Source organism: Cricetulus griseus, chromosome X, assembly GCF_003668045.3.
Source record: "Cricetulus griseus strain 17A/GY chromosome X, alternate assembly CriGri-PICRH-1.0, whole genome shotgun sequence".
NCBI classification, from domain to species: domain Eukaryota; kingdom Metazoa; phylum Chordata; class Mammalia; order Rodentia; family Cricetidae; genus Cricetulus; species Cricetulus griseus.
In genome coordinates, this window is record NC_048604.1 from 45,151,185 (window position 1) to 45,223,273 (window position 72,089).

General features: G+C 38.6%; 1 pseudogene; it reads left to right on the forward strand.

Annotated features, from left to right (window-relative positions):
* Window positions 1-45,168: 45,168 nt before the first annotated feature.
* LOC113831060 lies at window positions 45,169-45,664 on the forward strand (annotated as a pseudogene).
* The last annotated feature ends 26,425 nt before the right edge of the window (window positions 45,665-72,089 follow it).

Sequence of the window (72,089 nt, forward strand, 5' to 3'; positions counted from 1 at the left end):
CAGCCAGGGGGATGAAGCCCAGGAATTTGCATTTTCTAGCAAGCTCCTAGATGATTCTGACACTGCTGGTCTGGGAACCATACTTGGAGAGCTATACCCTTTCTAAGGCCCTTGGAGAGCTACGCTGTGCTAACAGTCTTGGTGGAGATAGGCAACTTAGGCCCAAGGCCAGGATGTTGTGGAGTGTAATGGTGCAGTCCTGGATGATATTTAACATCTACTGGTTTCACTTGGTCCCCTAGCCTAGTACTCTTCATCAACTAAGACACAAACCTGACATGATAGTGCATGCCAAGAAAGAAAAATATCATTAACCAGCAGTGCTGCCATCTCATGCTTAACATTTGACATATTTTACTATGCCGTCTTTCTTGTACTTTGGTATATACACACAAAAGTATATTTTTCTATTTCTGAGGAAATGGCTTTCCCACAGGTAATGATAAGATGACTATCAGTACACAGGCTACTGATTCGGTCTTACATCTTGCAAATCTGCTGTTAGGATTGGTTCCCCTATGCTGGTTCTTATACCTCTTCGGAGTCTTTTTTCTCTTACAAAATATTATTTAAGGCAAAAATAACAAGGACAGGACAGTATATGGAATGGTAGGAAATAGTGTGTAGATTTTCTGTTCTCTGCCCAAGCCCTCAAGGGAACTCATCTTACAAAACCAGATAGTTGCCATGGCTAATACAACAAGCAAGTCTTCACACTCTTACTTCACTCTCGCGCTCATGGTTACTTTCTGTTAGGACCCATCTCATCGCTTCTCAGCCTTTTGGCTAAGTTCAAGTGTAGTATCTGGTACATCCATCTCAGGGGCATGAAAAAGAATGGTGAGTGGAGAGAGATAGTCCTGGTGAAGATTCCTGTGGTTTCTCATTTCCCCCAGACAATGCTGTGAAGAAAACACTGTGCTTCCATTTTATTGATAATCAGTCATAAACTTGTAAAGGATAACCCTTATTTCCATGTGTGATGACTAATCTCGGTTGTCAACTTGACTACATCTGAAATCAACTCAAACACAAGCAGCTGGCCGTGTGTGTGATGGATTTTTTTTTTTTTTACCATTTGAAGTGTAAAGATTGGCCATAATCTGGGCCCCACCCTTTGGTGGCACCTGCATAAAAGGACATAGAAGAAGGAAGCTTCTGCTCTTGCCTGCTTGCCCTCACTCTCACTGGCAAATTCATCCAGCCTGCTGCTGAGACAATTCCTTCACTTGTGTTAGACCCTCCTTCTTCAGGGTTCCAATGTAGACTGCTGCCCAGCAGCTCCCTTGAAGTTCCCTGGGACTCTAGCACCAGATTGGGACTTGTGAGGCATCTAGTCTTATGGACTGAACAACTACTGGATTCTTGCTTGACTTTTCCGTCAGGAGACGGCCTTTGTTGGACTACCTGGAATACAGCCTGTTAGCTATTCTAATAAATCCATATTCTATTCATTCTCTCAGTTCTGTTCTGTGGGTGTCTCTGCAACCACCATAGCCAGCAGAGTAATGATTCACAGGAGGCAAGAAGGCAGCTTGATTCAGCACAACTAAGTAGCTGGTGTTGGTTGAAACTTTGAAAGTCTGACCCCGGGTAGTTTATTTTAGGCATATTTAAGCACAGCACAATTTGGTGAAATTTTCCCAAGCAATAATTAACGTAATCCCATGTGTAAACACAATGTCATGTGCACAAAACTGCTTAAGATGTGACTACATCAAAACTCTCTATAAACTACAGTGACATCGCCCATAAAAATGGGTTCTATAGATTGACTACGTGTGACACCACCCATAAAGATAGGTTCTGTAAATTAACAAGCTCATGATAAGGGTTTAAGGGGGACTCAGTGTTTTCTGGGCTGCATGGCCAATGCAAAAGGCCATCAGGCTATTCACCATGTCCGACCTCAGCCTTCTGGGCGGATAACAGCCTTCTGGGCAAGGATACATGAATATTCTCACTTCCTGATATTGTGGACAATCTATGTGCAAATACTAGTTTCGGATAGTTGGAAAGTGATGTGAGAAATGGACTTGTTTAAGCTAGCCTTGTATCTGCAGAACTTTATACTGCATTTCCTCTAATCATGACGATAAACATGCAAAGCAAGTAATAAAACCCCTTAATTAGAAATAAGAAAACCTAAAACTACAGAAAGTAAGAAAGCTATCCCTTCCCCCAGAGCTAAACATGAAAAACAGGCCAGGGGCTGTGAAACACAATCATTTCCTACTGTGTTGTTTTGCTGGTATTTGGATGCTTTTTAGCTCAAATCTTCCCAACAAGTAGCAATCTCTACCTCCTATAATTCTTCAGAACATTTCCAATCAACTGGTAACAAAATCTAAAAGATATACGAAAATAGAAAGACATTATTCAAATATTCTTCAGAAAGCATTTCATGCATAGAGAGAAAGAAAACAAAAATTTTAAGTCTCATAGAAAACTATAAGAATACTAGCATACCCATGATACTAGATGAACAAAAGTGAGCATAAATTAAGCTGAGAATAATTTTATTCTCAAAACAATAAATTGAATGTAAGGTTTAGTGTTGCCACAGCTTTACAAAACTGTGCATATGTATTCCCATGTATATGTTCAGAAAAATGTCTTTTATGAAGAAAAATCATTTTACAGAACAAGCCTCAGCTAGGGAAGAGGAAGTAGACAGGATATTTTCATTTTTCACACGATATCTTTATTGTTTGACATTTTTCCGTTACAGACATAGATTACCTTTGCCTAAAAATAGCACTGTAATATGATCCAGTTCTAGCACTCCTAGTAATATACCCAAGGGATTTCAAGTCTTACCACAGAAACACTTCCATGTCCATGCTTATTGTTTCAATGTCCACAATAGCTAAGAAATAGAAGCAGCCTATAAATTCACCAATAGATGAAGAGATAAAGAAAATGTGAATGCATACACTCACTGCCGTTTTGTTCAGTCATGAAGGAAAGTGAAGTGATGGCCTTTGCAGGAAAATGGATGCAACCAGGAATTATTTTGTTAAGCAAAAATAAGCAAGACTCAGAAAGACAAATATCACAAATCATTTCCCATGTAAGAATCCCAGATTTAAATTAGCATATGTGTGCATATATTGGGGTTGTCAGTCATGAAATTAGAAAGGGGATCACGGAAGTGAAGACATCCTAAAGAAGTGGAGATAAAAAAGAAGGCTAAGGAATCCATATGATATGAAAGCAGAGAAGAGACATTTCAGGGGAGGGGAACAGCAGGAGATGAGGGAGGGACAAATATAAACAAACTGTGCATGAAAATGCCATAATGAAAGCCATTAGTTTGAATACTTTAAATTTTTAATTTAAAAATGTACTAGATTTTTGATTTAGGGAAGTGAGATACATTTTAGAAAGAGGGAAGAGTTTGTTATGATCTTATCTAATTTTTTAAAAAAATTAATGTATTTAAAGTTTTGCTTGTATACAAGTTAAGTGCACCACATGGGTAGAGTACCCATGGGGGCCAGATGAGGACAACAGATGCCTTGGAACTGGAGTTAGAGATTTCGTGTGACTAATGGGAATTGAACCTGGAAGAGCAATAAAGGCTTCTTAACCTCTAAGCCATCTCTCCAGCCCTCATTCAGTTTCATAAAAGACTACCATTCTGGTAAAGAAATTCATAGTGCCTAAGCTAAGGGAGGAAGAGGAGAAGGAAAAGCTAGCCCACCAAATACTTAACTATGCATATCCAAATGCTGACTTACTTTCCCTTAGAGATTGGCCCTATTCTCTTCATCTGAAACAGAGGTGGGATTTCCTTCCAGGAGCTTAGAAATCCAGGCAGCAACCTTTCCTGTAGAAGTGACTGGCTGTGCTATTGATGCACCAGAAAACTGGTGGGCCAGGCCCAGACACCTCCTTCCCTTCCCAAACCTTTCCACAGCAGATACTCGGAGATGTAGTTTTAGATTTGACCAGCAGGTGGCAATGATCTCAATAGTCTGCTTTTGCTGCAATGGAAAACCATAATCTTGTAAATGTATGTATGTATGAAATGAATGCCACTAAAAACATTTGAAATGTTTCATATACACAGAGAAGACTGGAAGTGTACGTGATGTTTTATTTGTTAAGAAATAATGGCGGGGCTGGAGAGATGGCTCAGTGGTTAAGAGCACTGCCTGCTCTTCCAAAGGTCCTGAGTTCAATTCCTAGCAACCACATGGTGGCTCACAACCATCTGTGAAGTGGTGAAATCCGGTGCCCTCTTCTGGCCTGCCGACATACATGCAAAACACTGTGTATATACTAAATAAATAAATCTTTAAAAAAAAAAGAAATAATGGCTCCAGGGACTGAATGCAGTATGTGTTCAAGGGCCCATTTGCTCCTTCCACTTTTCCTCTTTGAAGCACAAACTCCCATTTGCAGATGGGTACAGACATGGCGACTACATTTTTTCATGTACATAAAATGAGTGTGTGTTTCAATAACATAAAAGCCCTTCCCCTAAAATGAGATTGATGACTTCTCTCTATGCCATCCTAGAGTCCTCATCCAGTGGCTGATGGAAGCAGAGACAGACATCCACAGATATACACTGAGCTAAAATCTGGAATTTAGTTAAAGAGAGGGAGGAATGAAGAGCGAAGGGGTCTGTACCAGGTTGGAGAAACCTACAGAAACTGTTGGCCTGAACAAGGGAGAACACATTGACCCCAGATGCTGTCAGGGAGGCCAGTACAAGACTGATCCAGACCCCTGAACATGGATGTCAATAAGGAGGCCTCTGTACTCCAGGGAGCCTCTGGTGGTGGATTAGTATTTTTCCCTGGTGCAAGAAGGGACTTTGAGAGCCCATCCCACGTGAAGGGTTACACTCTGGCCCTGGACACATGGGGAAGGGCCCAGGACCAGCATAGGAAGACTTGGTGGACTTTGCAGAGCCCCCGTTGAGGGCCCTACCCTGCCTGGGGAGTGGTGGGTGGATGGGGTGGGGGTAGGTTTGGGGTGGGGAGGAGGGATGGGGGTGAGGGGAGGGAGAGGGAGAAGAGACTTATATGTGAAAAAGCTTGTTCCCTAACTTGAACTAATAAAAAAATTTTAAAAAAAGAATCAGATGAAATAACCCATCATACAATAAAATGAAATGGTGCAAGTGTCCTTTCTTCTTCCAAACATCAGCAGGAAACATCTGCTTTAAAAACAGCACAAAAGCTTGTAAATGATGTAAATGTTTGTGGACAGCATTTCTTGTGTACATATTTTCAAATGTTCTTTAGTAGTTGTGGCAATTATTTTCTGTAACCCTCCTTCTTTATCTTTTTAGGCTGGGGCCCATGAAGCTCAGGATGGCCTCCTCCCACCAAATTCTGGGATTACAGAAATGTAGTACCAGGCCCAGCTAGGAAAATTTCTTAAAGGCTTAGTGTTTTCTGAGCACATTGTGTAGTTCTTCTGATAATCTCTTTTAAAATCACTTTAGGCAGGAATTTTGCTGCTTAGCAATAATCTCTTTCTGTGTGTTAATTTAGTGCTTATTTGTACATATAATAAATGTTAAATACATGTATTTATAATAATAAAGATACAATATACAGTCTATGAAAACACTATGCTGAGAAAGGCCACAGTCAAGATTGCCTCTACTTGCAGTCACCAATGCAGGGAACATCCTGCTGCCACTGGATAAACAAGCTACCACTGCCCCTTCTCTCCCCACCCCACAATCACACATATGCCCAGAGCCGCATGACGTAGGTTGACTGGATGGAGGCCAAAGCGGATTATACTGTCTGAGAAATTTGGTATTCTCAACAGGACCACAGTGCAGATGAGGATGGAATTTGTGAGCAAAACCTGACCACTTAGAGACAGAGCCCTCCAGGATTTGAAATATCTGAGTGCATAGTGAGAGAACGTGGCAGCATTGTGCTAAAAGGTAACGAAATCAGCATCCTTGGTCTTTCTCAGTTTATACCCTCATCTTTTTAAATGACAGAGTCAATTGTGTTTCCATGTACACACTCTCCTCTTCACTTTAAAATAATAGCCTGTACTCATGCCTTTCTACCAAATCATTTCTTTTCCTAGTGTGTGAAAATGGATTGTCTCAACAGGGAACAAAGATCCCTTTGTCTTCAGGAATATTTATTTTGAGAACTTGGTGGAGAGTATTTATACTGGGACTGTGACTTTTATCAAATATTTCTTGAACAGGAAACCAGGCAACCTACAGTTCTCAATCTGTATGGTTTGAATATATATAATCCGACAGCAAAAATGTTGTTCTATATGAAAATAGTATTGCTTTGGTGATTGCATTAAACTTAACTATTGAGCTTGGAGAAAAACCAACTAGAAATCATGTTTTCTGTATGCTGTATTCTTAATTTTCACAAAATGATATTTGCACTAATAGGTATTTTTCAGAGTCAAGTGATAAATTTCTTTCAGTGTAAACGCTGTCCACATATTAAAAATTCAAATTTTGTAAACAAGGTTAAAAGTAGCCCTAGTCCTTCGCATTAATAGGGTCGTAAAGGTAGCATTTATTCAAGATTCAGCAAGGACTATTCTTGCCCTTGAATATCTCACACATCCTCTTGACATTTCCTTCTTTGCTATGTAAAGTTAGAGCTGAGATTTGCACGAATAAAAGGTTCCTTATTCTAATCCGTACTTGGAGTTCATTCTCTGATCTACAGAATACAGATTATCACTCCTTGCCAGGAGGAAGCATCCAACAGAATCTGAAGAAGCCGAGATTCTCTTTATAATGCAGGAAAGGGGAAGTAGACTGGCATGCCAAAATAGCCATTGTCATTTTAAGAAGACTCTTGGGGGCTGACCATAGTGTCTCCATTTTTCTTACTGAGTATTATATTTAACCTTGATAGCTATGGTTTTTTGGTAAATGTTTTCATTAACTTCCATTCTAACTGGTGCAGTAAAACACTTCGCATTGCCTATATGTGAACAACACGGGTAAGGTAAGCTTCTTCAGGCCTCTACTCTTAGTCTTGCTCCCCATTTTTTATACTTAGTTTTGTTTTTTGTTACATGTAGCTGATTATGAAATATGGATCTTGTCTATCTTTTGTTTTAGCCTCTCTACCTTCCATCTTAAATTCCTTCAATAAGCCGGACGTTGGTGGTACACACCTTTAATCCCAACCACTTGGGAGACAGAAGCAGGCAGATCTCTGTGAGTTCAAGGCCAGCCTGGTCTCCAGAGCGAGTGCTAGGATAGGCTCCAAAGCTACACAGAGAAACCCTGTCTCGAAAAACCAAAAAAAAAAAAAATCCTTCAATAAATACTGATTTGCAACAGAAAATAAGAACTGTTGATTTGGAGGAACATATTTTTGTCCCCATGGGTTTTGTTTTTTAAATAGTTGGTAACATTTGAAAATTAGAGAATATCATATATACATACAACTTCCTGGCACATCTTGGCTTAACCACAGGAAGCTTGCATAGCCTCAAGCGTAGGACTGACAGAAAATGAGTAGCATTGTCTAGCCTGATAACATGATTGTGGCCATTGCCAGCTGAAGGACTCCTTGGCTTACACACACTGTTGCTAGTACTGCTGCTGCTTTCCTTACCATCAAGAAAAATATGCAATAGTTCTTGTCGAAAATATTTTTAGGGTCAGTAAGACGGCTTAGTGGTAAAGGCATTTTCTCAATAGGGGCTTCCTCCTCTCCAGTGATTCTAGCTTGTGTCAAGTTGACATAAAACTAGCCAGCACAGCTCCTATTGCTGACAACAATACTTACATATCCCGTTGAACTCAGAGAAGTGGAGCTGCTATCTGGTTACAGGATTCACCGCTACCGACATTAGTTCATAGTACTGAAAGGCACTCAGCACACTGTCAGGGGAGAAAGGTAATCATCAACCCAGCAACAAATCCCTACAATCTACAATGGTAACCTAGCTGCAAGATTCATTGGTGCAACTGTGCCACGAAAGTTGTGGATGTAGCCAATGACTATCTGATTGGATTTAAGGCCCACTCCATGAGATGCAATCCATGTCGGATACTGCATGGGTGGCCTACAACCCAAGACTAGATAGGTCATGAATCTAGGGGAAGAACAAGTACATTGTTCATTGTTCTGCTAAAGAAACGTAGCAACAAAATGACTCCTAAGGACACTAAGTTTTTGAGATTGTAATTAAAATACAATGCTTCTCCCTTCTCTCTTTTCCTTGCATACCTTTCATATACCCCACCCTGCTATCCTGAAAATTCATTGTCTCTTTTGCCATTGTTAGTATATGCATGATATTTTTCTCAAAGCCAGTGAGAGGTGTGCCAACTGTATTTCTATTGGACTAGTTCGTATGAGACAGAGACAGAGAGAGGGAGAGAGAGAGACAGAGACAGAGAGAGAGACAGAGAGACAGAGACAGACAGAGACAGACACACACACACAGAGAGAGAGAGAGAGAGAGAGAGAGAGAGAGAGAGAGAGAGAGAGAGAGAGAGAGATTGGTCTGGGAAGCCTTTGCCTGTTTTCAAAAACAGTTTGCTTTATGCCCTTATAAGAATTCTATCAGAAATAGTCAACATAACTCTAAGTGCCTAAAAGCATAGGGAATGGATTTAATGGATTTGGATTGCAGGTAACAGAAGCAACTCCTGGTGTTTTCTCCATTTGTAATTTTGACTTGTGGCCTACAGGAAAGCATTAACTTAAGTGCTAAATGCTGCTCTCAAAATCATGGGTGTTTTGCTTGACTGTATTTCTTGCTTGTCCTTGCTCACACACAGCAGTTTTTAAAAGGTCTTTTTGCTCATTTGGTTTTTTAAGTTTCATTTTGTTTTTAATGGGCACATAATAATTGTTCATATTTCAAGGGTATTGTGTGACATTTCTAAACATATATACAATGTGCAGTGATCAGATGGGGATAATTGGCATACATTGGCTCAGATATCTAGCATTTGTTTTTTTATGAGAACATTTAGGACCTCTTCGTGTTTTGAAGTACACAGTGAACTTATTAACTATACTCACCCTGCTGTGATATAGAATACTAAAAAATATTCCTCTTATCTAACAGTAATTTTGTACCTGTTAACAAATTTTCCCTATTATTGCCTCCCCACAAAGCTTTTAATACAGCAGAGCTCTGATGGAAACCTACTATTTTGGTTTCCAGTTTCATGCTTCTACTGTCACTGGCCTCCAAATTACACCATTTCTCATACTCTATATTTTATTTCTTATTTGTTTATTACCTTTCATTAATCCCACAGCAACATGAGGTATGGAATGGAAAGGAATTTATTTGTTTCATGGTTATGTCCTCAAGCCACAGAGCTACTGCAGCTTTAAAAATATAATTATAGCATTCCTTCCCTTCCCTTTCCTCTATCCAACCCTTCCCATGTACAGCCCCCCCTGCTTTCTCACAGATCCATGGTCTTTATTTCTTTAAATGTTATTTACACATACATGTATACCTTCCTGAATATGTAAATGCACCTTGCTCAGTCTGTATAATGTTGCTTGTATGTATGTTTTCAGGGCTGAGCATGAGGCATTGGATAATCAGTTTGGAGGCTCTTCCCTGAAGAAGACTATTTCTAGCACTCTCAGCATTGCTTAGCTCCCTGGAGTTCTTTGTCTGGGGTTGGGGTCCCTTGAAATTGACACATGTTAGCATGTGTATAGGTGTTGTCATTGCTCAGGAATTGTTTAAACAGCCACCTGGACCACTATTAATGCACCTCCACCTTCACAGTGTGTGAATACTCTTTAAGTCTCTTATATGCCTTTCTTTCTTTGTGTGTGACTGTCTGTAGGGAAGGCATAAAGCAAATATCTTAATGTGGTGAATAAATTTTAGTTTCAGTGAATGGAACCAACCTTACTGCCCCTTCCTTCAATTCCTTTAATTGTTAAGAGGTCTGGAAAAGTTTTTACAAAATTGCCATTTCTTCATCTTTGGAAACTCAGGTTGTATCCATTACCAGTTACTTAATTTTCATGTATTTTTCTCTCCCTCCATTTCCTATGTGGATGAATATTGAAAACACTAGTTTCCACTGAACTTGAGTTGGAAGAAACAATACTTTCATTTCACAAATACTGAGTGCCTTTCTTGTGCCAGACACAGCTTAAGATAATCAGAAAACAGCATTGAAGAAAAGATGAAATTCACATCATCCTGACATTCTAACTGGATACTTTTTTTTAAAATACCGAAGAGTTCCTAGTGGGGATGTGCCGTCTACTAAATGACAGTTAAGTACGATGGATAAAAAATCTTTGCCCTGCCAGGCGTTGGTGGCACACGCCTTTAATCCCAGCACTCGGGAGGCAGAGGCAGGCGGATCTCTTTGAGTTCGAGACCAGCCTGGTCTACAAGAGCTAGATCCAGGGCAGCCTCCAAAAGCCACGAGAAACCCTGTCTCAAAAAACCAAAAAAAAAAAAAAAAAAAAAACAAAAAACTTTGCCCTACTATAGCAGTCCTGGGGATCAATTTGAAAACTTTACCATGGTGGGCCCAAGAACTTGTATTTAAGATGTCAGCAATCAAACAAACATTTTGTAACCATTTATTGATATGTAATTCACAACCATACACCTTATAATATACCTCGTTAAAGTGTATAAATCCAAGGTTTTTAATATAGTTACAAAAATGTGCAACCATAACTACACAGTTAATTTTTAACACTTTCATGACGATAAGGAGACACTGTTGCAGTTTAGCTATCCCTTGCTTCCTCTCCTACAAATATAAGCAGCCACTTAAGTATTCTATGTCTATTTTAAATACTTAATTTATGCACATGGATGTTTTGCCTTCATATATGCCTGTACATCATGTGCATACCTGGTGCCCACAGAGGCCAGAAGAAGGCATTATAGTTCTTGAGCCTGGAGTTAGAGACAGTTGTGAACTGCCATATGGGTTCACATATGCTGGGCATTGAACCTGGGTCCTCTGGAAGAGCAACCAGTGCTCTTAATCACTGAGCCACTGCTCCAGCCCCTGTCCCTATATTCACTGAGGACATTTCATATCAACAGAACCGTGCAATAATAGTTTCAGGACTCAACCATGGTATAATAAACACCAGTAATTTTATACCTGAATCATATTCTATTGCGTAGCTATATCACGTTTTGTTTGTATATTTATCCACTGTTTGACATTTGGTTGTTTCCACCTGCAGGCTAAAATTATGAATAATGTTGTATAAATATTCATGAACAACCTTTGGCTTAAACAACTGTTTTCAACTCTATGTATACCCAGAGGTAGAATTATAGGCCAAATATTGATATTTTAAAATAAAGCAGAGTTTATGTGTATGAAATTATAATGAAACCACAGAAAGACAAATGCCTCATGATCTCACACATCTGAGGAGTCTAAAAAATGTTGATCTGTAGACATTCAGAGAAGAGTCATGGCAATCAGAGGTTTGTGTGCAAAAGCAGGGTGGAATGGTGAGAACAATGGCCAATGGTTGTAGAATGACACATGAGAGGAATGATGTTGGGCATTCTATAATATGGAAGGATAAGTGCAATAGTGTGGTTAATAATATCATCGTGTATGTTTCATAATAACTAGAAAAGAGGATTGGAAGTGCTCTTGTGACAAACAAGTAAATGTTTGAGGTGATGGATATGCTAAAATCACTTTATTCTTTTTTAATTTTTTATTTGAATTAGAAACAAGATTGTTTTTGCATGTCAATCCCCGTTCCCTCTCCCTGCCCTCCTCCCCTACCACCCCCCACAACTAACACCCTATCTATCCCATATCCTTTCTGCTCCCCAGGGAGGGAGGCCTTCCATAGGGGGGTCATAAGAGTCTATCACATCCTTTGGGATAGGGCTTAGGCCCACCCCTGTGTCTTGGCTCAGGGAGTATCCAACCATGTGGAATGGGCTCCCAAAGTCCACACCTATGCTAGGGATAAGTACTGAACTACTACAAGAGGTCCCGTAGATTTCCGAGGTCTCCTCACTGACACCCACATTCCTGGTGTCTGGATCAGTCCCATGCTAGTTTCCCAGTGATCAGTCTGGGGGCCAAGAACTCCCCCTTGTTCAGGTCAGCTGTTTCTGTGGGTTTCACCAGCCTGGTCTGGACCCCTTTGCTCTTCACTCGTCCTTCTCTGCAACTGGATTCCAGTTCAATTCAGTGATTAGCTGTGGGTGTTTGCTTCTACTTCCATCAGCAGCTGAGCTGGGTGAGGGCTATCGGGTGGCATATAAGTCAGTCATCAATCTCATTATCAGGGGAGGGCATTTAAGGTAGCCTCTCCTCTGTTGCTTATAAAATGAAGTAACTTTATTCTTAAAACAATAAAGTTCTTCCTGATTGGGGTGACACTGAGGAGAGACCTATCTCTATACAGAAAATATATTGTATGTTAGAGGAGAGGCCAGTACCTGGAAATTGACTGAATGAAAGTCCTGAGATTTATGATTGATCTGGGATCTAAACTTCAAGCTTCTATCAAGTAAACACATAATTAACATTTCTCAAACATGAAAATTGTTTTTTTTAATTCTGAAATAAAGGGTGAAATCAGGTTAATGATGTGACCCAGTGAGTACAGGTGCTTTCAGCCAAGACTAACACCCTGAGTTTGACTCATAGCAATGCTAGAATGAGAGAACTCTCACCTCCACAGGAACACAGTGGCACACATATGTAAACACACACACACACACACACACACACACACACACACACACACACACACACACGCTAAAACAAATATTTTCAAATGATGAAATCATAGAGACACACCAGCACATAGACAGAAAGTTTCCAAGATGAATTCTCATTCTTGAAAGATTTTAACATCTCATTTTCTCTCTATGCTAACTTCTTTCAGCTTCTTATCACTCTTAGAAACATCTTTACTTTCCACAATTGATCCTAAAAAACCACAATCATACCCACTTTCCTGTAACAAGTCTTTCTCTGTCTCACCAGCCAGCTCCCAAATAATGACATGGAGACATCTTAATTATGAAGTCTGGGCCTATAGATTAGTCTTGTTCCTAACTAGCCCTTATATCTTAAATTAGCCTATTTCTATTCATCTACATTTTGCCTCAGAGCTTTTTACCTTACTTTTATTTTGTATACCCCACTTTCCGGCTTCCTCCATGTCTGTCTATCTGGCCCCTGACGTCTCCTTTTCTTTCACCTTTTACTTTCCTGAACCTAAATTCCTCCTCCCACTTACTCTCCCAGCCTGGAAGTCCTGCTTATACCTCCTCCCTCACTATGGGCTGTTCAGATTTATTAAACCAAATGCCTTCAGTAGTCAAGAAAATACAACAACACATCTTTACATAATTAGACAAATATAACACATCTTTAAGTAGTTACACGAATGTTCTGCAACATAAACAAATACAACACATCTTTGCATAGTTTTTCTGCAATATGTATACACATAACATTTGAAAGGACAAGGAAATTTTAGCAATCTTTATTTAAATTCATGTATGTGTCTCACTGATGGGCTAGCTATCTCACACATACTCAAATTACTCAACACAGAGTCTCCCAATGCCATGGAAAACTTCCTAGCATACAGTTTAAAATAAATTAATATCTATAGGCTCTGAGTCACTTCATTTACCACAGAAATTTACAGAAAAATCCTTCTACTGGTGGGAGGATGGTATTTTCCAAGGCTTCCTGCTAAATGATGAACCAGTAGTCATTCCAGATGTGGTCACTAGATGGTACTGATCTCCAACTTCTGCCTTTCTTCAATAAAAATACTGTTTTTGAAATGAAAAGATGCCTTATTATTGAGAGTTACTTTGCATTTCAAGTTGTGCAAGAATGTGTAAAATAATACGGTGATTAATTTTTTAATGGCTTTCTTTTCTCTAATGCCACAGATGTAAATCCTGGTAGCAAGGATAACACTCTGCTTTGAAGGCTGACTCAGAGTCAGAGAGGAGAATGTGTTAGGGCATTTTCTACAATTGTCCTGTGAAATTTCACAGGACAAGTCTAGAAGAAGACTTTCTAGACATGCCCAACTGCAGGGAAGTGGATTTCCACACAGGAATTCCCCAAGGATGAACCAGGTCATAAGAGCATTTCCTGCCTGTTGGATCTGGCTGACATCTCTAAATAGCTCCTCTTTCCACTCTTCCTTGACTGAAGTTCTTAGTCCTCAAGTACCAACTGAAACATCACTTCCTGTGGGACATTTTCCCAACATACTTCAATGACCTTAGGAACTCCAATGCTCTTATAGTAACTCCACCGTTTCACCATTTTGAGAAAAATATTTTTGTCTGAAAAGAGTTCAGTGAATGGAAGCTCATAGTTACTCACGCCTATGGTCTCACACAATGGAAGATTCTGAAACTTTTCAAGTATCTGAAGATTGGTCCTAGGCTTTGGTTCTTCTACTTTGGAGAGGGAATATTGGGTCACAGATCAAGTAAGCGATGGAAGTCGATATTTAGTCCATGCAAGATAGCTGGGAATGTGTGTCAGAGAAGCTGTTAGAAGGGAAGAGAACTGTGGGTTGATGCCTTCTATTCTCTGAAAGATCTGGGGGAAACTGAAATGCCAGTCTCTTCTTTACCACAGAGAGTTTGGCTGAGCAAAGCTCACAGAAACTTTCTAGAGCAGGAATACCAAGCTTGAGCACACTAAACACTGTAATTTGTAGCAGATACTTTTTCAAAATTTCCAAGATGTTGAAGTTTTGAAGATAGGAAAAACGTTAAAAATAAAAAAAGATTTTAAGTCCTACATGTACTTTCAAATTAACTGCAGGTAACAAGACATTGAGTTAGAGTTGGAATTATGTAACATTTAATTCCTTTCACTCACTGCAATGTCAGCATCCTGCTTCCCTTTTCACAGAATAGACAGGTAGATAAGACAGAAGATAGATGGATGGATAGATAGATGGATGGATAGATAGATGAATAGATAGATAGATAGATAGATAGATAGATAGATAGATAGATAGATAGATAGGAATAGTTGCACATCAAAGCACAACTGATTAAGTCATCTCCAAGACATTTTATATTTAATCAAAGCCCACCAAAGAACCTGTGAGACAAGGAATTTCTTAGATAGAAAAGCATGCTCTCAATCATTGGCAAAGCTCAGACCAAATGTCAAATTGATGACTCTAATCTTCACTCTGTGATGCCTTGATCATGAGACATAGCTTTATGATTTTTGCTTCTTAATAATAAGACACTGACTTTTAGTTTATACAATATTGAAAAGACCTTCACAGATGGAGTAGTAAATGCAAAAAAGCAGCAACTCCACAACCCAGTGACAAGCACGGTTAGCTTTTGAGTCTCTTTTCTGATGCTTGGAAACTCCAATATGTTGTAATGATTTGGGGCAACTCTGTATTTCTACCATTCTAAATCATATTACAATACATTCTACATTTCATTGGGAGCATGCTTTTTCTTGTAAGGAGTTCCTTTTCTGGGAGGACTTGTAACTAATCATTCCATCAAGGATTGAAAGTGGCTCATGAGGCAATAAATGATCACTAGAGGAGGAGCTGTCATTTTCTTCAATAGTGTACCATTAGTAAATTGCCCATGCTCTTGTAAATAATGTCCCACTCTTCCTTGTGTAAGCAATGTGAAGTAAACTCAGTAGGTCACAAAAATAAAACATAAAAATAGAAGGGTGTATTACTTTCTTCTCCTTTTTCTGTGATAAAGTATCCTGGCAAAAAAAAAAAACAAAAAACAAAAAACAAAAAAAAACAAAAACAAAAACAAAAAACAAGGGAAAATATTATACTCACAATTCTACGTTATGTTCCATTACTACAGGAAAGTCAAGGCAACAGGAACTGAATCAGCTAATCACATGACATGCAGAGCTCACATCAGAGAGCAATGGATTAATTCATGCATAACAATGCTTAGCTCCCTTTCTCTGCCCTTATACAGGCCATGATCCCCTGCCTAGGGAATGGTGCCACCAAAATACGCAGTTCTTTCCACTTTAATTAATGTAAAGTACCTCTTCACAGATACATCCACAGGCTAACATATTGTAGACAATCTCTCTTTGAGACTCACATTCCAGGTAGTGATTGATTATGTCAAATTGACAGCTAAAACTATCACAGAGGTAAGAAAAAGTACTTCAGAGAAGGCAGAGGTGTGTGGTGACATGGGAAGAAAATGAGAAAAAAAATCATTATATTTATTATGTGAAATCATCAAATAGAATAAATAAACAAATAAGGGAAATTTTTGAAACTATAGGGGCAAAAGCAGAGGAGGCTGCTAGACTTGGGGGTGCTGGTAACTGACAACAAAAGAACCCAACAGAACTTGTGACAAAAGGTTTATGTCTCTGTTATGGTAGTGGCTTGCCAGCTGTACTCGCCTTTGCAAACTCACATATCCCAAAAACCTAAATTTGGAAAAGTACAGCACATTTAAGACAGATTCAGAGTCCAAGAGTCTGGTACAGCACACACTACTTATCAGAAGCCACAGGAAACATTTAAAAATAGCTAAGACAGAAAACATTCACATTTGGTCATTTCGTTTCACTCCTGTGCAAGCTCTCTGAGTGTGCAAGAGTAACATTAAAAACTTAGCAACTTCCCTATAGTCCAACAATATACCTGCTGTGAAAGAAATCAAAATAATGATTCCATTCAAAACAACCTCAATCCAAATCAAATAGCTAAGGATAGACTTAACCAAGTTGATGAAAGATCTCTCCAATAAAAACTCCAAAACACTTAGAAAAATTGAAGAATACATTAAAATATGAAAACACCTCCCATGCTCAAGAATTGGCAATATTAATATTTTGAAAATGGCTGTCATATTGAAAATGATGTACAAGTTCATCACAATACCAAAGTCTCTATCGCATGGCTAATAGAACTGGAGAAAACAACCCTGAAATCCATTTTGACAAAGGGTTCCAAATATTCAAGTGAATCATCCACAGAAAGACTACTTCTAGAAGTATCTCAAGTTGCCTGATCTCAAACTATATTACAGAGTTATGTAACAAAAACAGCAAGGTTACATTTAGACACCACAAGTCACATTTGGACCAATAGAATAGAGGACTAAAAAACAAACCCACCTAGTTTCAGACACATCACTTCATTTTCTCTTTACAAAGTTGTAAAAAAAAACATAGAGGAAAACATCTTTTATCTCTCACTTTATACAAAAAGTAATTAAAATGAGTCAAAGACTTTAATGTAAGATTTTAAACCTTAAAATTGTTGAGGAAAACAGAAAGAAAACAATTCAAGATATAAGTCTCAAGGAATACAAGTAGAGTCAGAGATAGGTTAATAACTGGTTATTTATTAGGGATATACTCACACAAGGGAACCAGTGACCAAGTGGGCACCCTGAGCAGGTCGGACCCAGAAATGCTTCCCAGTGTTGGCTCAGCCTAGAGAGAGACCGAGTGCTGGCCTCCCTCGCTCTTATAACCTTGCTACATACCTGTGACCACGTGGTCAGCGGCACCTGTAATCAGGGTCTCTCCCTACATATAAGTGTAAGCAAGGACTTTCTGAAATATTCCGATAATTCAGAAAGTAATAACAATGATTGGCAAATGGATGCATACAATCAAAAGGCTGCTGTGCAGAAAGCAGAACAATTAACTCAGCCAAGGACAACCTACAGAATGGCATAAACTCTTTGCTACCTACACATCTGACAGAATAAATTAATATCTACAGTGTATACAGAACTCTAAATATCAACCAGTAGACTAATTAGAAAATGAAGCATTGCCAACTAGCATATGAAGAAGTGATTAGCACATTAACTATCAGAAAAATTCAAACTTAAACTACATAAAGATTCCAAATCACCCATTCAGAAAGTCTACCACTAAAAGAATCCTTCTGTGTGGGGGCGGGAAGAGAACACACATCACAGTTAGGAATGTAAATTAGTTCAGCCACTATGGAAATTGGTATGGAAGCTCTGTAAACACTGAAGTTAGAATTGCTACATTATTCAGCTATATCATTCCTGGGAGTATATGTCCAAAGAAAATATGTCAGCATATTACAAAATGTCTGCACACTCATATTTATTATAGCAGCATCTCTAGTGGTCACGTTATGGAATCAAGTGTCTATCAAATAGAGGAATGGGTAAAGAAAATGTGGTATGTACACTCAATGGAGTTCTGTTTGGCCATGAAGAAGGACATTATGTAATTTTCAGTAAAACTGACACAACTAGTTTATCTAGGTTGTTTTTAAAGCAGTGTGTAATTGATTTTTAAGTCCAGTTACATGCAATTGACAAGAGTCTCAATTAAATTCAGTAGCATACAGAGAAAAACCCACATATATGTAGCAAGCAAGATTTACAAATGAAATATAACAGCATAGAAATGTCTAAAGTAACGAAATAACATGCTGTGAATTTTTTTGGAAATCTATTGTAATTATATATTTTATCAGAAAAAAATGGCCTTTAAGGCAAAAGATATTATTAAGAGTAATGTGGCTCAGAGGTGAATGCTTAAAGGTACAATTCTCTAGAAAAGTATCTCAGTTTTATGTTTTTATGCCTCCTAAAAACACAGTTTCAAAATCTACAGCAAACCCAACAAATTACAAAAAGAAACTGCCAAATGTACCATTACAGTAAGAGTTCTTAACATTCCTCTCTCAGTAATTGATAGATCAAGTAGGCAAGAAAAAAACAGTAAAGACACAGAAGGTTTGAAAAACAAAACTAACAAGCTTGATTTAATGGATGGGATTCTACAATGAAAATTGGAGAAATAAAATGCTCCTTGAGTACCTTGCAAATGAAGTGGTTATAAAAATTGGCATTTCAGTAGTCCCTAAGACAAGAGTTAAAATATTCACCAGTTAATTCTAAAGTATGCAGACCACTGTCTGCAGACTCCACAAACTTAACCACCACAGAGAAAATATTCAAAATAAAGTTGCATCTATATTAAGCACGTACAGACTTCTTGTTATTCACTTAACCATGCAGGGTGTCAACTATTTACATCTTATTTACATTACACAAATTATCGTAAATAACCTAGAGATGTTTTAAAGTAAACAAGAACAAGTCCCCTGTAGATAACAAGAGACAAAACACACCTAAAAATTAATTAATGGATTCTAAGACAACACCTAAAAACAGTACCTCAACAGAGGTAATAGAACCTTTGAGTGAGAAAACACAGGTTATTTGATATTTGACATTGAAACAAAGCGTTCCCATTTATCTTTCCCATCTAAGATTTTGACCCATCTCCCTTTCTGGAGGCATGTATTATAAACATCTCACTTTAGCCCATTTAACCATGTAAGTAAAAGACAAACATACTGCTCCATGTCTGCGCATCAGGTCATATGACCAGCAACTATGTCAGGCAGTATGTACCAGTCCATCATGACTAAGAACACAGAAACTAAGAGTCTTGTACATTTAACTTAACTCCTGACTTGTTAGCTTGTAACAGAATAAGTAGTATTTTATCATTAAAATAATGGTACAAAAGAAAATAAAGGGGAAAAGTCTAAACTTTCAGCCTTTTGAATTTTACCTTTCTTGTATCCTCCCACAGCCTTTTTCAGCTATAATTTTAAAAGTCAACCAAACCATTTATTTTCTACTTTCTGATGAAAAAGTCCATATAATTTATAGGCTTGCCCTTTTCAAGTTTTCCATGAGTTATTTCTAACAGCCTGGCACTTTACAATTCTGCATATATGTGTTCCACATTAAGAGTACTCCACATATGATAATGTGAATTCTATTGAGTAGATGAGTGGACAGGTAAATCCCATTACTTAGCAATCATAACTCAGGCATCTTCCAAACAGAGCAATTTCTACCACTCAATCTAACCACGTGGTTTCTTGCATAGACCAAAACATAAGAAGGGACCTTTTCATTGTTCTGTAAAGAATACACAGGGCAGATTCAGAGTAACATGAAACTGAGTATCAAGCAAAGAGTAACTTTAGATGAAAAGGATCTTTGAATGGTTCCAAGTACTGCTGCTAGTAGATTCTGTTTGTTCATGCTTAGGAAAATGAGACCGATAGATCTTCAGTGACTGTCCCAAAGTAACATGCCTACTATACAGAAGGAAAAGCAACTTCTAGTTCCCAGAAAAGAATATTTTTCTCCTCTACTACACTACAGGATGACAAGTGACTTAATACTAAGATTTTGAATTTGAGTAAGGACATAGAACTTTTTATACTAAAGAAATAGACACTAATCTCAATTTTTTCACATTATGAACGTGCTATTACTAACCACTGTACACAGAATAGTTCATAGATTCTAAGACATGATTTCAAGAACAGTAATACCTTAATCATATGTATCTTACCATTATAGTAGCAAAAAATTTGTCTTTGTTAGTAATGCTAAAATAACATATTTCTTAAGAGTGATGACATTATTGTCAATGAAACAAGGGTCTTCACCTTTCAGAGACCCTCAGTTTCTTCATCTATAGAATGATATTGAAAACCACCCCTTCAAAATTTTTTTGAGATTAAAGGGAAGGAGGTAAGACTAATATTGCAGTAATTCCAAGGCCTGACATAGAGTGGTACCCAGAGTCTGAGGAGGATGGGAGCTGCCCACTGAGCCTTGTCATTTCTTGCAGTGCATTTGGCCCCTTAAGTCTTTTCCTCCTTTTTCCCTAGCAGACCAGACAACATGGCTCAAGACTTCATCAGTCGTGCTTCACTGAACCTCAATTCCCATGCCCCTTGGTTCTTGGGTTTCAACTGCATTGTAAACTCAGGGCCTCACAATACATTGTTCTATACCAATTGTCCTGATGGACAAATTCTTGGAAGAGAATTTGCAGCAGGAAAGTACATACATTCACGGATGTGAGTACTGTGGGGGGAGAAAAAATGTCACCCGTTATGAATGGGACTACAAACTGGTACTAAAGATCTTCAATCTGTATTTGGCAATGATATTTGCCTTGGCTGAGGGGTTTTTTCCCCTTTCTTTCCTTTTAGGAATTTGAACTATGAAAAATCACATAAAATTTCCAAAACTACATATATAATCATATGTATAATAATAATTAATAATAATAATAATATAATAATAATAATAATAATAATTATTATACTAGTGTTTCAAATACAAAATTCTTAAAACCTGCTATGTTACAAGGTAAATTCCTCAAGACAAAATGGCTGGATCAAAGATTCACAGTTTTAAAAAAGAAAAAAAAGTCTATTTCTATTGAACAAAAGTCTTGGCAATTTTCTCACTGTATGAAATGTTACTCAGTTACAAATAAGAACAAAAGATCCATATGTGCTACTTCTTTTATATAATTTATGTATTCTTTTAAGTTTCATTTTGCATTCTAACCACAGTTCTCCCTCCCACCCTTCCTCCCCCCTAGCCTCCCCACAGCCCACCCCCAGTCCACTCCTCCTGACCAGTAAGGGCTCCCATGAGGAGTCAACATAGTCTGACATAATAGGTTGGGGCAGGTCCAGGCCCCTCTCCCATGCATTAAGACTGAGCATGGCATCCCACCATGGGGAGTGGGCTCCAATAAGCTAGCTGACATGTTACTTAATAAAATAAATTTCAATAAATTCTATGCCACTGTTAAACATATCAAATAGAAATTTCAAGCTGTGATTTTTATATAATTGAAATGCATAATTATATATTGTGATAGTAAAAAAAGATTTTAAATTTTTGTCAGAAGTAGCAGGGTATAGTGGTGCATGCCATTAATCCCTCCCAGCTCTTGGGAGACAAAAGCAAAAGAATCTCTGTGAGTTCAAGGCCAACCTAGTCTGAATAATTTGTTCTAGGTCAGCCACTGCTATGTAGTGATACCATCTCACACAAAAGGTCTTTTTTTCTTTCTTAAGTTAATTCTTCTTCATGTGGGATATTAAAGTACAAACCAAGGCTCTGGAGAGGCTTCTTGGTGCTTAAGAGTAGTTGTTCCTTTTGCAGAGTACCTGAATTCTGTTCTTAGCACCCACATGGCACCTAACAGCCATCTGTAACTCTAATGCAGGAGCTCAGCCACCCTCTTCTGGACTCTAAAGATACTACATGCATGCAATGCCTGCACATACATGCAGACACACTATTCTTACATGGGAAATAAAGAGAAACAAATACTTTTTTAAAAAAATATACAGACCTGTATTAAAAATCCCAAATAATATCCAATCACATTCACTGATAAGCAGTTTTCATATTTTGGTGTATCCCAACAGAGGCAATCACACACATGCACATATATGTATAGTTGCATATGCCTTTTATGTAACTAGAACAATACTGGATGCCTATATGGCATTGTGTATTAATACTTGACCTCCACATTATAACATAGAATGAGGCTAAGATCTATCCTTGTTTTGTTAATAAACAATTTGCATGAGACCCTAAATCAATTTTTACTTTGTATGAATCTTCAAGTAATAACAAGTGCTGTGTTTAATGCATTTGGTTCTGTTATTTTTCAATTATATCCCATCAATATATGTCAACCCTTTTTACTTATTTTAGCATGAAAAATAGCAGACTTTCCTATGGGTTTTACATACGTGCTTAATTTGGGCTGGCTTTCCCTCTTACCTGGGCTTCTCCATCACTTCACCGAATCCATCTGTGTTTGAACTCTTCCACTCAAGGTATTTCCCCTTCCACTTCCCTAGCAAATGAGCTCCATAGCCCTTTCCACCTGTCTCCCTTAATGCCTTTGCCCCCTCATGTAATCCCTTTACTCGTTTCATGGCATCTACTCACTCCCACATAAATACACATACACAAAAATTAAATTCAACCAATTCAATACTACATCTTCACAGAGCCTTGTTATCTAAGGTCAGACATTACATCCCTCCCAGCCTGAGACCATTTGTTCTTTTTGCTTGAAAGGATTAATATTAAAGGATAATATTTATTGAGCACTTAGGGCCAGATATTTTACTATATCCCTTAAATGCATTTTCTCATTTAATCTTGAACTATAATTTAATCAGGATTTTTGCCATTATAGATTTGAAAGATTATTAGTGGATATGACAGAAGTTAAGAAATTTGCAAAAGATTATGCAACTAGAAAATAGTATCCAAGGCTGGACTCCCCTAACTAGTTATATTGCATGTGGTTCAGTCTAAGAGGTGATGTCATCATGCAGACAGTGACTCATCCAACATCCTATGCTCTGTTGTGGTTTGTTTCTCTGTTCTACTTCCTCTTTCTAGAGTTTAGTAAAAAAAAAAAAAAGTTATTCTATAGTTCTTGAATTAGAAAATATAGTGACAGGCCAGAGAGAAGGCTCAGTGTTCTTCCAGAGGACCCCAGTTTGGTTCCAAGAACCCATACCAAGCAAGTGACACTTTTGTTAACTCTAGCTCTAGGAGATCTGACACCCTCTCTGGCTTCCAAGGGTACTGCATTCATAAAGCATATACCCTCTTACAGACATGCACAAATACACATAACCTTAAAATAATAATATAATGATTTTCTAAAAGGAGAAAGCAGAGTGATCCAGGAAGAAAGATGTATACAGCGAATAGTGTGATAGTGTTTTCCCTTTTTCCAAATTTCTCGGACAACTTATCCTACAACTTGAAGATGACAACTAAACTAATACATTGTGGTGTAGATTTATGTTTCATTTCTCTTAACTTTTCCATTTCATTTCTGGAAGTTTGGTTCTTTATTATGTCAAAATATTTTTTATTTTTTTCTAGTGGGTAAATTTTAATAAATTACAACTTGGTACTGTAAAATGCTATCATTACAATCTAAGTTAACAAATGTTATAACAGTATAAGTTTATAACAAAGTTGGCCAAAGCCATTGTCTGATTTTGCATGATGTAATCTCATAGAGACAGCATTTTCTACAAACCTAGGACCCAGAGATTACTGTAGAATATTCTGAGGAATATCATGTTATAGGAGGACTTTGATATTGTTGTAGGCTGAGAAATGGATAAAGCATTCTCCATCTATATGATGAATTAACAAATGCCAAGAGATCAAAGAATTCTTAGAAGGACTTATCTGAGGACAAGTATCCTCAAAATCTTTTTATAATGGAAAGTAGCCATGATTGGGAGAGCAAAACTTCATTAAAGCCATACTACATACCTAATTTTCTTATTTTCTTCACACAACTCTACAGGAATGGTATCAATTTTCCTCATTTTACAGTGGTCAAATTCAGGATCAAAGACAGTGAGTCTGTTTTCCAAAACCAATCATTGGTTGAAAGAAGTATGGACTGTCAAGATGGCTCAGCAGGTAAAGGCACCTACTGCCAAGTCTGGTATTCTGAGTTCAATCCCCAAGACCCACATAGCAGAAGGAGAGAACAGACTCCTGAAAGTTTTTCTCTGACCTCCAATTTCATGCATGAAGGAGATAATTATGATAATACATAATTCAATACATGTAATAGTAGCAGCACCAACAACAATAATTAATAACATTAAATCATCTCTCTACTCTATCACTTTTCCTAGAGGATACTGAACATCCCCCCTTTTAGAAGACTACTTTTAGGGCTTGAGTCAGGATCACTTTATCTCACTTCCTAGTTGTAGGCCAAGGGATCCTCATTAATAGCTCTGTGAGGTGATAAGAAAGACAAAAGAAAGGAAATATCACTTTTTGTGATGGGAGACCCATATGTAGGGCCATGTTAGGAGGGTGATCCTGAAGTGATGAGTGGGATCAGGTGACAGCTTAGTCTTTGAAAATCTGGGAAGGTCATCTTGAAAGTAGAAGTGAATACACCCTTTAACCACAAAAACAAATATTTGAGGAAGTGATTAATAGTTTCTTCCTGACCTACAGTTTAATCTACTAAAATCAGATCACCAACATTGTAAATTACAGATCAGGAATGTTACACATGGACTTGTTCTAAGAGAATTTCCTACTGTGTCCTGTGGCCTCATGAGCTTTGAATGTACTTTGTCTAATCTCCCAATAGACTGGCAATTACTCCACCCTAGTGTATTCTTCAAACATTTAGAATTAACAATCACAGACATTTCTCTTAGTAATAAAAACCAACCTTCTGTTAAAATACTTGCACAGGATAGTTTTTATTTGTGGTATATTAGCTTAAATTAGGTAATTGTTAATAATTATTTAGTGTTGCAATTTCAATAACTGTACCCATTATAAGGGTAGAAAAATGATCAAGAATTCTAAAACAAAATAGGCATTTTGTCAAGATTTAGTATCATGGTCAAAATTAATGTAATAACCATAACATATAAAGTCAAGGTAAAAATCTGATTCATTCTGTAAATGCCTGATCATATCATACAATAAAACTATAGAAAAATAAAGAAAAGTAGAATTATTTGCATGTATTTCAGACATGAAGGTGAACATATAGCTTGATAGTCTTCCAATTTAGACCCATTATTGAATAGTGTATGTTCAGTTTCAAATGCTCAGTGAGCCATCAACTCTATGATCATTTTTTATAGTAATACTTTTTTTAAACCACCAAACGGCAGATAAATGATAACATTCAGATTTTATGATGTTTTATTCTGAACAGACCTGGGAAACAATACCCCAAACACTATAACAAATGAATCACATATAAAAGTTTGCAAATTTCATAAGTAGAAAGAAACTAAGGAAGAAAGGAAGAAAGAAAGAAAGAAAGGAAGGAAGGAAGGAAGGAAGGAAGGAAGGAAGAAAGGAAGGAAGGAGTAGATTACTGTATCATTGCTGAAGACTTTCTCTGAGGTGAAGTAATACTGGCCTTCTGGATTTTGTCTGGCTCCTGACTTTTTGCTACTTGATTGGCCTTGGCAAAGATGACTTTTCTTGATCTGTGCAAGTATATGCGTGTGTGTGTGTGTGTGTGTGTGTGTGTGTGTGTGTGTGTGTGTGTAGATGAATATGTGTGTATGTGTGTAGATGTACATGTGTGTGCAAGTGCCTGCACATGCACACACTTGAGTGTGAATGCCAGAGGACAACACTGAGTGTAGTGTCTTAAGTGATGTCCACCTTTTATTTGGGGGGAAGGGGTAGCAAGTAAAAGGCCTTGAAGTCTCCAATTAGGCAAGGTCTTTTACTGGCCTAGGACTCCATAAGTAGGCTAGCCTGTCATCAAGTCCCAGAGATCTACCTATCTCTCTCTCCTCAGCCTCCCCAGTGCTGTGATTTCAAGCATACCCCACCCAGCCTGGCTTTTTTTAAAACATGGGTTTCTGGGGTTTAACAGCAGGTCCTCCTACTGCAAAAGAACACTTTACTGGCCAAGCCATTGTCGTAGCTCAATTGCCTTATTCTTGTTTGCTTGTTTCTTTCTGCCTTTCTATATTTTGAAATGTTTTCAGTTGGTATAGAAAATAATAGATATCATTATGACATTTTCATGTCTGTATATCATAGTTCCTTGCTCAGAATCACACCCCCATCACAGTACCCTCCTTGGTCCTTCCTACACACTCTGTCTAAGCCCTGCCCTTCCCTTTAATCAAGCTAGTTTTACCGTCCCATAGATATCCTGAACTTCATGGTCACCTTTATTATAAGTTTTGACAGCAGATATAGTAGACAAGGATCTACAAATCTTGCTGAATAAGCAGTTAGATACAAATTAATTGAACATGGCTGGGTGTGGTAGCACATACCTTTAAACCCAGTACTCATTCAAAGAGGCAGAGAGAGTTGGATCTCTGTGAGCTCAGGGCTATAGTGTAAGACCTTGTGCCAAACAAACAAAAATTAAACTGAACATACATTTATTGTCATTAATTATTGTTCAGTCATAATAAATTTATATTTATTTTTAAAGCCCTTTCACCTAAGCATGGTGGTTGCTTTCTAGGATTACCTCATTCTTGGGAATGTGGTTTGTACAATTTACATATTGTATTTTCTTTTGTTATTGTTGTTGTTGCTGCTCAATATCTTCTTTGAATAGGATTTGAATAAGAACTTTTTTCTGCTTCAAGTCAAAGACCCTTTCCCAAGCACACAAGAACCTACGGTTTTTATTTTATTTTTTAACATTAACTAGGAATCATTTTCCTTTGTTCTTTTATAAGGCCAGGTATTCATAAAAGAAAGGTCAGTAGTTTGGCTGGAGAAATCATTACTTCTGTATTTACTTATTTTCTATTGCTACAAGAAAACACCATGAGCAAGGTAACTTCTAGAAGGGAGTGTTTATTTTGGGTTAACAGTGCCAGAGAGTCAAGAGTCCATCACAATTAAGGTAGGGACATGTGGCAGAAAGCACTAAGTATGGCATCAGGAACAGCTGAGAGCTCATATTTTGAACCATAAACAGAAAACAAAGAGAGTGAAGGGGTGAGGGAAATAGTAGGAGGCTTTTAAACCTCAAAGCCCACCCCAAGTGACATATGTCTTCTTGCAAAACCACACCCCTTAAGTCCTACTAACTGGGAACCAAGTACCCAAATGCCAGGACTATTGGAAACATCATTTTTTTCATTTTTTATTAGAAACAAGCTTCTTTTACATGTCAATCCCAGTTCCCTCTCCCTCCCCTTCTCCCCTGTCCCCCACCTTCCATCCCAAACCCTTTCTGCTCCCCAGGGAGGTAGAGACCTTCCACAGGGGATCTTCAAAGTCTGTCATATCATTTGGATCAGGGACTAGACCCTCACCTGTGTATCTAGGCTGAGAGAGTATCCCTCCATATGGAGAGGGCTCCCAAAGTCCATTCTTATACTAGGGATAAATACTGATCCACTACCAGAGGCCCCAAAGATTGCCCAGACCTCCAAACTGACATCCTTACTCAGGGGGTCTGGTACAGTCCTATGGTGGTTTCCCAGCTATCAGTCTGGGGTCCATGAGCCCCACCTTGTTCAGGTCATTTGTTTCTGTGGGTCTGGCTCTGACCCCTTTGCTCATCACTCCTCCCTCTCTGTAACTGGATTCCAGAGTTCAGCTCAGTGTTTAGCTGTGGGTGTCTACCTCTATTTCCATCAGCTACTGGATGAAGACTCTAGTATGGTGTATAAGGTAGTCATCAATCTCATTGTCAGGAAAAGGCATTTAAGGTAGGTTCTCAGTCACTGCTTAGATTGTTACTTGGGGTCAAACTTGTATATCTCTGGACATTTCCCTAGTGCCAGAATTCTCTTTAAACCTATAATGGCTCCCTCTATTATGGTATCTTTTTTCTTGCTCTCCTCACTTCTTCCCCTGACTAAAACTTCTTGCTCTCTCATGCCCTCCTTTCCCCTCCTGTTCTCTCCCTTTCTTCTAGATTTCTCTCTCCTCCCCCCATGCTCCAATTAGCTTAGGAGATCTTGTCCCTTTCCCCTTCTCTGGGGGAACATGCATGTCTCTTTTAGGGTCCTCCTTGTTTCCTAGCTTGGATTATAATCTAGTACTCCTTTATTCTATGTCTAAAATCCATATATGAATGAGTACATACCATGTTTTGTCTTTTTGTGACTGGGTTATCTCACTCAGGATGGTTTCTTCTAGTTCCATCCATTTGCCTGCGAATTTCAAGATTCCATTGCTTTTTCCGCTGAGTAGTACTCCATTGTGTAAATGTACCACATTTTCTCCATCCATTCTTCAGTTCAGGGGCATCTAGGTTGCTTCCAGGTTCTGGATATTACAAATAATGCTGCTACAGAAGCTAGTAAACAAGGAGGATCCTTTGAGATACATATTTGGTCCCCTGGAGAAGGGGAAAGGGTCAAGATCCCCTGAGCAAATTGAGAGCACAGGAAGAGGGGGGAGGGAGCTTCGGGAATGAGATCAGAAGAAGAGGAAGTTTACAGAGGTCATGAGGGAGTAGAACAGTTCAGTCAGGGGAAGAATAGAAGAAAGGATATGTGATAGGTAGGGTTTTTGTTGGGAGGGTGGTAGGGGAGGAAGGGAGGGAGAAGGGAACTGGGATTGTCATGTAAAACAATCTTGTTTCTAATTCAAATAAAAAATCTGAAAAAAACACAAATAAAAATAAAAAATAAACAAATAATGCTGCTATTCTGACAGGAGTAAGATGGTATCTCAGAGTTGTTTTAATTTGCATTTCCCTGATGGCTAAGGATGTTGAACACTTTCTTATGTGTCTTTCAGCCATTTTAGATTCCTCCATTGAGAATTCTCTATTTAGTTCTGTATCCCACTTTTTAATTGGATTATTTGGTGTTTTGTGGTGGTTCAACATAGGAAAATCCATCAATGTAATCCACCATATAAACAGACTGAGGAATAAAAACCACATGATCATCTCACAAGATGCTGAAAAAGCCTTTGACAAAATCCAACATCCCTTCATGATAAAGATCTTGGAGAGATCAGGAATAACAGGAATATACCTACACATAATAAAAAGCAATAGACAGTAAACCAAGAGCCAACATCAAACTAAATGGACAGAAACTCAAGGCGATTCCTCTAAAATCAGGAACAAGACAACGCTGTCCACTCTCTCCATACCCCTTCAATATTGTACGTGAAGTTCTGGGTAGAGCAATAAGACAAGAAAAGGAGATCAAGCCGCCGACTCATCACAGACCAGGTGAGTGACCCCCTGCTTTTACCCAACTCCTGTCCTAAGCGCCATTCACCCAGATCCCTCCAGGCTTGTCCCTGCTTGAAACAGACACGCCCAGGCAGGGAGGAGATCCCTGAATCTGGGTACAGGCCACTCTTCCTTCCGTTCCCGGTGACCGATCCACCAGGAGGTGAGTGATCCACCGCTCTTACCCAACTCCCCATCAAAGCCCCATCCATCCCGATCTCCCTGGGCCTGCTCCTGCTTGGGGTAGACATGCACAGTCAGTGAGGAACCCCCAGAGCCTGGAAACACCCCACTCTTACTTCCTGTCCCGCCTCCACACACCCGATCCCTATGGAGGCCTAACTCCTTCAGAGTGAGGAGACTACTAGGAGAGGCAAGAACATCCAGAGCTTCGGACATTGAATTCCTGGCCCACACACACTACTATGTAACAAGAGGATATAGAGAGACCCTACCTGCACTCACTGGAAAAAGATGTGGGAAGAAGACAGAATAAGAACTGACTCAACAACAGAAAGACCAATATGACACCACCAGAATCTAGGGACTACAGTCCAGCAAGATCTGAAAAGCCCAACACAGTGCGTGAAGATGAGATGGACCTCAAAAATTATCTCAGCAAGATGGTAGAGACCTTTAAAGAGGAAACAAGAAAACCCCTTAAAGAAATAGGAGAAAAAGCAGGCAAAAAATTACATGAAATGGAGGAAAAGACAAACCAAAAAATTCAAGAAATAAACAAATCTCTTAATGAATCTAAAGAAACCAAAGAAAAAAACAACCAAACAAGTGAAGGAAGCTCTTGAAACAGTGCAAAGCATGAAAGCTGAATTAGACACAATAAAGAAAACACAGAATGAGGCGATGCTGGAAATGGAAAGACTGGATAAACGATCAGGATCTAAATACGTGAATATAACTAATAGAATCCAAGAGACAGAAGAGAGAATCGAAGCTATTGAAGACTCGCTAGAGGATATACATTCATCAACCAAAGAAAACCTCAAGTCCAACAAATCCCTACACAAAATATCCAGGAAATATGGGACACTGTGAAAAGACCAAATCTAAGAATAATAGGTGTAGAAGAAGGTGAAGAAACACTGCTCAAAGGTACAGAAAACATATTCAACAAAATGATAGAAGAAAACTTCCCCAACCTACAGAAAGATATGCCTATGGAAGTACAAGAAGCTTATAGGACACCAAACAAACTGGACCACAAAAAGAAGTCCCCCCGACACATAATAATCAAAACTCCAAATCTACAGAATAAAGAGAAAATATTAAGAGCTGCAAAGGAAAAAGGCCAAGTAACATATAAAGGCAAACCAATTAGAATCACACCCGACTTCTCAATGGAAACTCTGAAAGCCAGAAGGTCTTGGATAGATACCCTACAAGCACTAAGGGAGCATGGATGTCAACCCAGACTACTGTACCCAGCAAAACTTTCAATCATTATAGATGGAGAAAACAAGATATTCCATGACAAAAACAGATTTAAACAATACATATCCACAAATCCAGCACTACAGAAGGTTCTGGAAGGAAAACTCCAACCCAAGGAACATAACTACATGCACAAAAACACAGGCAATAGGTAATCTAATTTTGCCAAACACAAAAAGAAGCAGGAGGGCAAAATCCACATACAATGACACCACCACCGATAAATCCAAAACAAACAAGAACCAACGAACAATGGACATTAATATCCCTAAATGTCAATGGTCTTAACTTACCCATAAAAAGATATAGGCTAACAGAATGGATACGAAGACAGAATCCATCCTTCTGCTGTTTACAAGAAACACACCTCAACTTCAAAGACAGGAGATACCTCAGAGTAAAAGGATGGGAAAAGATTTTCCAATCAAATGGCTTCAAGAAGCAAGCTGGTGTAGCAATCCTGATATCTGACATATTATACTTTAAACTAAAATCAATCAAAAGAGATGAAGAAGGGCATTTCATACTCATCACAGGAAAAGTCCATCAAGATGAAGTCTCAATCCTGAACATCTATGCTCCAAATACAAAGGCACCCACATTTATTAGAAAGAAACATTACTAAAGCTCAAACCACACATAAAACCACACATACTTATAGTAGGAGACTTCAACACCCCCCTTACACCACAAGACAGGACCACCAGACAGAAACTTAACAAAGAAACAAAGGACCTGAAAGAAGTTATGACCCAACTGGGGTTAACGGATATCTATAGAGCATTCCATCCAAACTCAAAAGAATATACCTTCTTCTCAGTGCCACCTTCTCTAAAATTGACCACATAGTAGGCAACAAAGCAAACCTCCATAGTTACAAAAGAATTGAAATAACCCCCTGTATCTTATCAGACCACCATGCATTAAAGCTAGAATTCAGCAACAATACAAATGGCAGAAAACCTGCAAACTTTTGGAAAATGAATAACACCCAATTGCACCATTCCTGGGTTGAGGAAGAAATAAAAAAACAAATTAAAGACTTCCTAGAATCTAATGAGAATGCAGACACAACATACCCAAACTTATGGGACACTCTGAAAGCAGTGCTAAGAGGGAAGTTCATAGCACTAAGTGCCCACATGAAGAAACTAGAGAAAAGTCACATTAGAGAACTGACAGAACAACTGAAAGCACTAGAGCAAAAAGAAGCAAACTCACCAAGGAGGAGTAGACGCCAGGAAATAATCAACCTGAGAGCTGAAATCAATAAAGTAGAAACTAGGAAAACATTACAAAGAATCAATGAAACAAAGAGTTGGTTCTTTGAGAAGATCAACAAGATAGACAAACCTCTAGCCAAACTAACCAAAAGGCAGAGAGAGAGCACGCTAATTAACAAAATCAGAAACGAAAAGGGGGATATAACAACGGACACTGTGGAAATCCAAAGAATCTTTAGGTTATACTTTTAAAATCTGTACTCCACAAAATTAGAAAATCTAATGGAAATGGACAGTTTCCTGGATAAATACCACTTAGCAAAATTAAATCAAGAACAGATAAACAGTTTAAATCGACCCATAACCCCTAATGAAATAGAAGCAGTCATCAAAAGCCTCCCAACCAAAAAAAGCCCAGGACCAGATGGCTTCACTGCAGAATTCTACCAGAAATTCAAACAAGAGCTGATACCAATACTCCTCAAACTGTTCCGCACAATAGAAGCAGATGGGATATTGCCAAACTCTTTCTACGAGGCTACAATCACTTTGATACCCAAGCCACACAAAGATAAGACTGAGAAAGAGAACTACAGACCGATATCCCTCATGAACATTGATGCTAAAATACTCAATAAAATATTGGCTAATCGAATCCAAGAACATATCAGAAAAATCATCCACCATGATCAAGTAGGCTTCATCCCAGGGATGCAAGGATGGTTCAACATACGAAAAACCATCAATGTAATCCACCATATAAACAAACTGAAAAAGAAAAACCACATGATCATCTCATTAGATGCTGAAAAGCCTTTGACAAAATCCAACATCCCTTCATGATAAAGATCTTGGAGAGAACAGGAATAACAGGAACATATCTAAACATGATAAACTCGATATACACCAAACCAATAGCCAACATCAAACTAAATGGAGAGAAACTCGAAGCGTTTCCTCTAAAATCAGGAACAAGACAAGGATGTCCACTCTCTCCATACCTCTTCAATATTGTACTTGAAGTTCTAGCTAGAGCAATAAGACAAGAACAGGGGATCAAAGGGATACAAATTGGAAAGGACGAAGTCAAACTTTCACTATTTGCTGATGACATGAGAGTCTACATAAGTGACCCGAAAAACTCTACCAGGAAACTCCAACAGCTGATAAACACCTTCAGCAAGGTAGCAGGATAAAAAATTAACTCAAAAAAATCTGTAGCCCTACTGTATACAGATGATAAACTCAATGAGAAAGAAATCATGGAAACATCACCTTTCACAATATCCACAAGCAACATAAAATATCTGGGGGTAACACTAACCAAAAAAGTGAAAGACCTGTACAATAAGAACTTTGAGACTTTAAAGAAAGAAATTAAAGAAGATACCAGAAAAGTGGAAAGATCTCCCGTGCTCTTGGATAGGCAGAATTAACATAGTAAAAATGGCAATCCTACCAAAAGCAATCTACAGATTCAACAAATCCCCATCAAAATCCCAACACAGTTTTTCACAGACATTGAAAGAACAATACTCAACTTTATATGGAAAAATAAAAAACCCAGGATAGCCAAAACAACTCTTTACAATAAAAGATCTTCTGGAGGCATCACCATCCCTGACTTCAAGCTCTACTATAGAGCCATAGTTCTGAAAACAGCTTGGTATTGCCCAAGAATAGACAGATAGACCAATGGAATCAAATTGAATACCCAGATATTAACCCACGCACCTATGAACACCTTATTTTTGACAAAGGTGCTAAATCCACACAATGGTAAAAAGATAGCATCTTCAACAAATGGTGCTGGCACAATTGGATTCGGACATGCAGAAAATTGCAGATTGATCCATACCTGTCACCATGCACGAAACTTAAGTGCAAATGGATCAAAGATCTCTCCATAAATCCAGCCACACTGAATCTTCTAGAAGAGAAAGTGGGAATAACCCTTGAACAAATTGGCACAGGAGAACGATTCCTGAACATCACGCCAGAAGCACAGACACTGAGGTCTGCAATCAATAAATGGGACCTCCTGAAACTGAGAAGCTTCTGTAAGGCAAAGGACACAGTCAGTAAGACAAAACGACCACCCACAGAATGGGAAAAGATCTTCACCAGCCCCACATCTGACAGAGGACTGATTTCCAAAATATACAAGGAGCTCAAGAAGCTAGCCACCAAAACACCATACAATGAAATTAAAAAGTGGGGTGCAGAACTAAACAGATTTTTTCAACAGAGGAATCTGAAATGGCTGAAAGACACTTAAGAAAGTGCTCAAAATCCTTGGCCATCAGAGAAATGCAACTCAAAACAACTCTGAGATACCACCTCACACCTGTCAGAATGGCTAAAATCAAAAATACCAATGACAAACTATGCTGGAGAGGATGCGGAGAAGAAGGAACACTCCTCCATTGCTGGTGGGAGTGTGAACTTGTAAGACCACTTTGGAAATCAGTATGGCGGTTGCTCAGAAAAATGGGAATCAGTCTACCTCAAGATCCAGCCATTCCTCTCTTGGGTATATACCCAAATACTGCATGTCCATACAACAAGGACATATGTTCAACCATGTTCATAGCAGCATTGTTTGTAATAGCCAGAACCTGGAAGCAACCTAGATGCCCCTCAACTGAAGAATGGAAAGAGAAAATGTGGTACATTTATACAATGGAGTACTACTCAGCAGAAAAATGCAATGGAATCTTGAAATTCGCAGGCAAATGGATGGAACTAGAAGAAACCATCCTGAGTGAGGTAACCCAATCACAAAAAGACAAACATGGTATGTACTCACTCATATATGATTTTTAGACATAGAGCAAAGGTTTACCAGCCTATAATCCTCTTCCCCAAAGAAACTAGAAATCATGAATGACTCTAAGGGATAAATGGACCCCAGGAATGGGAAGTGGCATGAACTCCTGAGCTAATTGAAAGCATGAGGGTAGGGGAGTGGGTGCTGCCACAATAAGAGCACAAGAAGAAGAGTAGAGGAGAAGAAATGGAGGAGCAGATATATTGAGTTGGGGGAAGAATAGAGGAGAGAGAGCAGGATGAGAGATACCATATCAGAGGGAGCCACTTTAGGTCCAAGAAGAGATCTGGAACTAGGAAGATCTCCAGAGACCTACAAGGATGACACGATCTGACAATCCAGGTAGTGGAGGAGAGGATGGCCTAGAAGCCCTTCCCCTAGAATGAGATTGATGACTACTCTCTATGCTATCCTAGAGTCCTCATCCAGTGGCTGATCGAAGCAGAGACAGACATCCACAGAAATACACTGAGCTGAAATCTGGAACCTAGTTGAAGAGAGGGAGGAATGAAGAATGAAGGGGTCTGTACCAGGTTGGAGAAACCCACAGAAACAGTTGGCCTGAAAAAGGGAAAGCATATCGACCCCAGACGCTCTTTGGGAGGCCAGTACAAGACTAATCCAGCCCCCTGATCATGGATGCCAATGGGGAGGCCCCTGCACTCCTGGGAGCCTCCGGAGGTGGACTGGCGTTTTGCCCTGGTCTGTGTGGGGGACTTTGAGAGCCCATCCCACATGAAGGGATGCGCTCTGTCTCTGGACACATGGGGAGGGGCCTAGGCCCAGCACAAGAAGATTTGGTGGACTTGGTGGAGCCCCGGTTGGGGGCCCTACCCTGCCTGGGGAGTGGTGGGTGGATGGGGTGGGGGGTAGGTTGGAGGTGGGGGAGAAGGAATGGGGGTGAGGGGAGGGAGAGGGAGAGGGGAATTACATGTGAAACAAGCCTGTTCCCTAACTTGAATTAATAATAATAATAATAATAATAATAATAATAATAATAATAATAATAATAGAAAAAAAAGAAAAGGAGATCAAGGGGATACAGATTGGAAAAGAAGAAGTAAAACTTTCACTATTTGCAGATGATATGATAGTTTACATAAGGGGAGACATCTTCTTCAAACCACCCAACCACCACATTCTGTCTACTTAGTCTTGTGGCCGTATCATAATGCAAAAGTCTTACACAGTCTCAACACTGTTTAAAAGTCTTGTCTCTTCTGAGATTAAGCCCATGGCACATATTACACCCCTAAAGCATCATATCCATGCTCTTAATTACATTTTAAAAGTAATGTTAATTCTTAGAGTAATTTTATGATATCAAAAAGTGTATTTGGGCTTTTACAATTTAATTATATTTTAAATTGACTGAAGACAAAATGAGCAAGCTCCATGTACTTTTAAAAATTATAGGACCTTATATTCTTAAAATGAGAACCTTATGACATTTCTCTACAGAGCTTTGCTGTTTAATTTTGCTTTAGCTCATGCATAACATTGATCCATAAAGAAACAAAAGGTAAAACTATAAATCTTCCCTAATTTACTTGAGAACTAATACATGCTTCCCATAACAAACAAAATGAACACCATTTAGTAATTAGCTATTGCTAGGGTATATTTGTCATTTGCATTTGGAATAGATATAGCTTGTTTATGAATGAACTTCTTTTGTTCTTCTGAAATGTGTATGCATCCTCGTTAAACTTTCATGAATAAACTGTGGTGCCAAGTTTCATGTGTGTGTACATCAGGGCTTGAGTGTTTGTGTTTATGTGACCTTAGAATGCTTCTCTATGCCTCTGTACACCCTATTCATTGACAGATATTCTTTGGGTTCCCACTACCCTTCAATAAATTTATATTGGTGGTAAAGCCCATAGGTTGATGAACTTTATTGTTTTCCATACTCTTGTGCACATCCTTAATGCTTTCCTTAGGGTACATTTCAAGACATGGAATTGCTACCACAAATGGTATACACATGTTTAATTTAATTCCCCACCTGCTACCCAGAAAGTTTGTACCAATTTAAAGTCCATAACCTGGAATTAAGTGGAGAAAAAGCCTCAGGGAAGTGAGTAGTATGGTTGTACTGTGTCCTGTTAGAAAGTGCAGCCTTTAGATACCACTGATCAAGAGCACAGAGCCACAATAACAGTGAACACACCTCAGAGTGGTCAGTAGTGAGAGGCAGTAGTAAACCTAACTACATTATAAAGCAGCATGGGGATAATTAACAGAACAACCTTAGGATCTAGAGTCACCAGCCCTGTAGTACAGTTATAATTTGATGAAGAGCACATAAAATGATATAAAAATCCCTTTATTCACACCATTATGGAAAATCGGTTATAACTCCAAATCACCAACACATTTAACCAAAATCCATACCAATTTTTCACCTTCCCATCTTAAGAGAATGGTACCGCTCTGTTGGCAGATCACAGGAGTCCTCTCATTCCTGGGATACTCATTGCTAATAATTGCTTGATAAAAATACTTGAACTATGCAAGATGCTACAGATGTTGCTTCTTAAAGTTGTGTGCCCATCCTGAAAAGCATAAATAGTTACTCTCCTATTTTCAGGACCAAGAGAAAAAGAAAGGAAAACAAATGGTAAGGAGGATATTATTGATTCTGATGCTGGTCTTGGCCTCACTTGGCCCTTAAGCAAAACCATTGAATTGTGTAAGACTTATGTAAGGACTTATCCAGTATAGATGCAGAAAACAAACAGTTCCAAATACTCTGCCTGCTTTAGATTCTGCAGAGAGGTATTTATTTCCTTATTTCAGTTTTCCTTTCTCCTTTTTAGCAGACAGGGTTTGGCACAAAAAGTCTCTCTAAAAACACTATGACTCAGCTAGTTGCTGTAGAAAGTAGGCTAGAAAAGCAGATTTGTGCCATTAAATTACAAGAGAATCTAATGGGGAGATATAGGCATTGCATGATGCTGTTTGTTGTAAAAACTATACTTTCATATTACCTAAGATACTCCTAAAGTAACTCAATTGTTTATACTTGCCATGAACTTTTTCCACATGTTAACTACTATATATTGTCTTTGCAATCTATAATTTCAAATAATGTTTTGAAATGGTCAATATTTAAAAGGAGAAACAGTAGCATGATGAGTTAGCTGGGTTTCAAATTTAGTTAGCTCTAATCTTTTTTTCCAAGTAAAATATCAGTGAGAATGCCATGTTTCATTCTGGCTTTGATAGACATGCTATAACTTGTATCTCCACTCAGGACATTTTGAGTAAGCAAATTCTAGCCTGACTATCTTTAGGACCTTGAAGATAGTAAAGCAACAATTTATTTCAGACACATTCATCAGTACTCCAATGTACAAACTGCTGTTCAAAGCCATTATCCTAACTGCAATGGAGAGGAGACACAAAATGTTATAGGAAAGATAATTGAACTCATGCATCCAATGATGTAAAAAACAAAGTAGAGGCACCATGATGATCAACCAATCCCTTTATTTTGGTGGTTAAGGAAACAGGAGCTGTGAATTCAGTCACGGCAGAAGATAGAGCTGATTTATAGATAAGGGAAAATGAGTTATCAAAATTGAAGCAACACCTCGAATTTCTCTCTACAACAGACAAATGTTTTCAAGCACTCATTAAATAAACATCCAAGTTGCCTTTAATGTCACACCACCACAACTCATACATATTCCCCTACTTAGTGATATGAAAATATCTGTGAGATACACAGCCTGGAGTTTCTGCTGATTCATTGGGTGTGTTTATTTTTGATACAACTAAGCACTTCCATATTGCTTTCTAGAGTAAGCTCCTTTCAACAGTGTGTGAAGGCCCCCCCAGCTCTTTGTTAGCATTCTAGTTTTTGTCTATAATGTGATGTTTCTTTGGAAAATAAAAATTTTGAGTTGAGCAGACTTAAAATGCATAAAACTTAACTTGGTGATATTTCTGGGGGAGTTATAAACTATCATTTAACAATTACTTAGGCATGTGTTTTCATGCCAGGATCATGCTAACCTTTTCTTGCTCTATTTTTTCTACAGTGAACAAAAGATTAAAAATTTATATTTTTAAATGAAGAAATGTACCAAGTGAATCACCGTCATTTCCTGAATAATCCATGATACTTGCTGATAAGAAATGTCAAATTTATCACTTTTCAAAAACCTACTTGGGACTAAGTTTTTATTCTGTTCCATTAAACCATATATCAGATTTTCTGCCAATCTTATCTTGATTTAATATTGTTGCTTCATAAGACATTTTCATAGCTGAGTAACATTGGTTTCCCCAGTATTTCCTCTCAGAAGGTCCAGAATAACAACAGCAGCAACAAATGTAGCTAACATTTATTATTTGTTATGTTTCTAATATTTCCTCACATTATCATATTTAATCCTTAACTATATACAATGATACAGACAATATTCTTGTCCTCATTTGAAAAGATTAGAAACTTAAGGCACAGAATACTCAAACTGGTTTGATATGGAATCAAGCATTAAGTACTGTAGAAAGCCTGTGCTGACCACTGTTATCAGAAGATGGACTGTATGGAATACTTAAAACTAGAACATTTTGACCAATTATAATTAAACTTTTTATTCAACCTAACACAAAGATTCGTCTCCCACAACTCTTCCTAGATCTCTCCCAATTCCCCATCCTTCCAGCTCTATGTCTTCTTTGGCTCTCTCTTTAGAAGCAAACAGGCAAATAAAAAATGAAAAGCACTAGAATAAAACAAAATAAACAAAGGTAAAGAAAAAAGCCATAGAAATGTACACAACAACAAATCAATAATTAAATAAAAGCACAAAATTGGAAACCATAATATACAAGCAAAAGACCAGTAAGGGGGAAATGCCCAAACAAAATAGTATGACACAAAACAAAATAAACCTCCCAAAATGCCATTGAGTTCATTTAGGGTTGGCCATCTACTGTTGGGAATGAGACTGGCCCATAAGTATAGTTTGTATCCCCACTGAGACTCCATTGGAGATATTAATTTTTCATTCATGAGTGGCTATCTACTGGAGACAGATTCGGGGATATGGATGGGAGCTTGTGTCCACTTTTTCTCTCATCACTGGGACCCCATCTGACACAGACCTATGTAGGCCCTGTGTATGCTGCTACAGTCTCTGTGATTTCATGTGTGTCAGTCCTGCTGTGTTTAGAAGGCCCTGTTTCCTTGGTGTCCTCCATCCCTTCTGGCTCTTACAATTTTCCTGTTCCTCCTCCTCCTCCTCCTCTTCCTCCTCCTCCTTCTTCTTTGGGATTCCCTGAACCCTGACGGAAGAAATTTTATGGAGACATATCATTTAGGACCAAGTGTTCCAAAAATTTTCACTCTCTGCACATTGTCCAGTTTGGGGTTTATTATTTATTTCTCACTGTTGATATCAAATTATTTCTCCCTGATGATCCACTAGGAAATATAAAGGTGAGCAATGGGGAGAGGATAAGTATCACCAAGGAACACACACACCACACACACACACACACACACACACACACACACACACACACACACACACACACACGTGCGCGCACGACATGTGAATAAATGTGTCACAATAAAATAAAAAATATATCTTTAATGGAAAATGAGCATAATGCTTATTCAATCTACTATGTGCTAGACAATATTAATTATACTGCCAATCTCACTCCTCAGTAGCTATCTATCATGGATACTAAAAAAAACTTTTCCAAGATGAAAGAATGTAGCTTTTCTTTATTTACAGAACAAGCATCTTTATGAAACACTATGTACAGAATTATGCCAATTCTAGTGTGGGTTTTTTGTTTGTTTTGAGATAAAATATTGCTAATGTAGCCCTATCTGACCTGGAAGTCATTGTGTAGTTCAAGCTGGCCTTGAACTTGTGATCCCTCTTCTTTTGCTTCTGAGTGCTGGGATTATAGGTATGTGCCCAAACCAGCTTAATTTTGTTTTAAGTAATATGAATGGGAAGAAGATATTCTGTTTTATTTGCTTATTTGATAACTAAGAAATAAACATTTCTTTCTTTTTCATTTATCCAACAAATAGTTGCAGTGTACCACACAAGTGCAAGGAATATCCAGAATAAATCGTATCTCAACCAGTATATTTTCCTTCTATTCACTATGTCCTGCCGTTAATTACAACCTAATGGACATTGAAATATATGACCAGGCAACTCATCTTACATCAGCGAGTTTTGAAGGCTTACCATCTAAATGTTCCATGTAGTGGAGCAGAGGGACAGGATAGAGTTTGGAAATTAGGTAGGCATGGGTTAAAATTTCTCTTCTGACCTTTATTTATGTAAGGTGTGTAAACTTGCCAAGTTCACTTAGCATCTCTAAGACTTAATTTCCTGATCTGTACAAGGAGATTGTCATCTAGGTTTCTAAGCAAAAGCAATGAATATAGTACCTCCAAATATTCTGTCTGAAAACTGAGTGCTTGTTCATGTTTACCCACTGTTCTAATTAGGCTTCTGTTGCTGTGATACAACACCATGACTAAAGCAACTTGGGGAAGAAAGGATGTATTTCACTTCACAGATTATAATCCATCATTAATAGGACAAGAACTCAAGGTAGGAACCTGGAGGCAGAAACTAAGCAGAGGTCATGGCGGAATACTGCTTAGCACCTTGCTTAGCCTCCTTTCTTCTAGACTCCAAAACCATCTATCCAGGCATGATGCCACCCTCAGTGGTCTAGGCTTTTCCACATCAATTATCAGCCAAGAAAATGCCTCATAGGTCTGCCTACAAGCCACGCTGATAGAAGCATTTACTCAACTGAGGTTCCATCTTCTCAGATCACTAGCTTGTGTGGGGTTAATAAAAAACTAACAGACCCACTCTATCTCCCCTCTCCCTTATTGGAAAATAAGCCAACAGCATTAACTATATCATCCAGAGCATTCAGAAATGTAAGAGAAAATAAAAATTCAATAAATTCTGACATTATGAGTATGAGCCAATGCAATTTATATATAATAGAAGGAGTTGGCTACAAGAATTCCTGGTGTTTTATTTAACATAGTCAGACTTTCTAGATTAGAATGATGCACATGTATTCCTTGGGTGATTCTAGTGTTCTTTGAACCTCAGAATGCTCAGATGAAGCAGAAACATAGCATGGAATGATGGTCTTCAGGAGAGATTCAAGAGCAAGAGTCAGGACTCCCACCCAGACCCCAGTTCCTAAGTAATACATGATGCAGGGCAAAACATGCGAAAGTTTTCAGAAATGTTGAAGAGATAATTCATTCTTTCTCAGAAAAGAAGTAAAATCTCTGTTATATTCGAGATACCAGTTTTATAAGATAAGGATTGAGCCAATGGTTGGTAAAGGTGCCTACTGCCAAGTCTGATGACCTGAGTTCAATCCTCACAACCTACATGGTGGAAAGAAAGAACTGACTTCTAAATGTCATCTGCTACTTGCACATAAACACAGTGGCCTGCTCATTCCTACACATGTATCACAGCACACATATAATAAGTGTAACAAACAATTTTTTAATTTATTTTTATTTAAATTAGAAACAAGCCTGCTTCACATGTCAATCCCAGCTCCCTCTCCTCCCCTCCTCCCCCTACCTCCACCAACTCCCCACCCCACTCCCCCCTGCTACCCAGGGATGGTGAGGCCCTTCACGGGGAATCCCCTAAGTGTGTCATATCATCCAGGGCAGGGCAGTCTATCATATCATGCAGCCTAGGCCCTCCCCCATGTGTCAGGCTGAGAGAGTATCCATCCATGTGGAATGGGCTCCCAAAGTCCATTCATACACCAGGGATAAATACTGTTCTACTACCAGAGGTCCCATAGATTTCCAAGGCCTCCTCACTGACACCCAAGTTCAGGCAGATCTGGATCAGTCCTATGCTGGTTTCCCAGCTATCAATCCGGGGTCCATGAGCAACCCCTTTTTCAGGTCAGCTGTTTCTGTGAGTTTCCCCAGCCTGGTCTTGACCCCTTTGCTCTTAAGAAGGGCTTTGAAAATGTAGCCCACCGTGACTGCTCCTTTACATAACTGACACATTTAGGTAACTCAGCAAGCCTCTGGGATTGAGACTATTCTGAAAGAGAGTTTGATCTAAGGCAGCGATGTTCGGTAACTATGTACTATATGTGCATATACGAATATACGCATTGCTTATATCTCTACTTCTGTTTACAAGAATTATGTGCATATATTTCTATTGTTTTACTCCTTCCTTTCTGAATTCTTTCTAATCTCAAGGTATAGACCCTCCTCAGAGAATTTAAAGTTGGCTTGTAGGTAAATGTCTAAAATCATACCTGAATTGAATTGCTTGTCAGTTCTGTTTGTACTGACCCTGATGCTAAGGCTTTTGTAACAGGGAACAGATCTGCTGAATGTTAATGGATGCTATTGTGACTGTCTGGAACAACAGTACATTCCATTCCAGAGATGTAATCATGACAACAAGGTGTCCAAACAATCAGTACTCCAAGGTCTTATCCTCTATTACAATGGTATGCTATATTTTTCTTAGTCTAAGGTTTCTTTTCTTCCCTCTCTTTCTTTCTGTTTTGTAAGAAATTGTATTTCAGAAGGAGATGATATACAAGTTTTTTCCTATTGGATTTGGTAGTGAGGATCTATTAGTAATTGTGGAACATTACACCACCCTGCAAACCAGCAGTTCTGCAACCCCTTCGGCAAACCTCTATCTCCAAAAATATTTACATTATGGTTCATAACAATAACAAAATTACAGTTGTGAAATAGCAATGAAAATAATGTTATGGTTGGGGGTCACCACAACATAAAGAACTGTATTTAAGGGTCACAGGATTAAGAAGGTTGAGAACCACTATCTTAGATGTTGATTAAATTCTTTGAAATGAAAGCAGTCAGTACAGGATGTGAAATAATCATGAGAAAGAGGCCACTTAATTCCTGATTTTTATCTCAAACAAAAGGGGCCATTCTTTCTGTATTTCAAAAGAAATTCAAAGGCATCATCTGCAAGCATTAGGCTCCAAAGTCATTTACCTATGCAATAGCATCTCCAGATAACACCTTGTTCTCAGAATTTTGAAATACAGTGTCCAACTGGCATCTGCTGCTTCTGAGCAGTCCTCGAATAGGATAGGCTCTTTGATGTGGTGAGCAAGTGTTCAGTTTTCACAGTATGAGAGCCTTTGTAAACAAGCTTTCCCATTGCCTACCAATGCAAGAAGAGGTGCTGTTTGACTATCTTCTGTTGCATAATAAAGCACTCTACGCATGAAGGCTGAAAAACATCAACAGTTGTTATAGTTCCTGTCATGATAGTGCTGTTGCCTGGGTGTTTCGTTTTTTTACTTTAGGTGATATCAGTTGAGGTTATGGGGTGGTCACAATATGAAAATCACTTTTTAAACATAACCAGAAGGTGATAGAGACTGCTGGCTCTAAGCTCAGCTGAAGCTGACATCAGGGAGATTCATCCCCCCCCCCACATGGGCCCCTGTACAACTGCTTAGTTAGGTTCCAAAAATGAACATTCTAAGAGTCAAGGAAAAGCTTGGAATGCTACATTTTACTTCTGCTTCATTTTGTCGCTCTCAAGCAAATAGGCCAATCCAAATTCCAGGAAAGGGGGATAAGTTTTTTTTCTTGGTGAAATGAAAGCCAAACTACATTCAAAGGACATGTGAAGTGGGGGAATTATTGCTGCCACCCTTGAAATATATTGCGTTCTACCACAGGCACAAACATGAAGCACTTTATCTGCCAGTACCCTAGAAAGACTCCCACCATTCACTTCCTATTTCTGCCTTTTCTATTCATCCCAAAGCTGTCAAGCTTCCCTGTCTTCTGCACATCTGTATTCTGTTGAGGATTGTTGAACAGCACTTTATTTATTTTTTGTAACAGTCATCTCTGGAATGGAAGGAAAGGAGCCCCGTTGGCTGAGGTAATAATAACATTCTTAGAAACCTTAGCGCATGCCAGACATTTTGCGTAGATTGCTCATATTCTCCTTGAACACAAATCCTTTAAGAAAGGCATCATAGTTCCTCTCCCCTGTTACATCAATGCTGCACTGACATAAGGAGATTTGCTAATGAGTTCTCAGCACAACAATGTGGCTCAGTCCAGGCCTCAGAAACACCAAAATAATTCACCTTCAAAAATGACAAGTTTGATAAGAGTGTTCAGACCGAGAAAATTAATGCAAAACTTCATGACGGAGTATGTCAGCACTGCAAAGAAGTTCTTGAGTGGTGTGTAAAATACAGAAAATACAAACCACCGTCAAAGCCTAAGAAGTGTGCTACATGTTCACAAAAGACAGTGAAGGACTCTTTCATATGACATGTAGAGCATGTGCCTGTGAAAATGAAGTTTGTGCAAAATGTGGAAAGAAAGAAGTTATCATTAATCCTTTCAATAAAGAACCAGAAACTTCAGCAAATCCTGAAAATCAAGGTTCTAACCATAAGGGAAGGTGCAGAAGGAAGGAATATGCTGATGAGGATTCAGATGCTGACACTGACTCAGATAAGGAGGTGGAGACACTCAGAGGAACTGACCTGCAGAGGACTCAGCAAGCTTACTGACATCCTAAGGAGGAGATTAGAAGGGCTGTTCAAAATAAGCAGAACTGGTTTATGTGCAACAGAAATAATTTATAACATTTGAATAACAAACTTTCAGGTCTTCAAGATAAGGCTTAAGCTGCATATACAGAATATGCGTGGAAACACTGTGGCACATTGTATAAACATGTATAAAATTATTTGTTTAGTTAATTGTTTAGGAGAGCATATTACCTAATATCAAACTATGCAGTGTTGAGAATTATATCAGAGCTATTTCATGGAAAGCTGAGAATATTAGCTCACTGTGAGTACATTTCTATAACCTGACCTCCGGTGCATGACTTCCTTAGCAAAATATCTTACAAAACAAGTTTATGTACACACACACACACACACACACACACACACACACACACACACACACACACACACACACGCACACACACACTCACACATAAAGCACATGTAATGATTTTTCTTCAAAAATATTTTGTATACTTTATTTCATTGTTTTTTACCTTTTCCCAGTTTGGAATATATACTGAGAGAAGGTATGTGGACTATATAATCTGGAAAGGAAAATCCACCATTCATACTTTGTAGGGAGAAATCCTGATTAGAGGTACTGTAGTCAGAGTTACGTAACAAGGGTTTAAGAAGGAGGGAGGAATGCACGTGGCTCTCTTTGGCCTGGCTGAGCAGACTAGGAAGCATTTTCTGGGTCCATCCTGCTCAAGTGCAAACCTGGTCACTGGCTCCCTTGCGTGAGTACTTTTCCTCAGTAAACTACCATTTATCAACCTATTTCTGACTCTTATTTACAATCATCTATAATACTTGAGTGGAGATACTTGCAGTATCTGAGGCTCCTGTGAGGTTCTCCCTCATAAGCTTATCTTTCCCAGAATTCCATTGTCTTGAATTTGTCATTGTTGCCAGTGTTTCTCAGGCTGTACAATGAACTTTTCCACACTTTGTACCTACATTGTCAATTTTAGTGTTTTACTATGTTTTCTTTGTGTCAATCTCCATGTATGTATATATGACATGTATGAGTGCATATATTTGCTGAATCACTGAAATAAATGTGAAACCCTGGGGGGAAAGGCACTATAATTCTAAGTTTCAATTATCAATCTCAGATTTATAAATAAACAATTTTCCTATTGATACGGGCTTAATGGAAGAAAGAGAATTCCAACTTGTGTTTTCACCATCTTAATCTATTAGATACATTTTCAGAATTCAAGGACTACTTGTTATACACTTTCTGGCAATGCTGCCCAGATTACAAAATGAAGATAATAATGATGATGATGACGACGATGACAAAGATGATGACAACAATGTCAACAGAGAATATAAATATTTGCTTCTGGGACTAAAGAACAGAAATAGATGAATTACAAAAAGGGCATTCTATTATATATTTTTATAGTACCCAGACTGTGACAGGCTTAGGTAAATTACATATTTGTGCCATACCATGTAACATGTAAATGTGAGATCAGGTATTCAAAGCTAGACTGATAATGAACTACACAAAACCCTGCATGTCCATGGTTTTGAGTTTAATAGACTTCTAGTCATTTTAGCAGTTCACCTTCAAGTATGTACAATCAGCAGAGTGGTAAATATAATTGTGCTTTCTCCATATTTTATGTTGAATTTGGTATATGAACAAAATGTTAATATATCCTATTGAGAAAAATCACTAAAAATAAGATTAAAGGCAACAAAAATCTGAAAGAAAATATTTCAATATACATTATAAAAGTGGTTACAGGAGGGTTTAAAAATAGTTCATATTCTTCTGAGTTACAATGGAATCTTGAAAGTCGCAGGCAAATGGATGGCACTAGAAGAAACCATCCTGAGTGAGGTATCCCAGGCACAGAAAGATAAACATGGTATGTACTCACTCATATGTGGATTTTAGGCATAGAGTAAAGGATTACCAGCCTACAATCCACACTGCCAGAGAAGCTAGGAAACAAGGAGGACCCTAAGAGAGACATACATGGTCCCCTGGAGAAGGGGAAAGGGACAAGATCTCCTGAGCTAACTGGGAGCATGGGGGAGGAGGGAGGGAGCTAGGAGAATAAGAAGAGGATGGGTGAGGAGAGCATGAGGGAACAGGAAGGTTGAGTCGGGAGAAGAATAGAGGAGAGCAAGATGAGAGATACCATAATAGAGGGAGACATTATGGAAAAATTTGATGGAACTGCTTCAGACTTCTTGGGACCAAGATATAAAATGAAGCCATCTTTACCCTGCTTTTTATACTGTATTCATTACTTAAAACAGCACGTTCAATGTAACTTATAGAAGAAAGTGTTTATTTGTGCTTATGGTTCCAAGTACTAAGAGTCCATCTCTAACATAGTATAGAAGTGTAGCAACAGTCAGGCATGATGAATAGAATAGCTGAGAGCTCACATCTCAAGCCAAAAACAAGAAACAGAAAAAACAAAAACAAAATAGGAATAGTGTATGGCTTTGAAATCTCAAAGTGCACCTCCAGTGGCCCTTCCTCCAGCAAGGCCACACTTCGTAAACCTACCTAAACAGTGACACCAACTAGGGACAAAGTATTCAAACATCTGTTCTTATAGAGAACATCCTCATTCAAATTACCACACTCACATTAATGTGACATACAGAATTCTTGCGACACTGTGGTATCTCAGATATTCAGACAAGGGGAACATTATAGGATAGAAGGTATATGTGAGACAGCAGGAGACACATCAAAGTAATAACATGTAGAACCATATATAATATCCCTATAAAATCTTTGTTTCCTACCAAAGAAAATACATTTCTCATCTAGATGTCACTCCCATAAAAATGGTTGGAACCGTAATCCCTATATTCAAACCCTCAAGTTGGTGTTTTCTTCTCTGGAATACTGACTTATTGGTAGATAAAGGTGGCTACTGGGTAGATTTTTCACCTCCCTCATTTACAGGTAGCTGCTTGTCCACGCAGGTCTAGCTGTTTACAGACCAGTCATTCTTACCAACACTATCCACCTATGATTCAATACTACAATACAATCCTCAACCCCTGGGAATTTAAATTCCAGTCTAAATTGATTTAGTGCATGCTGGCCTGATTTAGCAAACCCTAAGGTGCCTGGATTTACCATCAACTGACAAGATTGGATTTTCCACAACTGAAAAGAACTGGCACTATGTGTGTTCTAAAATGAATGATGTGAAAACAGAAAGATTCATTTATTAGCTGAGTTTAATAACCTGAAAATCTTTACCAATCAAGATTAATGAAAGATATTCTCCTTTTTTTGTTTTTTTGAGACAGGGTTTCTCTGCATAGCTTTGGAGCCTATCCTGGCACTCGCTCTGGAGACCAGGCTGGCCTCAAACTCACAGAGATCTGCCTGCCTCTGTCTCCCTAGTGCTGGGATTAAAGGCGTGCTCCACCAACGCCCGGCGAAAGATATTCTTTAAAGATTGTATTTTCCTAAATATTTTGACAAGTATTTAGAAAAAATACAAGATATAGGTATAAATGGATGTATGTAGAAAAACATAAGAAGGATATCTTATTAATTTTATTTCTTGGTGACTCACAATGTATAATAAATTACTCCATCAGTTTGCTCACTCAAAAATAATTATTAATATTTTTATGTGTTAGACACCAAAAATTCAATTCCGTGGCTTCAACCCACAACTTATTTCTATTAAATTCCACATTCATACAGAATATTGTCTCCTCCAAATAGTCATTTGAGAAAGTAATGAATAACTGGTTGTCTATAAGCTCACATAGACCTTACTCAACATTTCAAGACCAAATGGAGTCTGAATCCTGAAAGAGTCACCACCCAAGAAGGAGGCCATGGGAGAGAATGGCAAGAACTTGAGCTCACAAGTCAAAGACAGCTGCCTCTTATTCCACTCTGTCTCTTATTCACTCTAACATTTGAAAATTCCATTAACTTCTTGCATCCTTACAAAGTATACTTAGTAAAGTGTTGGGGATTAAGAAGATCCTGATATCTCCTTATAGGATGTTTGAGTGTTTAGGGAAAATGTGACTAATAAAGGTTCTGACCAATACTTATCAAACAGCAAAGCTTTCTTCTTAACCCCTTTGTTCTGTGGCAAAGGAGGCATTATCATAGTGCAATTGCCAAACTATATGATTAAAGAAACATCTGGAACTACTGAAAGAACAGACAACACATATTCATCTTATGTAGGAAATATAGTGCATTAGTGTTTATATTTTACTAATATAACTCATATTAAGTTGCTGATATTTAACCATATTTTATCCAAACATCGATGCAATGTCACAGAAATCTAATAAGTGCTAACTTAGAAAGGGATGGAGGATAATTTTCATTCTTTTCTATTGACACTGAATTTTTTTCTCTTCGCCTTTTGAATTTCAATGTAGGCAAGCTAGCTCATAATGTAGACATCTTGGCTATGTTTTTAAAAGGATTTATTTTATTTTTAATGTGTGTGTGTGTGTGTGTGTGTGTGTGTGTGTGTGTGTGTGTGTGTGTGTGTGTGTGTATGTGTGTGTGCCTTGCATGGGCATATGCACCTGAGTGTAGTTGCTCTTATAGGTATGAGGGCATTGGATCCACTGGAGTTGGAGCTAGCACACAAGCATCCTGACGTGAATGCTGGCAACTGAACTAGGGTCTTCCACAAGAGTAGTAGATACTGCTGAGATATCCCTCAAACCCCCTTCACTGTCTTTTGAATCTCAGAAAGACTACGGAATTACAAACCACACTGATGAAACAGGCTTGGTAACACAGACCTATAACCCCAACTCCTCAGGAGGCTAAGGTGGAAAAACGACAAGCTCTCAGCCTGTCTGTGCTACACAGTAAGTTCACTGCCAGCCTAGTCAACCTAAAGGATGCTAATGTTAGAATTAAGAGAGTTTGCTGGGTACAAAACCCAGATATGCCACTTTTTAAAGGATTTTGGATGGATTATTTCCTAGTTTCTAGCCTGGACTAACCGCAGGGATGCACTTAGAAGTCCACCTAGCTGTCCTAGAGTACTATGGGGGACCTATGAGATGCCAGCTGAGAAGATTGAGTAAGGCCAAAAAGTTATTTTAAAATAATGTACAGAAATAACAGAAGGATATACAGTAGGCACCCAAATGACAATTATTTGTGAAACTTCGAAAACTAATGGAAAGGGGCCATCAAAATGGCTCAGCAGTTAAGGGTACCTGCCACCAAGCTTGATGACCTGAGTTCTATCCAGGAACCCATTTAGAGGAGGAGATTGAGCTCACACAAGTTGTTCTCTGACTTCCCTTATGCATGCTGTTATACACACATGTACATGTGTACACACACAACCATAAGTATGCAGGTACAAAAATATGCACAAATACAAAGGAACACACATGCACATAAACACACACAGAGGAACATGCACGTACACACACAGGAACACACACACATAAATAATATGTAAAACAAAAACTGTTGGTGAAATACAAATGATACCCAGGTATTCATGGATTCTGATATCTACAGAACCAAGGAAATTCATGCAATTGGCAGCTGCAACGTGCTTTGATCTATGTGTTGTCTCCTTTGATGCTTCACTATTGTAATTCTTCCTACAGGAAGTCTTACATTTTGTGCATCAAATCACTCATTATATATGTGGTAGAGTCCTGAATTCACACACGGCCCTGGAGTTTTTCTGTGCTATTTCCACACCAGAGAACTCACTGCTCTCTGCTCTGGGCTGTATAAGAATGAAGAAAGCAAGCCGAGAACTCGCATGTGGTATTAATTGGATGATCTCTGCTCTTGATTGCAGGTGTAATGGGACAAACTGCCTCGTGTCCCTGCCACCTTGATTTCTCCACAATTGTGGGTTGTAACCTCGAATTGTGAAACAAATAAATTCTTTCTCCCTTAATTTGCTTTTGTTGGAGTGTTTGATCATAGCAATGGGAGATGAAAAAAAGACAGTATCCCAGGGGAGGTGTGGCTAGCTTGAAAACTGAAGCTAGGCTGATTGGGATGTAGACTCTAGAGAAAAATTACAGGTCTCAGGTGACCTCACCATTTGAAAACACAATTACATGCCTCAAATACCAAGACAACACAATCAGAAGTCAAATTAACCAATTTTATGTAATCTTGATATTCTTTCTTAAGATTTTTTATTTGAATTAGAAACAAGATTGTTTTACATGACAATCCAGGTTTCCTTCTCCCTCCAGTCCTCCTCTATCACCCCCCAACTAAAACCTTACCTATCACATATCCTTTCTGCTTCTCCCCCCGATTGCGAGGCCTTCCATAGGGGGCCATCAGAGTCTATCGTACTCTTTGGGATAGGCCTAGGCCCACCCCCATGTGTCTTGGCACAGGGAGTATTCCTCTATGTGGAATGAGCTTCCAAAGTCCACACCTATGCTAGGGATAAGTACTGAACTACTACAGGAGTGGGTTTCCTCACTGAAACCCATTTCCTGGGGTCTGGATCAGTCCCATGCTGGTTTCCCAGCTATCAGTCTGGGGAGCAAGAGCTCCCCATTGTTCAAGTCAACTGTTTCTGTGGGTTCGCCAGCCTGGTCTGGACCCTTTTGTTCTTCACTCATCATTCTCTGCATCAGATTCCAGTTCAGTTCAGTGATTAGTTGTGGGTGTCTGCTTCTACTTCCACCAGCTGCTGGATGAGGGCTATCTGGTGGCATGTAATTCAGCCATCAATCTCATTATCCAGGGAGGGCATTTAAGATAGTCTCTCCTCTATTGCTTAGATTGTTAGCTGGTGTCATCTTTGTAGATCTCCAGACATTTCCCTAGTGCCTGATTTCTCTGTAAAACTAAAATGTCTTCCCTCTATTATGGTATCTCTATTCCTATTTTCTTCTATTCTTCCTCTGACTCAAACTTTCTGCTCCCTCATGTCCTCTGCATGCCTCCTCTTTTCCCCTTCTCATTCTCCTAGCTAACTCCCCCCCTCTTCCTGTGCTCCCAATTTTCTCAGGGGATCTTGTCCCTTTTCCCTTCTCCAGGGGACCATGTATGTCTCTCTTAGGGTCCTCCTTGTTTACTACCTTCTCTGGCAGTGTGAATTGTAGGCTGATAATCCTTTTACTCTTTCTAAAATCTGCATATGAGTGAATACATACCATGTTTGTCTTTTTGTGATTGGGTTACCTCACTCAGAATGGTTTCTTCTAGTTCAATCCATTTTCCTGCAAATTTCAAAATTCCACTGTTTTTTCCTCTGAGTAGTACTCCATTGTGTAAATGTACCACATTTTCTCTATCCATTTCAGTTGAGGAGCATCTAGGCTGCTTCCAGTTTCTGGCTATTACAAAAAATGTTGCCATGAACATCGATGAACAGATGTCCTTGTTGTATGAATGTGCTTCTTTTGGGTATATGCCTAAGAGTGGAATTACTGGATCTTGTGGTAGACTGATTGCCATTTTCTTGAGGAGTCACCATACTGATTTCCAAAGAGGCTGTACAAGTTGGCACTCCCACCAGCAGTGGAGAAGTGTTCCCCTTTCTCCACATCCTCTCCAGCAAAAGCTGTCATTGGTGTTTTTTTTTTTTTATTTTGGCCATTCTGAAAGGAGTAAGATGGTATCTCAGAGCTGTTTTGATTTGCATTTCCCTGATGGCTAAGGATGTTGAACACTTTCTTATGTGTCTTTCAGCCATTTTAGATTCCTCTATTGAGAATGGTCTATTTAGTTCTGTACCCCACTTTTTAATTGGGTTGTTTGGTATTTTGGAGACTAGCTTCTTGAGTTCTTTGTATATTTTGGAGATCAGCCCTCTCTGTCAGATGTGGGGTTGGTGAATATCTTTTCCCAGTCTGTGGGTTGCCGTGTTGTCTTGCTGACTGTCTCCTTTGCCTTACAGAAGCTTCTCAGTTTCAGGAGGTCCCATTTATCAATTGTTGACCTCAGTGTCTGTGCAACTGGTGTAATGTTCAGGAAGCAGTCTCCTGTACCAATTAATACAAGGGTATTTCCCACTTTGTCTTCTAATAGGTTCAGTGTGGCTGGGTTTATGTTGAAGTCTTTTATCCATTTTGACTTAAGTTTTGTACATGGCGATAGGCTTGGGTCTATCTGCAGTCTTCTACATGTCCACAACCAGTTATGGTAGCACCATGTGTTGAAGATGTTCTCTTTGCTCCATCTATAAATTTGGATTGTTTGTCAAAAATCAGGTGTTCATAGGTGTGTGGGTTAATATCAGGGTTTTCAATTCGATTCCCTTGGTCTACCTGTCTTTTTTTGTGCCAATACCAAGCTGTTTTCAGGACTATAGCTCTGTAATAGAGCTTGAAGTCAGGAATGGTGATGCCTCCAGAAGTTCCTTTATTGTATAGGGTTGTTTTGGCTATCCTGGGTCTTTTGTTTCTCCATATAAAGTTGAGAATTGTTCTTTCAAGGTCTGTGAAGAATTGTGTTGGGATTTTGATGGGGATTGCATTGAATCTGTAGATTGCTTTTGGCAAGATTGCCATTTTTACTATGTTGATTCTACCTATCCAAGAGCATGGAAAATATTTCCATTTTCTGGTATCTTTAATTTCTGTCTTTAGAGAGTGAAAATTCTTATGGTACAGGTCTTTCACGTTTTTGGTTAGTGTTACCCCAAGGTATTTTATGTTGTTTGTGGCAATTGTAAAGGGTGATGTTTCTCTGATTTCTTTCTCCACCAATGTGTCATCGGTATATAGTACAGGTTTTTTTAGTTAATCATGTATCCTGGCACTTTGCTGAAGGTGTTTATCAGCTGTAGGAGTTCCCTGGTAGAGTTTTTCGGGTCAGTTATGTAGACTCTCATATCATCTGCAAATAGTGAGAGTTTGACTTCTTCCTTTCCGATTTGTATTCCCTTGATCTCCTTTGGTTGTCTTATTGCTCTAGCTAGAACTTCAAGTACAATATTGAAGAGGTATGGAGAGAGTGGACAGCCTTGTCTTGTCCCCGATTTTAGAGGAATTGCATTGAGTTTCTCTCCATTTAGTTTGATGTTGGCTGTTTCCTTGCTGTATATTGCTTTTATTATGTTGAGGTATGTTCTTGTTATCCCTGATTTCTCCAGGACGTTTAGCATGAAGGGGTGTTGGATTTTGTCAAAGGCTTTTTTGGTGTTTAGTGAGATGATCATGAGGTTTTTATTCCTCAGTCTGTTTATATGGTGGATTACATTGATGTATTTTCGTATGTTGAACCATCCTTGCATCCCTGAGATGAAGCCTACTTGATCCTGGTGGATGATTTCTCTGATGTGTTCTTGGATTCGATTTGCCAATATTTTATTGAGAATTTTTGCATCAATGTTCATGAGGGATATTGGTCTATAGTTCTCTTTCTTGGTTGTGTCTTTGTGTGGCTTGGGTATCAGGTTACTGTAGCCTCGTAAAAAATCGTTTAGCAATGTCCCTTCTGCTTCTATTGTGTGGAACAATTTGAGGAGTATTGGTATTACCTCTTCTTTGAATTTCTGTAGAATTCTGCCCTGAAGCCATCTGGCCCCAGACTATTTTTGGTTAGGAGACTTTTGATGACTGCTTCTATTTCCTTAGAGGTTATAGGTCTGTTTAAGTTGCTTATCTGCTCTTGATTCGATTTTGGTAAGTGAAATCTGTCCAGAAAATTGTCCATTTCCTTTAAATTTTCCAATTTTGTGGAGTACAAGTTTTCAAAGTATAACCTGAAGATTCTCTGGATCTCCTCAGTGTCTGTTGGTATGTCCCCCTTTTCATTTCTGATTTTGTTAATTTGCATGTTCTCTCTCTGTCTTTTGGTTAGTTTGGATAAAGGTTTGTCTATCTTGTTGATTTTCTCGAAGACCCAACTCTTTGTTACATTGATTCTTTGAATTATTTTCTTTGTTTTGACTTTATTGATTTCTGCCCTCAGTTTGATTATTTCCTGGCATCTACTCCTCCGCGGTGAATGTGCTTCCATTTGTTCTAGAGCTTTCAGTTGTGATGTCAACTCTCTGGTGTGAGTATTCTCTAGTTTCTTCATGTGAGCACTTAGAGCTATGAACCTTCCTCTTAGTACTGCTTTCAAAGTGTCCCATAAGTTTGAGTATGTTGTGTCAACATTTTCATTGAATTCTAGGAAGTCTTTAATTTCTTTCTTTATTTCTTCCTTGACCCAGAAGCGGTGCAATTGTGTGTTGTTCAATTTCCATGAGTTGGTAGGTTTTCTGCAATTTGTGTTGTTTTTTATTTCTAACATTAAAGCATAGTTGTCTGATAAGACACAGGGGATTATTCCAATTTTTTGTACCTGTTGGGGTTTGCTATGTTGCCGAGTATGTGGTCGATTTTTGAGAAGGTTCCATGTGATGCTGAAAAGAAGGTATATTCTTTTGTGTTTGGATGGAAAGTTCTATAGATGTCTGTTAATCCCAATTGGGTCATAACTTCTGATAGTTCCTTCGTTTCTTTGTTAAGTTTCTGTCTGGTGGTCCTGTCCAGTTGTGACAGTGGGGTGCTGAAGTCTCCCACTATAACTGTGTGAGATCTTATTTGTGATTTGAGTTTTAATAATGTTTCTTTTACGAATGTTGGTGCCTTTGTATTTGGGGCATAGATGTTTAGAACTGAGACTTCTTCCTGATGGATTTTTCCTGTGATGAATATGAAATGACCTTCTTCATCTCTTTTGATTGATTTTAGTTTTAAGTCTAACTTGTTAGATACTAGGATGGCTACCCCAGCTCGTTTCTTGGGTCCATTTGATTGGAATGGACCTGTATAGTAAATGTTGAGATACATTTTGATGTCATACAATGGAATCTGGCAAATGACACATAGAACTCTAAAGATGCAGGTTAAGGAATAAAAGAGAGTGATATAGCCAAAATTATGGCGTTCCAAGTTAGACAACAATTGAATTCTGACTCTCCACTAAAATTATGGGGTATTTATTTGTATTTTATTACTTATGGAACCCACTGCCACTCATTCATTCATCTATGCCTATATTATTTCAAGCCCTGACAGCATATATTATGCAGCACTTTTTGCTATAGTCGATTGCCATTTCTCTAATGAATTTAAGCTGATGCACCATCCTCGCATATTGATATTATTTTCTTAACAAATGTAAAGAAACAACCTAAAATACAAACTATCCCCTGATGAAAAGAAGCATTTTAATTCTCTTGTTTTTTCCAAGCTGGCTTCTGCAAACATCCCAGGACAGTTCCGGTAGTCAGAGACATTACATATGGACATTAGGCTCCAGATCTACCACCTGTCTCTGCCTATGACTCATAATACAAACATAGAACCTCTCTGTGGCCTCTTTCCTAGAACTTTAAAATATAACCCACAGCTGTGACTTCCCTTCTGCTTGGCCTCTGTGGATGAGAGGCCCTTTCATGCAATGAGACAGAATCTCAGCAGTCTCATGTGTTGTTCAATTCTGAGCATCTTCAAAAATGTGCTTTTTAGCAGTACAGTCTGCAATACAATTTATCCCAGACCCTTACAAAATGGATGGGGTCAGGAACTTCAAGCTTCTGTTAGAAAGCTCCAGGTCTCAGCCCCCCCATACCTGCCAATTTAATATTCAGTGGTCTCACATAAGACTTCTACTGTTTATTTTTGTTCACTGACTTTAATGATATTCTATAGTGAAAATCGGGACCATGTTTTTCTCTCATACATGTTATCTTTAGGAAAACTATAACAGATAAAAAAATGAAGACCTTTAGCCCCTAGCTTTGTAAAAATAATGACAGATATATATAATATGGGATGAAAACAGCAGAAGACCTAACATAAAATTTGTGAGACTGGCAAGGGAAACAGACCTTCTGGAGGACAAGTTTTCCTTGCCACCTTTGATCATCTAACTGAGGAGTTGAAAAGTTCTTTTATAAACTGGCTGTTTGCGGGGGCTTTATACAGTCTCTGCCTTAGCTGTTCAATTTTGGAGCTGCTGTGAAAAGGCAGAAAGCTGGAGTGTGTATAAAGAAAGCAGTGTGGATATATTTCAGTAAGACTTCACTGCCAGAGAGGGGGAGGGGAGGGGGATGTGTGTGTGTGTGTGTGTGTGTGTGTGTGTGTGTGTGTGTGTGTGTGTCTGTCTGTCTGTCTGTCTGTCTGTCTGTCTGTGTCTGTGTGTGTCTGTGTGTGTGTGTGTTGTGTGTGTCTGTGTGTGTCTGTGTGTGTGTGTGTGTGTGTGGTGTGTGAGAGAGAGAGAGAGAGAGAGAGAGAGAGAGAGAGAGAGAGAGAGCATGTGGTGACTTGACCCATAGTACTTAAGACAAATCTTTACTCTAGCCAAGGCCCAATCCACACAAAATATGAAATCATGAGGATGGAAGTGGGTTTGATGTTCATGGGCCCACATATCCAAATAAACAGCATTAAAATAAATACTGGTTGAACAATGAGGTTTTTCATCTTCAATTCAGTGCCCTTCATTTGCCAATTCATATTTAATATGGCCTTTTACCATGGGCATTACTCAAAGCTTCTCAGTGAAGTTGATGCCACTTTCCCATACTGACCTATAAATCTTTACAATATCTCTTGGAAGTTGAAATCATAAACTTTTTGCAAGAGTGAAACAGTTCAGGACACTAAAACATAACAGAAAAATGAGCTTAAAGTTTTCATTTTCTAATGCTTGGAACGGCTCCTATAACTCTTCGGATAGTGACAGCACTTTAAAAATGTTATAGACCAACTGTCTATTTCTGCTGATTCTACAAAATGCAAACATTTATAACCTTGAGATTGGTTTTCTACTTGGCAGTAAATTTTACTCCTTTTAGTCCATTAAGCTGAAAAATTATGTCAGTGTCAGAATAGAATCTTGAATTTTGAGTGTCAGATCAAACAAAACTGACAAAATAGTGTTTTATTCCATTTCCTTTGAGATTAACTTAATTATGTTACTATAATTTACTCTTAAATTAGGGGAATCCTCCCTTTATTGTTTAAATTCATTGCTGACACAAACATGTGCGCATAGTGAATTTCATTTCTCTTCAAAGATAGGTCAGAATTTGCTCTAACAATAGTTCAGAGGGAACTTTTGTTTCTACATGACATCTTCTTAACTAGACCTTCTTTTCTCCTTGAATATCCACTGACTACCCCTCTAGCCCATCCTTTAGTATCTTGACCCCATTTTCTGGAGATGGGCATAGATTTGGGGGTTTGAATTTCCATATACTATGAATATATCATGAAAGGGGACCTTCTGCTCTCCTTATGTCTTGTCCATGAAAGAACCTATGAAGACATTGTTTGCACTTAGTGATTGTTCCTGTTGATGCCAGAGACTCCACTGAACACTGGAATTAATCATCCTAAACACATAGGATTTTACAACAAAGTTCCAACTACCGTCTCTCTACCAGGCATCTTCCAATAACCTAGTTGTTGTTGTTTTGTTTTTTGCATGGGCCTGCTTTTGTCCAAAAGAATACTGTGAAGTGTAGTGCCCCTCTCCGGCCATCATCTCTAGCAGGTACCCTCCCCTTCGAGGCCAGACATCCAGAATATTTAAATAGGCTTTGGTCATTTCACAGCTCATTTCCCTCTTTTTGTATCTTTCTGAAGCTCTGCCTCCTCATGACTCATACTTATGCCATCAATTTCTCAGTTTTCTTCCAAAAATATCTTCTTGTGTTTTCTCTGGGACTTCTGACGTCTGTTTTTATCCCTAGGCTCCTAAATGAATCTCCTGGACAAAGCTGAGATTTGCTCAATAAATTCAAATGCCTTTCACCACTGCCACTATGGGATTTTTGCTGGTTCTCAGTTGGAGAAGCAGGACAAAGATTCTGCACCAATGCATGTAGCATTTATTTTTCATCTGTAGTCTTGCAGTTGGATAGTGATTAGTTGCTAGTAGACTTCATTTAATTGTCAGCTTATAACCCCATTTCTAAATAACTAGAGGAGTTATTATAGTTCTTATGGATTTGTTTTCCTTGATATTGGTCTTCTTTTAAAAAGTAATAACTGATGGCAAACTTATGGCCAGTTTCATTGTGCTGTTTAGAAAATGGTCATATTTGGAGCTAAGGACAGCTCAGTTGTTAGAGTGCTTGCCATGCTCAGCTGACTTCAATGCCCAAAAGGCACATTTTAAAGCTGAGCATGGTGGCATGCTATTGAAACCCCAGCCCCAGAGAGGTAAAGCAGAGATAGGCAGCTCTCTGGGGCTGCCTGGCCAGCCATCCCAGTCTGCTTGACATTTGGACCAGTGAGAGACCTTTGTTGCAACAGAAAGGTGGAAGGTGCTCCAAGAATGACACCCAAGGTAAAGGTTAGCATCTAGTCTCCACACAGGAGGTGAACAAGCACATATACATACACACAAGCACACACATGTAAACATTCATACACATACATACAGAAAACAGTCATATTTTCCTACTCACCAGATAAAGAGTTTAAATGAGTATCACTAAGCTTCCAGGTAGAATTTTTAATTGCCATTCTCTGTTCTCTCCCAAGCCCTTCATCACCTGTCCCCTGTCATCCTGCATGCTATTTTCCTCTTGCATAGGTCCTTTCACACACAGGAAAGTGAGGTATTTTTTTGTTTTTGTTTTTGTAATTTTTTATTAGTTCAAATTAGTTACAAGCTTGCTTCACATGTCAATCCCTTCTGCCTCTCTCTCCCCTCTCCTCAACCCTCCCCCCAAACTCCCACCTACCTCCCACCCCATCCACCCTCCACTCCCCAGGCAGGGTAGGGCCCTCAACGGGGGCTCCCCAAAGTCCACCATATCATCCTGGGCCAGGCCTAGGCCCTCCCCCATGTGTCCAGGCCGGGAGTGCATCCTTTTACGTGGGATGGGCTCTCAAAGTCCCTTCTTACACCAGGGAAAAAATACTAATCCACCACCAGGGGCCCCCTAGAGTGTGGAGGCCTCTTAATTGACATCCACGTTCAGGGGTCTGGATCAGTCCTGTACTGGCTTCTTAGTCAGCAGTCTGGGGTCCATGTGCTCCCCCTTGTACAGGCCAGCTGTTTCTGTGGCTTTCACCAGCCTGGTACCAACCCCTTTGATCTTCATTCCTCCCTCTCTGCAACTAAGTTCCAGAGTTCAGTTCAGTGTATATCTGTGGGTGTCTTCCTCTGCTTCCATCAGCCACTGGATGAGGGCTCTAGGAAGGCATAGAAAATAGTCATCAGTCTCATTATAGGGGAAGGGCATTTAGGTTAACCTCTCCACCATTGCGTAGATTGTCAGTTCGTGTCATTCTTGTAGGTCTCTGCAAATCTTCCTAGTGCCAGATCTCTCCTCGAACCTATAATTGGTTCCTCTGATATGGTATCTCTCATCCTGCTGTCCTCTATTCTACCCCCAACTCAACATTTCTGCTCCTCCATTTCCTCCTCTCCTCTTCTCCTCCTCTCATTCTGGCAGCTCCCTCTCCCCTACACTTATGCTCCCAATTAGCTCAGGAGATCCTGCCCCTTCCCATTCCTGGGGTCCATGCATTTTCCCTTAGAGTCCTTCTTGTTTCCTAGTTTCTTTGGTGAAGAGGATTATAGGCTGGTAATCCTTTGCTCTATATCTAAAATTCATATATGAGTGAGTACATACCATGTTTGTCTTTTTGTGACTGGGTTACCTCACTCGGGATGGTTTCTTCTAGTTCCATCCATTTGCCTGCGAATTTCAAGATTCCATTGGAAAGCGAGGTATTTTGACAAGACTGATTTAATTCAGCTGTTGTGCAAAAGCTGTTCCAGAATGTCAGTGTTGAATGTCAGAAAACTGTTTTTTATTACCGAGCTATGTACGTAGCAGCCATCCATAACCCTCACCCTATCCTTGACCCTTTCTTCCAGAGAACAGACCAGCATTCTCTTAACATTTTCCACTTTCAACGTCTGTGGTAAGGCGCTGTGGGATCTTGGGCGACTTTTCAAGGACTCTTTATCCAGGCAGCTTCACATTGGAAAATCTTACATGAGGTTTCCCCCACCACTTGCATCTTGATGAGACCATGTGCACTTCTCCTGCATCTGTTTTCCGTAGTCTAGAGGATTTGGACTTCTGTATCTCTTGTTTCATTTTTTGGAAGCAATGTGAATTTTTGAAAATGTCTTTTCCTAGATTTTACAATCTCAACAAGGTATAGTGTCACTCTTTTAACATGTCACATATAATTTATCTGGAAACACACTGTCATCTAGATTGAATAGAACCAGAAAGGAACTTGCAGTATGCTGAGTGTATTTCACATTATATAACACAGGATTTTTATTTAAAAACTTTAATGACTTCTGATGACAACATATCAACACTTTTCAAATTTTTATTATACAAATATCATCTTTCATTAAAAACAATTTAGGGAAGCTAAAATCAAAAAAGGATAAAATCTATAAAATCTTTCATTCCTATTTCAAGTTTAAAACAGTAAATATCATTGTTATACATGATATACTAATATATCATGTGATAGTAAAAATACAGTAATATACAGCATAATTTATAAATTATGCTGGGCATAGTCGTGAATGCCTTTAATTCTAGTACTCAGGAGCCCAAAGCCAGCCTGGTCTACAGAGCAAGTTCTAGAACAGCCAAGACTACACAGAGAAACCCTGTCTTCAAATCAATAACAAAAAACCTATATATTTCACTAGTTTGGGGTGGTTATATAGATCTAAAGAGATATTATTTTACAAAATAATGACAACTTGGTTGTGAAAAGCTTTCCCTACTTGGTATATCTTGAGCACATTATTTTTAATTAATGAAAATTTCTTCATGGGACTTCAGATACCTGGGATATTTCCTTATTTTAAAGCACTATACTGAAATAGAGCTGTCCTTCCTTACACAGAGAGATTTGATTATTCCTGGTTGTTGTTGTTATTTTACTATTTTTTCTAATATTTCATGTTCCCAGCTTTCCAGGGTTATATCTATCACTACAATTAATTTTATACACATATATTTTTGGTAAAAATTGGATTCTTTTTTTTTTTTTTGGTTTTTCCGAGACAGGGTTTCTCTGTGAAGCTTTGGAGCCTATCCTGGTACTCACTCTGGACACCAGGCTGGTCTCAGAACTCACAGAGATCCACCTGCCTCTGCCTCCGGGGTGCTGGGATTAAAGGCATGTGCCACCAATGCCCGACTAAAAATGGGATTCTTAAGGATAAATTTTTATAAGCACAATTTCTGAATCATATAGTATAAATATATTTTAATGTAGCATATCATGCCAATCTAACTTCCGGATAAAAATGTGCAGCATTTTGCATGCCTTCCACACAATATAAAAATGTCTATTTTGCCAAATCCTTCATGATTCTGGGAGTCTATTATAGTTTTCATCTTTATCTGTCTGATAACCACGAAAAGTAATTTTATTTTCATTTATTTTTTTGAGTTATTAATGTCATTGTACAGCTCTTTAGTGATTTTTTCTCTAAATATTTTGTTCAAATGTAGCTCTTATCTAGCTTGAGGTTTTATGCAGCTGCAAAGAACACTTAGAAGTAGCTGGAGAAAGTGACTGTTGCTGTGCAGCAGTGTACCTTATGAACTACATGCTGCTATGTGCATCTGCAGTACTTATAATGCAAATGTAAGGAGACTTGGCCTTCTAAGTGCTTGGCTAGATTAAGTGCCAGATGAAGATGAATTTTCAACAAATGGGAGTAAGTATGTAGTCAGCAATTTGGACTGGAAAGCCATAGGGCTCATATTCATGCATGAGTGGTAGACTGCAGCTGAACTCTTGGACATTGAATCAGAGATGAGCTAGCATGAATTTCCCTAAATGCTTCTCAGAATGGAGTCCCAATCACCATAGAGAGGATGCGGTGGCATCTTTTGCTAATGTTGGATGGAAAAAGAGTACTCAACAAGACCCATGGCGTAGGTTAGATCCAAGGCTCCCCTTGAGGAAGGACTTCCTTGCTTTGAGAAGCTCACACCAGCATGCTTCCTTAACAAATTTGTTCCAGGAAGCAGCACTTCTGAAGACAGTAATACTGGCAAACAAGGAAGCCTCACAGAAAGTCTCTACACTTGAAAATGAACTTGTTGCACTCAAAGCTCAAATTGCCAAAATTATAGCCTACAGGAGCAACAGAGTCAACGTACAGACAACTTGGACTCTACCACACTGATTACCTTAGTACCACCTCCTCCCCTAAGACCCCTGCTTCCACCCCCAACTCTCCCTCTACTGGGGCTCCACCAAAATGGGTTTTCTCTTTGTTTGATGAAAAAGGGAAAAGATCAAACACTCATATATGCCAGAGATTCTTAACAGCACAGTGTAAAGCCTCCATCAGCCAAGAGGTCAGAGCAAAATGTAAAGCATAGACATACCAATGGATGCTACTGACCCCAATGCCCTCATGGCAGAGGCTCTGAAAAAAGAAGTTTGCTTCTTAGTGTCCAAGAAACCTATTATTAGAGCAAAATATTTGAGCTTGAAACACTTTGAGTAGGACTCACATATGTTCTCACACTGTTGTAGAGCAGTTTACACAGGAAGCCATGATGTTCACTGTTGAAACTCAGTATTACTTTCTGTTAGAGGGAAAGTGGGGGCCAAGAAGGCTTGCTTACACCTCATTGCCACTCAGTGCTGAAAAAGCAAATCCACTTTTCAAGTGGTGGCAAATTAAATTATTAAATTAAGTCACTACCCAAGTAGAAGCCAGAATGTATCATCTTTCTTTTCAGCTTAATAAATGGCCTTATAAAAATGGCTTGTTACTAAGTTAACACTACTTCCGGTAATGTCAGCATAATGGAGTTTAATTTTTTTCATATTGGTCAAAATATTCTTTATAATGAAACATTCCTGAATAGTGGGATAAATTTCCTGTAAGTTATTTATCATTAGTCAGAATGATGAATTACATTATGCAGCATAAAACTTAGGTATAATGGTGCATATGTATGAATATGTCATTATAAAACCCATTACTCTCTATGCTAACTTTAAAATCAATTTAAAAACTAGGATACTAGGGAGACAGCTCAGTCATCAGAGTCCTTGCTGCAAGCTTGAGGACCTGAGGTCAATCACCCACTCCCCACATAAATGAACCAGATGTGATGGTACACACTTTTAATCTCAGTTCTGGGGAGGTAGATGCAAGCAGAAAAATTCAATTCCCAGCACCCATATGGCAGCTCACAACTGTCTGTAACTCCGGTTTTAGGGTATCTGACACCTTCTATGCCAATGCAAATAAACTAAAGTTAATAAATAGTATTAAAAATTTAGGGCTTGGAAGAACTTGTTGTAAACAACCATTTAATTGCTTAACAAATCTTCATGGTTTTCTGTTTCTGATATACTTAACTGTAGTTAATGCCAGATCCGTGTGGCTCATTGGCCTACTTGACAAGCTCCAGACCAGTGAGAAGCTCTAGAAAACAAGGTAAAAAGTGATGGACACCCCAAGTTGTCTTCAGGCCTCCACATGCATAAGCAGGCATGTGCACCTGCATACATGCATAAAGTTGTGCAAACCTAAGAACATGAATACACATGAAGGCATGCACACACAAAAGGAAATTAAGTAAAATACCTCTTTTACACTTATGATCATCTTTCTGGTGGAGGTTATAGGAAATATTTATGCTTTAAATATATTAAGCCTCTGCCTTTACTCTAGGATTCAAAGGTTTTAATGTTTTATTAGCATATGTCAGTTATACATATCAATGAGCTCCAGGGTGACATTTTTATATATGTATGCAATGTAGTTTAGTCATATTTTCCTGTACTGCTCTTATTCTCCCTTGCTCCCTTCCCACTCCCATTATTCTCTTTCTTTTTCTTAACTAGATCCCCAGACCTCTTCTACATTCATGTCTTTTATTTGTGATCCAATGGTCTCATTAGGAGTATTTACCTGAGCATAGGTGACAGATTGTTTACTGGAGTATAGACACCTTGCCAGTAGCTACACCACTAAGGAACGGGTCTCTTCCTCCTCCTCATCTATCATTTTTGTATAAATCCTCAAGAACCCCCCTGTCTTCCACAACAGGGTGTTGGCAGGCCAGAGAGATTTTTTATTTTATTTATTTTTCTTTGATAATTTCATGCATGTGTATAGTGTATTTCAGGCATTTTCACCCCCATTACCTTTCCCCACATCTCTATCACTCCCACATAAACCCTTTGTCTTCCCAAAAGTCCTCCTAGTATTGTCGTATCTTTTTGTTTTTCTTTGGGAGTGCACAATCACTAAGTTTAATTGTGTTTGCTTGAATAACTATGGGCCAGATATTATTTACTGGAATGTACACAACTTGCCAGTGTCTGTACCACTGAAAAAATGACTCCCTTCTCTAGCAATCACTAACTTCCAACAGCTCCTCCAGGAGGAGTGGGGCTTCATTAGTCCCTCTCTCATCCATGATGGAATGTTGACAAAGCCCATCTTAGGCAGGCCTTAAGCAGGAAAGTGCGACTGCTTAAGTTTATGACTGTAATGGCCATGCGATGCCATACAATGCCAGAAGACAGTATTCTTCAGAACTCTCTTCCTCTTGCTCTTGTTCTTTTTGATGTTCCCTATGACCTGAAAAGAATGATACAGATATCCCATTCATGGCTTGAGATTCAACTGTCATTTATTTTTTTTATTTGTTTTGTTTTGTTTTTTAAGACAGGGATTCTCTGTAGCTTTGGAACCTGTCCTGGAACTCGCTCTGAAAACCAGGCTGCCCTTGAACTCACAGAGATCTTCCTTCCTCTGCCTCCTTAGTGCTGGGATTAAAGGCATGCACCACATTTATTCTTAACACTTTGACCAGTTTTGAATCCCTATAGTAGCTTCCACACACTGCCAAAGGAGAGTCTCTGAACAGAGCTAACAACAACACTAATCTATTGTGAACAGACATAAATATTCAGAAAGAAATTTAACAAGCATATTATGTTCAATTAGTAAAACAATAGTAGTAGCTTTCATACTAGGGCCTATGACCTTATCAGTCACAGGTTTTTGACCAGGTTTACAGTGCAAGAAACCAATCTTTTTCTATGGAAATGGTCTCAGAGCTAACCAGAACACAATTGTTTACATAACAGCAGGGTTATCACTGTAGTACCAATAGGCTCATCTTGTGTGAGTGACCAGTTTTGTTAAACAGACAGTCTAAAGCTCAATAAGTCTGTTGTCAACTCTCCCCCAGAATACTGCATAGAACCTTCTGGAACTTTGAAGACTAGGTTGCAAGGAAGATGATTCTTGCTCAGATCCACTGTCATTTCTTTATATCTGTCTACCAAAATTTTCAGTAAATATGGTCTCACTGTGTATTTCCATATTGTTTTGGGGGCCTCTGGGGCCTCCTTAAACCAACAACTTAGAGTAAGGCAGACCACCTCTAGCACTGGGGCTTTCATTTAATAACCTAAGCCTTCTGAAAGCAGTGTTGTCCACCCACACTAGGTACAACCATTCAAATTATCTCTTTAATTTCATTTTTTGTTTGTTTATCAAGTATTAGATTTCCTTATGGCTTTTTTATGTAGCAATACTTTTGGTTAACTCTTCATCTTCCTCATCACCTCACTCTTCTTTCCCACAGCCCCCTGCCTCCTTTCTCACTTTAACATTTCAACCCATGGTATTCATCCTTCCATTTTGTATCACATACCTTCCACTATCCTCTCTCATTGACCCCTTTCTAGTTTCCTGGGCTCTATATGTGCTCACTCCTACCTAGATTATGCATGTTTACAATTATAAGATAGAATTCACATATGAAAGACAACATGCAGTATTTGTCTTTCTGGCCCTGGAATACCTTAGTTAATATAACATTTTCCAGTTCAATTTTTCTACAGATTTGGTGTTCAAAACCATCCATACCTCCAGATCCAGGAGATATGACACCCTCTTCTGACCCATGTAAGCATAAAGCATGCATGTGAGATATATATATATATATATATATATATATATATATATACCCATACATATAAAATAAAATGAATAAATCTAAAAAATAAAAATAAATAAAAACTGGACATAATAAATACTCTGAGAAATACAAAACAGGGAAAGAACAAAAGGAAAGTTGGGGCTAGTTTAGTTCAGAATATCAGTAAACTACTCTCTAAGAATGAGATTTCAATTAAAACCTGAATGTATCTGGAAGAAGAGAGAAACCAGAAGAAACAAGTATGCAGACCATAGGGTCTGGAAGAAAGAAAGGCCTACAGGCCTGTGTGTAGAGAAAATAATGAAAAGGAATAAGTCAAAGAAGCAGCTATTAGAGGGAGGGGTAGCATTAATTATTTCTTTTCTATAAATTCTTGTCTAAAACTGGTCATGGTTACTGTGTTATATAGATAATAGCATATTACTTTCATAACTGCAAAACTCCAAAATATATTAATAATAAATATGGGAAATGTAATGTGAAAGAAAAAGAAAAAGCTCTGAAGTCAGACCCAGGTTAGAAATTTTATGATGCTAATTTCTGACTGTTGACCCAGATCAAGCCACCTAAACACTCGTTGAGCATCTGTTTTGCAACATAAAAAATAGGAGAATAGTCTGGTAGTTTACAAGCGATCCAAGCACAGCACTCTGGCTAGAATGTTAACCCTAGTACGTACTAATCATAAAGTCATAAATAACTTTTTCCATCTCCTTTGTGGTAGTTTGAATTAGAATGTCCCACATAGAGTTAAGTATTTGAACACTTGGTTCCAGTTGATTGTACTGTTTGGGGATGTTCCTTTGCCATAGGAAGCCACTGGAGGAAGACATTCATTCCCAGTTTGCTTTTTCCTTCCTGTTTGTGTTTCAAGCTGTAAGCTTTCAGATTCCAGCTTTAGCCATCATGCCTCGGTTCTACCATAATGGACTCTTACCTTCTAGGACCATAAGCTCAAAAATAGACTGTTCTCTCTATATGAAGCCTTTGTCATGTTGTTTTAATGTTTACTATGACACTGTATAGTAAACTTTTAAAAACAGCAAGTATTACAGGAGAACTCCATAAATTATAGTAAACTCTTGCTATGGAAAAATGTTGAAGCACTTAAGAGAAATGAGGAAGAACCATGTGGACTAACTGGAATGTAATCTAGGACATTAAGGAGAAAATAAGCTGTGAAAAATTTTATTTTTTCACAAAAAATACCATTACAAACTATATGTCAATTTTGCCATAGGAAAAACTCCTAAAAGAATGAAAACACACACACACACACATATCTCTATCTCTCTCTCTCTCTCTCTCTCTGTGTGTGTGTGTGTGTGTGTGTGTGTGTGTGTGTGTGTGTGTGTGTGTGTGTGTGTGTGTGTGGAATTATAGGGATATTCCATCTCTGTTGTCATGTTTTAAATGAGAAATGCTCCCCCAAGTCTAAGGCATTTAAATGTTCAGTCTTCAGGTGTTGGTACTATTTGGAGAGGTCTAAGAGTTACAGCTTTGTTGGAGGAAGTATGCTACTGAAGACAGGCTTTGAGAGTTTATAACCTGGCCATACTTGACATTTTCTCTCTCTCTCTGCTATATGCCTACAGTAGAGCATGCACTTGCTCAGCTTCCTACTCTGCTGCCATGCCTGCTGCTGGTTGCCGTGCTTCCCTACAATGATGAACTATTCTTCTTCTAGAATTGGAAGCCAAAATAAAGTCTTCCCTCTGTAAGTTGCTTTTAATTGTAACTTAAAAGGAACTAATATGGAAGTGGTGTATATTTCTAAAGCATGCATATTATTTTAAAATATCATGTATTTTAATTAGCCTTCATACTTGATTAATAATCACGTTTCCCCCCATGTACTCATTTTTCTCCTTTTACAAAGGCATTTTCATGGCTGGCAAGATGGCTCAGTGGATAAAGATGCCTGTTGAAAAACCTGAAGACCTGAGTTTGATCCCTAGGACCCACATGGTGGAAGGAGAGAGACAATTCCTGCAAGTTGTCTTCTAAACTCCGTGTGTATCTTCCACACAGAATAAATAAATACAATAAGAGTATTTCCACAGACTTGCTTAAATTTGACAAAGTAATAAGAGTCATATGCTAGAACACAATATTTAGACATGATGAAATAAATGCAAATGAATTATCATTTAATATGTTTAATTTGTGAACTCCATTAGAGGGTAATTGAGTTCTTTGTACATCTACATTACAAAAGAGCTGGATTTATTTATTTTTCTGAAAGAAAAAGAACTTTCCTTACATCTTGTATTTTTCTGCGAAAATTGAAATGAACAATCTGATAAGTGTTTGGATTTTAAATAAGATTATTTAATTTCTCTTTCATAGACAAATAACATTTAGAGAGTTAGAAGGCAACTAAACACTAGCAAGAAATCATTTAAGTGCAAAGATAAGACATTACTATTTGATTCAGCAACAATTAGGTCATTTATGACTTTGGTGTTGGTAATTTTATAGGACAGCTGATGATACAAAGCAGATGGCCAAAAAGGGCAGGCGAGCAAGTGGAATTAGAGATTAAATGCAAGTCTTGCTAGTTGTTTGTCTAGAAAGAGCAGATGAGGAACAGGGCAACAGCTGGAGGAGGGTGGAAGGTAAATGGAGAGCTTGTTTATTTCATTGGGGTTTTGCCTTTTTAATGAAAGCAAATTGGTTATATTAAGCTCTAATATGAAAAGAGCTGAAATAGAGTTGAAATTATGTAGGGAGAAAAACAGGATAATTTATGGAATAAGGTCATAGAGGAGGTAGGAGAGAGAGAGAGAGAGAGAGAGAGAGAGAGAGAGAGAGAGAGAGAGAGAGAGATCAAAATCAAAGATGAAGAGTTTATCACTAAGGATGAAAAAGTAGACAAGGTCACAGTTTTTTTGAAAGTAAACAGTTCATTTATTTATTTAACAAACAGTTCCTAAGCACTTAAGTGTGCCAAGACAGTATGCTAGACACTGGGAGGACTAAAGAGACAAGATGGTGCCTTTCTCAAAGAGTTACTATGTAATGCAATGTTTTTTAAGTGTTATTTAACTATAGTAACACTCAAGCAAAGTTAAGTTTCCCAGAGTCCCCTCAAAACCCAGTGAACTCAGGGTTCCTGGAGTCAGGCTGGGGGTGTCTGGGTAAGAAGGCCCAATGAGTAACAATTAGGGTTGCTCTCTGCTGGGGCCACTGAGCTGGATTATAGAAGAAAATGTCACAGAGCCCAGGTGAGCTTTATTAATATATGACCCATGCCCCACACAAGTGGGTCTGTCAGACCATGGGAGTGCTCAGGCAGTTCCTGCTACCATGCTTCCCAACTCAGCCTTTGCCAGAGCTCCCACCACCTGTGGTTCTAGACTGGGCTAACAGCAGTCTGCTTTATTGCAAACTGACAGGTGTCCCGCGTGGAGTCCATGAGTGGATTGGTCACAGTTTTAAGAAAAGTGGAGAAAGTCTTATTTAGTCCCTTCAACAATTATCTTTAAAAAGGCAATAATAAAATGCAGAAGAAACACTGGGTGCTACCAAATGTTGAGACCAAATATTGCAGCTAAGCGATTTTAAGGCACATTCAGAAACAATAATAGAGGAAATATGATTGGTTTGTTAGTTCCGAGTGTTTTTACATATGCTTTTAAATAAGAACAAAGATGTAAGATATTTGAAGAAATTGTCATGCCAATGGAGAGGGCTGACATGAGCATAAAACAAAGCATAGCAAATTTTAAATCCTAAAAGTAGTCCAGAAGTGCCTACAGAATATGAGAAAATATTTTCCAACTATATATAATAGGATATTGATATTTAGCAGCTTCAAAAAGCTCCAGGGGCTGAAGAGATGGCTCAACAGTTAAGAGTACTGGCTGTCCTTCCAGAGGACCTGAGTTCAATTCCTAGCACCCACATGCAGCTCAAAACTGTCTCTAACTCAATTGCAGGGGATTTTATGTCCTCACACCAATGCACACAATAAAAGTAAATAAATATTAAATACAAAAATCATCTTATGAACAAACAGACCCATTAATAGACAATTCTCAAAGGAATAAACGTACATTGTAAATAAATATTTGAGAAAGTGTCCAAAATACTTTTGACATTTCATTTCACCCCAACCAAAATGGCTATGAAACGTAAATGATAATAACTAATGTTGCCAAGGATATAGGGAAAGAGGACACTTATTCGCTATTGGGAAGAGTGTAAACTGGAGTAGCCACTATAAATGTTAGAATGCAGGTTCCTCAAAAAACTGAAACTAGAACTACCACATAACCCTTCTACACCATTTCTGAGCCTATACCTAAAAGGCTAAGTTAACATAATACATAACCAGTCTAGATGCCTACAAATAGCTAAATAGATAAGAAAATGTGCCATCATACAATAAAGTTGTATTCAATGTTGAAGAAAAATGAAATCATGACATTTGTGCATGGAGGAAATGAATGGAACTGGAGATAATTGTGTTAAATGAAATAAAACAAACT